The sequence below is a fragment of the Lepus europaeus genome, chromosome 10 (genome assembly GCF_033115175.1).
Source record: "Lepus europaeus isolate LE1 chromosome 10, mLepTim1.pri, whole genome shotgun sequence".
Classification (NCBI taxonomy): domain Eukaryota; kingdom Metazoa; phylum Chordata; class Mammalia; order Lagomorpha; family Leporidae; genus Lepus; species Lepus europaeus.
This window is the reverse complement of record NC_084836.1, coordinates 90,881,583-90,953,671: the sequence shown is the minus strand read 5'-3', so window position 1 is coordinate 90,953,671 and position 72,089 is coordinate 90,881,583. Positions and strand designations below refer to the sequence as shown.

General features: G+C 39.2%; 1 protein-coding gene across 1 annotated transcript; it reads left to right on the top strand.

The window, feature by feature from the left end:
• The first annotated feature begins 28,795 nt into the window (after positions 1-28,795).
• On the top strand, positions 28,796-58,204 carry ANKEF1 (ankyrin repeat and EF-hand domain containing 1). Its single transcript, XM_062202516.1, has 9 exons — positions 28,796-29,141; positions 43,606-43,805; positions 44,560-44,709; positions 46,043-46,166; positions 51,610-52,432; positions 53,963-54,189; positions 55,359-55,522; positions 56,737-56,874; positions 58,046-58,204. The coding sequence occupies exons 1-9, from the start codon at positions 28,796-28,798 to the stop codon at positions 58,202-58,204; spliced, it is 2,331 nt and encodes a 776-aa protein (XP_062058500.1).
• The last annotated feature ends 13,885 nt before the right edge of the window (positions 58,205-72,089 follow it).

The window sequence follows — 72,089 nt, the reverse complement described above, 5'->3', positions numbered from 1 at the left end:
AATGTGAAAGAAACCAATGTGTTTATGGTTCTGGCAATCTAACTATATTAAATAACAACTGTTCAGCTCTGATCCTACAATGGACACATGGAGACAACTGGAAATTGCTTTATTTTCTCATTCCAGTCACTATTCTCATGCGTGACCAGAGGGAAGTCATTCAAAGATAAGTATTTTCTGATGTAAAAGCCAAAGGACAATGCTGTGATTTCACCAGGGATGAAACTGGACAGAGCACAGAAAGGCTGGAAGGGAAATGGTCTCAGTGGTATCACAAACTAAAGAATCCATCCCCATTCATTCATTTCCTTTTAATAACATTGCCAGGTCCTCACAGTGTGTTGAGTGAACCATCTTATTCCTTGATTCTGAGTATTTTACTTTGAGCAGATATGGACACACAGGACATGACCAACACCCTGGGTTTAATATTTTGGCAATTATGATCATCCTGTAGAGAATGTGTCCCGGGGGCTCCTACTCCCCCTCCTTCATTCTAGGCCCTGCAATAAATTGCAAAACATATATGAACCCAGTCCCAGCTGCATTTTCCCAGAGATGCCCAATCAAGCCTATTCCAGATAAGGCAATAGAAGCCAACCTTAGAACCCTAGCATGAGCACAAATGCTCATTGTATTGCACTGAATTTTTAGCTCAATTTTGGAGTCAATTTCTTATGTAACATTATTGCTGTCTGATATAAAAGGTGGAGAATTTTTCCTTTCTGTAGCTAGGGTGGTAATTGGAAGGGAGGAATAAAGATCCTTTCTCAGACCAGGGGGTTGCTGAGGACAATAAGAAACATGGAGCGACCAGGAAGAGCCAATGAGAAGGGCTTTCTGGAGAGAGCCAGCAGAGAGTTCTGAGTATTATAGGCAAAAAAATAAGCCTAGATGTATTACCCAAGTTGTATGCATTGAAACGGGAACCTAAAGCTTATAAAGTTTACCATTTTTCTCAGATTAATCCATTGATTCAACAATATCCCTCTTAAAACCCTTAAGGTAACTTTAAATGAAGCAGTTTGAGTAGATAATACATGTTCTCTGTATCAAAGAGTGCATAACAAAGATAACATTCATGTTGCTAAGAAAAAAATAAGTGGTATTTAGATATGTAGTATACACCATTATCATACCATTTATACAACTGAGGTAACAGATATGGAAAAGTTAACTAACTGTCCAAGGTCACATAGCTTACAAGTGGTGAAACCAGAATGAATACCCAGAGCCAATGTTCCTGATTCACCATTACGCGTGCTTGTGTATGTGTACTTACACAAGACACAGGGTTAATATCCATCACAAACAAAGAATTCCCTTCAATCAATATGAAAAACACAAACAACTCAAAAAATATAGAGAAGAGTAGGTGTGAGCGTTTGATGTAGAAGATTCTTTCACAATATTAAAATATGTTTTAGACATCAAAATATTAAATGTAAAACTTGAAATTTTCTGTAACTAGGAAGGCAGGGCAACTGAGTAAAAAAAATCACACTTACATATTTCATGAAGGGCAGCATGATCTTTGTAAATTGTGTGTGTGTGTTTTTTTTCCTTCTTGCATCCCACGTGGGTGCTTGGGTTCAAATCTTGGCTCTGCTTTTGATTTCAGCTTCTTGCTAATGCAGAACCCCAGAAGACATCAGGTGATTGCTCAAGTAGTTGGGTCCCTGTTACCTATGTGGGAGCCTGGATGGAGTTCCTAGCTCCTGGCTTTGGCATGGCCCAGACCCAGCTACTGTGGGAATTTGTGGAGTGAATCAGCACATAGATGATCTCTTTCTCTGTGTCTTTCCCTTGCAAATAAATATTTATTTATATTTAAAATAAGTAATTTTCTTTTTTTAAAAAAAGTTTTATTTATTAATTTGAAAGGCAGATTTACAGAGAGGCAGAGGCAAAGAGAGAGAAAGAGAGACAGAGAGACCGAGAGAGAGAGAGAGAAAGTCTTCCATCTGCTGATTCACTCCCTAGACGGCCGCAACAACTGGAGCTGCGCTGATCCAAAGCCAGGAGCCAGGAGCCTCCTTTAGTTTTCCCACCTGGGTGCAGGGAGCCAAGGAGTTGGGCCATCCTCTACTGCTTTCCCAGGCCACAGCAGAGAGCTGTATCATAAGTGGAGCAGCCACGCTTTGAACCAGTGCCATTTTTGGGGTGCTGGCACTGCTGGTGGCGGGTTTACATGCCATGCCAAAGTGCCAGCCCCTAAATTAAGTAATTTTCAAAAAGATAATATAAATGATGAATAAAGTTATGAAAAAATATTCAAGCTCGCAATCAGGGGAAATACAATTAAAGCATAGCAAAAATTCACAAGGTTCATAAAAATTTAAGAGTTCTGATGTCAGTGTCTTCAGAGGAAGTAGAAAAATAGTTTCCCTTTCACCTGTCACTGTGGAAAATCAATTTGGCCTTACTTTCAAGCTAAAAATAAAATTTGATGAAGCCATTAGCCTATCAAAATACTCACACCTGTGCAAAAATATAAACTGCTTGCTATTTCTAAAAGTGACCAATGGAAATAATCTCATTCAATAGAATGGAATTATATACAGCCACAAAATTAAATGAATATTGACATAGAAATGTCAATTTGAGGTTGTTAATTTTTTTCAGAGTATGCAGAATAAAATTATGTATAATATGAGCCTCTTTTATATCTTACATATGCACATACATATATGTTCACTTCTAAATGCTTTGTTAAAATTCTCAATAAATACCAAAGTACTCATTATACTACTCTAACTTTTTTATCTGTACTTTTCATACATACAATTACATACAAAGTACTTATTATTCTGAAATATGTGTTTATTATCCAGAAGAGAGAGATTGAAAGAGAAAAGTAGAAAATAAAGATGCGTTTTTAGTGAACTCAATTACATTTTTATAATTATTGAACCTTATGACTGTAATTACTTGTGTAATTTACAAAATAAAAATAAATCGCAATACATTTTCACATGTAAAAGTTTATGAAACAAAAATATTGTTTGGTAAGCATTTAAGTACGAAGTTGTCATTCATATTTTCTGGCAATTACAAAAGTGAATTAAAAAATCTTGCTACTCAAGGCGAGGCTCTTGGGCCAGCAGCAATGGTGACCTAGTTACAAATGCAGAATGTCAGGCCTTTGCCCAGAGAAGCAGAATTTATAATTTAAAAATCCCAGATGATTCTTACATACATTAGAGTTTGAAAACATTGCTATAAATATTTTTCTTTTTTGTTTCAATCACTGCAAAATAGACTATTTAGAAAATAAAATATTTTACATTTCTTTACTGATACATGAAAAACACTTGAAAGTATCTTCAAATATCTGAGTTATAGAAAATCCTTTCAAATATTAAAACATGTTTTAGACGTCAAAATATTAAATGCAAAACTAGAAACTTTCCATAACTAGCAGAGCAACTGCAGGGCAACTGAGTCCAAAAAAAACCATACTTACATATTTCATGAAGGGTAGCATGATCTTTGTAAATTGTGTGTGTGCGTGTGTTTTACCCTCCTGCACCTAAAATCGATGTTTCTACATCCCAAGTGAAGATTCAGCCAAGTATCAACTGTCTGGATTCCCTACCTCCAGAAGAACTTACACAATGTGTCAGGAAGCAAGGTGGGGGGGCAAGGGGTTGATGACAGTGGTTACCATGGCAGTGCCTGGGTTGGACTCCTGTCTCCAGCTCCTGACTTCAGCTTCCTGCTCCTGCAGACTCGGGGAGAAAGTGGTGATGGCTCAAGCAGCTGGGTCCCTACCTTCCACGTGGGAGAGCTAGATTGAGTTCACAGGTGTTCCTGGCTTTGACCTGGCCCATTCCTGGCCATTACAGGCTTTTGGGCAGTGAATCAGTGGTTGGGAGAGCGCTCTCTCGAGCATGCTCTGTCTCTCTTCCCCCTCCCTCTCCCTCTTAAAAAAATACGAAGTACTAGCCACATGGTTTATACACCATAACCAGGCACTCCACAGAAGGCTCAAATTCCTGCTTTCACACCTAGATCAAATCCATCCCTTTCACACCTAACAGCCTCCCACATTAATCTCACTTGGATTCCTACTTAGCATTCCTTAAAGAAAGCTCCCTGGACCAGGTGTGACTCCACCTCTAATTATTCTCTACATCTGCATGTGGTTTTCCTAATTATATCATCATTAACATGAAGCAAGGGCTCTTGTTGCCTGGGCAACCAGAAGTAGCACACACACCGTGCATATAGACTGTACCGTCCTTCTAGGTTTCTTATTATGTTCCTGGATTGTCTCATTTTTGTGGTCAAAGAAAAGCACTCCTTTCCTGAATTCCGCCTGATGCCTTGTTTTGTGACTCTCCCTACAATATCCAGCCGATCTGTTTAGTTTCTCTTGAATGTATTGCCTTAACTTCTCTTATTTCCATGGCTAATATTGATGATTTCCTTTCCCCTAGTTACAGCCTTGCTTTGAATTGTCCCCTGTGCTCAAGGTTGCTGGCTCGAAACGTTGCTTGGCTTTCAGACACGACTTTCTGAAATCTTATATTCATCATAAAAATGACCTCCTATGTGACATTTCCTTGGCTGTCCTTCTTCTGCTCCTTTTTTTCTCTTGCTCCAGATATTTTGCCACTATAATATGAGGCCAATAGGAAAAGTGTCCTTCGTTATTGCAATTCCTAATAGTAAGCTACACCAAATATTACCCGTTAAATCCTTTTTTTTTTTTTTCCTAAGTGAATAGTTCTTAATCTTGGCTATGTGTTGGAATCTCCTGAGTAGTTTTAACATTTTTTTAAGATTTTTTTTTTTTTAATTTGAAAGGCAGAGGGAGAGAGAAAGAAATCTTCCACCCACTGGTCCACTCCCCAGATGGTTGCAATGGCTGGATCTGGGCTGGTCGGAAGTTAGGAGCCAGGAGCTTCCTTTGGTTCTCCCACATGCAGGGAGAGGGAGTGCAGGGCCCCAAGGACTTAGGCCATCTTGGGCTGTTTCCTCAGGGGCATTAGCAGGGAGCTGGATTAGAAGTGGAGCATCTGGGACTCGAATTGGTGCTCACATAGGATGCTGGTGGCATGCTGCAGGCAGTGGTTTAACCCATGATGCCGCAGCACTGGCTCCAGTTCTAACAAATATTAATGCTTGGGTTTGAATTCCAGAAATGCTAATGTAATTAGTTTGCCATGTGTGCTGGGCAGATGCTTTTTAAAACTTTGGGTGATTTTGTAAGTAATGTGCAAAGTTGGGAAGCATGAAGAATAAGGGCTTTTCAAACAAGCCTTTCCACTTTGCTATTCTTTGCCATTTATCCTGGTAAATTAGAAATTTACACTTCTCTTAAAGGTCTTAAACTTGTCCTTGACCTTTTGCCCTCTGATTCATTATTTCCCCTCCCCTGCTCTGGACTGTACATTTCAGGTTGTTAATCCCCAAAGGCTGTGCTTCCCAGGTACATTGTTTTCAAGAAGCATTTTTTTTTAAAAGATTTATTTTATTTGAAAGGCAGTTACAGGAGAAGAGAGAGAGAGAGATCAACTGACCTTCTATCTACTGGTTCACTCTCCAAATGGCTACAACAGCCAGAGCTGGGCCAGACCAAAGCTAGAAGCCAAGGTCTCCCACACAGGTGCAGGTGCCCAAGCACTTATATCATCTTCTGCTGATTTCCAGGCACATTGGCAGGGAGCTGGATTGGAAATGGAGCAGCTGGGATTCTAACTGGTGCTCATACAGGATGCCAGCATACAAGGGGACAACTTTACCTGCTACACCACAATGCCAGTCCTTCTAAGGAGCATTAACCAATAACAGAACCTTCCCCAGAAGTTTGGAGGGTGAGAGAAAAGGAAAATCCAGTGTGTTTCTTGCCCTCTCTAAGTATACGATGTCTCCAGCCATGTCCTCCTGTTTCTCCAGCCTTGACAGAGTCACTGTGCTTTCAATTCCCTGGGTATAACCTGACCATGGACTTCAATAATACAGCTTCTTCCCCTTGACCATCAGTCAAAGGCCATTGGTAGTTTCCTATTGCTTACTGAACTCTGGGGTGTCTCAGCATCCCATTTATCAGCTCATTACATCCATCACACATGTGACCAGTGCACAACAAAATTTCTTCTGTGTTTAACACTTAGAATGGTTTCTGCTTTCTTGGTAGGACTCTGCTTGGTATAGTTTTTATTTTTTATTTTTTTAGAGTTAGACAGTGAGAGAGAGACAGAGAGAAAGGTCTTCCTTCCGTTGGTTCACCCCCCAAGTGGCCGCTACGGCTGGTGCGCTGCGCTGATCGGTGCTTCTTCCTGGTCTCCCATGTGGGTGCAGGGCCCAAGCACTTGGGCCATCCTCCACTGCCTTCCTGGGCCATAGCAGAGAGCTAAACTGGAAGAGGAGCAACCAGGACTAGCACCCGGCGCCCATATGGGATGCTGGCACCACAGGTGGAGGATTAACCAAGTGAGCCACAGCATCGGCCTCCATGCTTGGTATAGTTTTTAACATATTGTCTGGTTTCCTGGATTTAATATCTCTGATGTTCTTTCCTCTAGAACTCACTGAGATTGACCCTCAGAGGGTAGAGGTGGGGCGAGGTGTTAAAACATAAGCAAACATACCATCCTGATGGAGATAGGTGTATATCTCATTGTGAGACACATACATCACACACTGAACCAAGATCTGCTGTTCAGTTACCACTAACAATGGAGATATATGGGAGACTTACCTTTCTAGCAAAAAACAACTACATATTGCTAATATTATTTTCAGAAGTAGAGTGCTCTGTGTTTCATCCAAACTTTAGAGTGAGTTCTGTGAGCTCTTGTTTTCTCATGTGTGGGCCAGGAGCAGCAGCATCACAAATTCAGGGCCTTAATTCAACATTTCCTTTCTAAAATTGAGACATAATTCATAATCCATAAAATCTATTCATTTAGGGGATGTAATTCCAAGGGACTTTTGTGTATTCATGCTGTTGTGCATCTGTCGCACTAATTCCAGAATATTTTCTCCACTCCAAAAAACAAATATGGCACCCACTAGTAGTTACTCTTCATCCACCCTTGGCTAATCACTAGGAAGCCACCAATCTACTGTCTCTATGGATTTGCATATCCTGGACATTTCACATAAATTTATATAGATGGAATCATAATATTTGGCTTTATATTCCCCAGGTTTATTCATGTTGTGTCAAATATCAGTATTTTGTTCCTTTTAATAACTGAATAATATGCAATTGTATGGATTTATCACATTTTGTCCATTCATCACCTGATGGACATTCAGGTTTTGGATTATTTCCACTTTTTGGCAATTATGAATTATACTTCTGTGAGCACTGATGGAGAAGTTTTTGTGGGAACATATGTTTTAAATTCTCTTTAGTATATAATGAGAAATGGAATTACTGAGTAATATGATTGCTCTATGTTTAAGTTTTTTGAGAAACTGCCAAACCATTTTTGAAAGTGACTGCAGCCGGCGCCGCGGCTCACTTGGCTAATCCTCTGCCTGCGGTGCCGGCACCCTGGGTTCCAGTCCCAGTTGGGTGCCAGATTCTGTCCCACTTGCTCCTTTTCCAGTCCAGCTCTCTTCTGTGGCCCGGGAAGGCAGTGGAGGATGGCCCAGGTCCTTGGGCCCTGCACCCGCATGGGGGACCTGGCTTCTGGCTTCAGATCTGTGCAGCGTGCCAGTCGCAACACACTGGCCAGTAGTGGCCACTTGGGGGGTGAACCAATGGAAAAGGAAGACCTTTCTCTCTGTCTCTCTCTCTCTGTCTAACTCTACCTGTCAAAAAAAAAAAAAAAAAACAGAAAAGAAAAAAGAAAGTGACTGCAGCATATTGCATCCCTATCAGCACATACACAGGTTCCAAATTCTCCTCTTTTTCACTAGAATTTATGATGTTTCATGTTTTTTGTTATAACCATCATAGTGGGCATAAAGTGGTGTCTCATTGTGATTTTTTGATTTGCATTTCCCGGATAATGACATTAAGTTTTTATTCATCTGTTCATTGGTCATTTGTGTATCTTATGTGAAGAGATATCTATTGAAACCCTAAGTCTATTTTTAATTTGGACCATTTCTCTTATTGTTCACTTGTAAGAGTGTTTTTTTTTATAAATTGTTAATACTAAAACCTTACCAAATACATGATTTGCAACTATTTTCTCCCATTCTATGGTACTCTCTTTTAAAGCACAACATTTTCAATGTCATTATATGCTGTTTATTTTTTATTTGTTTAATTGTACTTTAGGAGTCATATCTAGGAAACTATTGCCTAATGCAGAGTCACAGAAATTCATTCCTATTTTTTTTTCAGAAGACTTTTATCACCCTACTCTGATATTTAGAACTTTGATCCACTTTGAGCTGAATGTTTTCTACAAGACGTGTAGCAGAGGGCTGACTTCAAGTTTTGCATAAGGATGTCTAGTTACCTCTCTTTCCTTCACTAAATGTTTTTGGCAACCTTGATAAAAGAAAATGAACATTAGTGCATTAGTTTATTTCTGGACTGTTAGTTCTGTTCCATTGATCTATATGTCTTTCCTTATGCCAGTACCATACTTTTTTGATTTCTCTAGTTCTGTAGTAAAATTTGAAATCTGAATAGCTAATTCTCTAGTTGTGTTTTTTTTGAGATTTTTTTTTTTTTTGCCTTTCCTTGTGTATTTTAGGATCAGCTTGTCAATTTCTGTGAAAAAAAAATGTGAGATTTGTATAAGAACTCTGTTCAATCTGCGGATCATGTACGCACGCTAACACCCTTAACTCTTTCAATCAAATGAACAAGGTATTTCTAATCATTTATTTGGCCTTTAATTTCTGTCTTTCTGTCAAAAATGACTCATACTTTTCATTTACAAATCTTGCAGTTCTTTTGTTAAAACTGTCCACTCTCTCTCTCACTATCCACTCTGCCTGTCAAAAAACAAACAAACAAAAAAAAAAAACAAAAAAAAAAAACAAAACAAAACTGTGCCAGATATTTCTTATTTTTGAGGCTATTGTAAATGAAATTTTCTTAATTTCTTATTTGTGGCCTTGCACTTAAAAATATGCATTTTTAGCAAGAGCCACAAATGATTCTTGTGCATGTTAACATTTCCAGGAGTGCTGCTTTATTGACCAAGTCAACTCAGGTGATATTCTGTTCAACACTGCCAAATTCTTTCCATAGAACCATTAGCTCTCCAAAATGAAGTGTCTTGAGACAGCATAGTTACAGGAAACAATGCAAGAACCAAAGATATCACTTAACTCAATGGACTAAATGTTTTTAGATTAGAGGAAGTAGCAAGATAATATAACTAGGGTTTTGAGTTTTAGTTTTCATGCATTGGGAAATTAATATTAAATATCCATTTAATTTAGGGGGAAACTAAAACACTGAAGCCTTGCCCGAATTTTATGGGTAAGCAGCCATTTGAAATAATTATACAAGGGGGTCATTCTTCAAAAAGTTCATGGAAAATGCATATTAAAAAAACTATGTATGATTTCAAAATCATTTTGCATCAAAGTAACCTTTTAATTCCATTTTCACAATCTTTTTAAATTATCTTTCTATCAATACTTATCCAGGCTCCACTTTATTTTTAATGTATTTTTCATTCATTTGTTCAATAACAACAGTAATTATAACAGCTAGACCTTATAATGAATACTTTCAAATCCTATTCTGCTAATTTCAGATCTGACAACAATTACCACCCTGACTTTGAACAAATCACAGAATGTTTCTAACTTACAATTTACTCAACTAAATAATGAAAGAACTGGACTAAATTTCTCTAGTATCTCATTCTTTTGCTATTGTTAGATATTTATGTTAGATATGTTAAATCTTTATTATTATGTTAGATAATTCTAAATTTTTCTCATAAGGGAACTTAACACTCACTCTGAACTATGTGTTACAGAATCATTTATAACTAATACAAAGTATGATTCTGAACTAAGGATGTGAGGTCTGACATTTTTATACATAGTTAGGAACACAGGTCAAATTTAATACAGCATCTGAGGTCTTTACAATATATTCTTTTCACTGGCAATGTTTTTTTAGGAAGTAATAGCTAATGAGATGAATTAAACACATGTAGAATCTCTTGAAGTTAGTTGAAATTGAATTTAATTATATATAAGACCCCCTTCTCCTAAAACTAACCTTGATCTATCTATATATTTAATACTGATTTCCTCTCTCCAATTTCACACAGTTAATTTCATAAAAATAAATATATAAATTACTTCATTGGCTTGAAATTCTACTAATGTGATGCTTACAAAAATGAAGTGATTATTTTGGAAAAAAATACCAATACCGAAGGCATCATTTACCTAGAAGTATATTTGCAATTTGACAAGTGCCTTGCATGACTTCAGGCTTCCTGTAACTAGAGCATGAGACAAGGAATCTTGGTCAGGGATTTGTTGAGAAACTGGTTCCTGAGGAAGCCTAAGGAAGGTGTAGGAAAGCAGAGAGGGCAGTAGAAGCTAGCTAAGAAGTGGTGGGGACACAGTTGAAATCTAGCTGCAGTCTGATCACAGAGAAGACACTGGAATGTGAGTGGCACCACAAAGCTGTTTCCCGAGGCAAGAGGCTGACCTTTTGTATCCCCAGCACTGTCTAGCTGGTGCCTGAGAGGATGGGCTGTAACATCTCAAGCATTTCTGGTCGGTGGGCCTCGCTAGTTGAAGGCAGATCTCAGGAGAATGGGGAGCCAATGGCCATTACCAGTAGCACTCACAGCAGCTGACAGAAAATGCACTGGTGATGTACAGGACCAGCATCACTCTGAGTATAGGGCCACAGTTGGTGGAGGACTGCTTCATACACTTGCTTAAAAATAACTAAGCTGTATGATGTCGATATCTTTCTCCTTGCTGTATGATTAGAGTAGTGGATTTTTTTTAAGATTTATTTAATTTATTTGAAAGACAGAGTTACAGAGAGAGGTAGAGACAGAGAGAGAGAGAGGTCTTCCATCAACTGGTTCACTCCCCAGATGGCTGCAATGGTTGGAGCTGTGCTGGTCTGAAGCCAGGAGCCAGGAGCTTCTTCTGGGTCTCCCACATGGGTGCAGGGGCCCAAGGTCTTGGGCCATCTTGTACTGTTTTCCCAGACCATAGCAGAGGGCTGGATTAGAAGAGGAGCAGCCAGGACTAGAACCGGTGCCCACATGGGATGCAAGCACCTCAGGCCAGGGCTTTAACACACTGCGCCACAGTGCTGGCCCAGAAAAGTGGATTTTTTTTAAATTTATTTATTTGACAGATAGAGTTAGACAGCGAGAGAGAGACAGAGAGGAAGGTCTTCCTTCCGTTGGTTCACTCCACTAATGGCCACTACGGCTGGAGCTATGCCGATCCAGAACCAGGAGCCAGGTGCTTCCTTCTGGTCTCCCAAGTGGGTGCAGGCGCCCAAGCAATTGGGCTATCCTCCACTGCCTTCCCGGGCCACAGCAGAGAGCTGGACTGGAAGAGGAGCAACTGGGACTAGAACCTGGTGCCCATATGGGATGCTGGTGCCACAGGCAGAGGATTAACCAAGTGAGCCACAGCACCGACCCCGAGAAGTGGATTTTTAACTGAGTCTTTATTTCTCTGGGTCACCAGCCCAAGCCAGACTGATGTTTGCTTTTTTTTTTTTTTTTTAACAATGAGTTGCTTCACAAAACTTTATACATGTAGGAGGAATCTTATTTTATGACTTTCATTTGAGTGAGTCACAATATTCATTTTGGAATCATCACCCACCTCCATCATGCATAGTCACTGTTGCAGTCGCTCGGAGCAAACCTTGAGCTCCTCTCTCTCACATACGCCTGATTTCCTCTTCTTTCAATGTATACTCCGAATCCATTGGCTTTTCATCATTTCCATGATTGCTATCAATAACATGCAATACAACAGAACAATGACTACTAAATTCATAGCTGATGTTTCCCAAGTTCGGCCAGGCAACTCTTTTGTTCTTGGCTAGGGTTCACAGTTACATTGAGTAACCACCTACATCTGGGATGATTTCAGGTGGGATGACAGGCTGTTTCACAGGTTTCCTCATCTTCTAGCAGACAAGCTGGGCCCAAGAAAAAGGAAGGATAAATATGCAAGCCATTAATCCAGACCATCAAACGAAATCCATCTGCCACACCATCCCAGACTAACATTCCAGCTCTCATCTGGACATTTGCAGTCACCTCACTTTTCTACACTTTCCTGCCTTACAAGCAATTTTTCATAAGATCTGCCAGAACAATCCTTTTAAATTCTAAGTACAATGCTGTCATTCCTTCACTCAAACCCTTCTAATGTTCTCTGGTATCAGAAGAGAAGTAAAAGGATCCCTTAAAATGCTGTCTGACGAGACCTGTTTTTAGACAGTGAGAGGGAGAGATACAGAGAGAGGTCTTCCTTCCATTGGCTCACTCCCCAGATGGCCGCAGCAGACGGAGCTGTGCCGATCTGAAGCCAGGATCCAGGAGCTTCCTCGGGGTCTCCCACGTGGGTGCAGGGGCCCAAGGACGTGGGCCATCCTCCACTGCTTTCCCAGGCCACAGCAGAGAGCTGGACTGCTGGCGCCACAGGTGGAGGATTAACCTACTGTGCCACAGCCACAGAGCCGGCCCCTGAAGAGGCCTCTTATGTTACCATCACCTTCTGGTCACTGCCCAGCAAGTGCACTGCACCCCCGCCACAGCACTCTCCTTTGTTATCTACCTGCTGAGGATGTGAATGCCTCGGAAACTTGGACACATTCTTCCCTCAGATTCCGCTTCTTAAATATTACCTCCAATCTATACGAAGCAGCACCTTCACCCAGCACTCTAAATAACCCATAACTCAATTTCATTTCTTCACAGAACTTCTCAATTCTTGAAGCACTTTGTAGACATTTTTGTTTGTATGTATCTTTCTCCCCCACTAGTGTAACAACTAAATAGAATGAGGAATTTGTTTCTTTTGTTCACTGATGTAACCTCAGTGCATAGAATAGGGCCTAGCACGTAGTAAATCTTTTTTTTTTTTTTTTTTTTTTGACAGGCAGAGTGGATAGTGAGAGAGAGAGAGAGACAGAGAGAAAGGTCTTCCTTTTTGCCGTTGGTTCACCCTCCAATGGCCGCTGCGGCCGGCGCACTGTGCTGATCCGAAGCCAGGAGCCAGGTGCTTCTCCTGGTCTCCCATGCAGGTGCAGGGCCCAAGGACTTGTGCCATCCTCCACTGCCTTCCCGAGCCATAGCAGAGAGCTGGCCTGGAAGATGGGCAACCGGGACAGAATCCGGCGCCCCGACCGAGACTAGAACCTGGTATGCCGGCGCCACAAGATGGAGGATTAGCCTGTTAAGCCACGGCGCCGGCCGCACGTAGTAAATCTTTAATAATGGTTTCTCCAACTAATGAGCCAATTGAACAAATATCCTTTTTTTTAGAAGATGATGTTTGAAATCCCTCAATTATTCTAAGCTCCCTGTAAGGAAGAATGGTGAGTGTATGGTTATGATGCCAATGAAAGTTAAATGATAATGCAATGAAGATGACCTAGATCTTATTATTGTCTATCATTACCCTGATCTTCTCTCTTGGCTTTGTGTCCTGGTTGGATCTCTTCTAGTCTGATTTAAATCATGATGCAACTAATTTGAGAGAGAAGACAAATTCATGTTGCCCTATGATATCACTCTATTAGACTCTTCTTTCTTTCAGATGCATAAGGATAATTTCAAAATCCACTCATGAGAAAAAATGTTCACAGTTTAATACAATGTGAATTTATTATTTTTACCTTTATTTCTAAATTATCTTTCTAAAATGTCTAAAAAAACACTTTGAACTTATTAAATACTTGAAAATAGCAACATGAAAAACAGCAAGTTTCCTTTCTTATTAAAAAAAAACTTCACTGTTTTGAACATGAGTTATTTTAAACTTATGAGAACTGAGCTTAGAAGAACAAACAAAATTCTTAGTGCAGTAATCATTTTACTAATTTTTCATAAGAAATGAAGATAATGCTATGGGTCTTACTGGAAAAGTTGGACAGGGTAGTGGGAAAAATGACCAAGTCTGCAAAACTAATCAGATTGTGTCTCCACAGTATTTCCCATATCATGTTTAGTTCTTTATTAATTTGGCAAAATTTGGAGCATCTTTACTTGTGAGAAAAGAAAAAAACAAACATATCAATGAATTCTCAGCCCATTATTACATCTTGATGTAGCCTCTGATCCAAATACATTACTTTGCATAGCATAAAATGAAATCAAAACAAAGTCTTGTTATAGGGAAAGAAATAACAGTAATTAAACTAAGATGGAGTGTCATGAAATATGAAAATATGCTACTTGAATTTTATTTATGCAAAAGTCTTCATTGAGCTGAGCATGTTCTTTTAACAAATCCAGTCACTGAATTGAATATTTATTATATTTTAAATATTTCAACTCTAAGATAAAGCACTGGCTAAGGATGTGTTTAATAAAAAAACCCAGCTAGCTTGAGGTTAGTTGACTAATATGTTTCTTCATGAAGATCTAATTTCTAGAACAACTTTACTCAAATTTATGTAGGTATAGCCCTATATTCTGTTCTACATGGTGTTCAGATCAGTTTATTTTAACTGATACCTAGAAAGGTGCTAAGTAAGAGAAAGTTTTTTGTTTTTTCCAACATTGAATTAAGTGTACAAGGAGGAATAACTTCATAATTATACAGCTCTGTTGTGTCTCATCTTCATAATGATCTATATTTGCTCTGTTTGTATACAAAGTAGTCAAAGAAGACTGGGAGGGACTTGCTCTCCGTTAATATAGGCCATAGAACAGTTACATTTTTCAAACTGACTGAAATGTCTGGAAGAATATTCAGACCACATTTGCAGGCCATTGAAGAGATAGACATCAAAAGATGTATTTAATGAATGTGCCAAGTGTTGATAAATATTTGATAGGGTACTAAGAAGATGTTGTATCAGGATGATTTTGACTATAAGAAAAGATTCATTTCAAAGTGACCTAAAAATATGAAGGAATTAATATCTCACTTGGCATCAAGTTAGAGGCAGGGAAGTTCTAAGTTATTTCAGGTTAATTAAAGCCTCAACTTTTCTGAATTTGCTAGTCTCAAATGGTTGGCTTTTTTCCGGGGGATTGTACCCTCGTGGCCAGAAGATAGTTACAAGCGCCTCCTAATGACAAAGCCTGGACACACTGTATAAACCAGATTGCTCCCATGAAACCATTGACACGTGGTCACCTTTGCCATAACCAATCATGTCATTCTTTGCAAAGTCCGCATTCTCCTTGGAGAATGTTGTGGGAAAACTCAATCTTTTATTCTCTAGTAAAATCTAGGATTTTCTGTCTCATCCTATTATTAAAATAGCAGCCACAGATAGCCAATGCAATTTGGATATCATCACTATTTGCACATTCCCTGTCACCTGGTATGTGTTTAAGGGAAAAGAGGGAGAATAAAGAATCTGCTTAGGTGAGTGATGGCTTATGAATGGAAACAGCTGGACCATGCTGTGTTGTACTGACGCAGTCATAAGCTGGTTCCATCCAGGTGCTGAGCAGGCAGGGAGAGTTGGATTTGCTAATAGTCAGTAACGTGCCGGTTTCAACATTCCTGGTGCATGTGCTTTCCTAGTCACTGATTAGCCTTTGCTAATGCTTTGCTTTGCTAATATGCACTTACTTTAGGTGACATAGCCTGATGTTCCATGTCTCCATTGCCAGGCCACCTCAGTGCCTCAGCTATTGGCTTTACCCTGGTTCAGCCTGGCCATTGCAGCCATTTGGGGAGTGAACCAGTGGATGGAAGATCTCTCTCTCTCGCTCTCTCTCCTCCTCTCTCTGTAACTCTGCCTTTCAAATAAATAAAAAACAAATTCTTAAAAAAATATATAAAGATAATTCCCAAGGTGCTATCTAAGATTCATAATCCAGCTTTTTAAAAAGTAAATATGTGTGTGGAAGGATGAGGGGGGGGAGAATATAACTAAGAATAAGAGATAATATAATCTTACAATCGGCAAAGTTGCAAAAAATTATACAAGAACTACCTGAGGTTAAATGGTAATGAATTTGAAAATTGAGAGGACACAGATTGTATAGAAAAATATAAACCTTTAAAATTGACCTTATTCTGAAATAGAAAAACATAAATAGATCAATTCCTATTACAACGGTTTTGAAAGGTGGTTAACAAAATATCCTTAGTGGCGGGAGTTTAGCCTAGCAGTTAAGACACCGGCTAAGGAGCCTACACCCCATGTTGGAATTCAATTCCTGAGTCCAATTCCCAGCTCTAGCTCCTGATTCCAGCTTCCTGCTAATTTGTACCTCCAGTTCTTATCACATGTAGGAGATCTGTACTGAGTTTATGGCGTCAGCTTTGGCCCCTGGCCTTGAAGGCATTAGAGGAATGAGTACAGATGGGAGTGCACTGATCTGCTCTCTTTCTCTCTTTCCTTCTCTGTTTCTCAAAAACAAAACAGCTTCCTTTTAAAAAGCAAACCAGAAGTATCATTCTGTCCACCCCTAAAGAATGAACAATGCAATTCCTATTAGATTCCAGACCACAGAAAGGGAGGTAAAGTCTGAGAAAAAGATAATTCATAAGTAATAGTAGCCTGCAAATGACAAAAACATGCTCAAGAATAAGAAACCTCTTGGGATATTTATTTTAAATTCACAAAAATTCTCCCAGGTGATCCTAGAGAGGCTTTACTCTAAGCCAGAGAACCTTTCTGATATACTCTTGATAGGAGTACACTTAGCTGCAAATTGCTCAGGTTCTAAGGGAGAGTTGTTCAATTTCATTCATGCAGTAGCTGTTTTGTAATTAATACAGAATGAAAGATACAAAGTAAGTCTTAATGGAAGTATTAAGTAGTGCTATATGTTAAAGAATTTATTCCCCATTTCAAAATTATTTGCCATGTCCTCATTTCTTCTATGGAAACAACTAAATAGCTGTTATCATCAATTTACATAAGTTAGTTGTACAACAAATATAGCTTTAAATCACTGCATAGTGTACAAGAGTAAACAACTTTCCCATAAAGACACCGTGAAAGATTTAATTATTTTTAGATGGAAAAAATATTAAAACATGGGCTTTATAAGAGATAGATTTTTCAAATAACTGTGAAGAAAAACTGTAATGTAACTTACATTAATCTCATGAAAGGATCCACGAAAATTCAAGAAATTCTGTTCCCAATTAAATACTGCATCACCCGCTGGCATGCCATGTCAGTTACTAATTTGTATTTCAATGATTTTGTAATCTAAGGTAATTAACATAGTTGTGGGTATGGAAAGGCTACTCTATGGCTTATCTTTCAGGACAGTAAACTAGAATTTAAAAGTTTCTGGTGCCAATGCCCGCGGCTCAATAGGCTAATCCTCCGCCTTGGGGTGCCGGCACACCGGGTTCTAGTCCCGGTTGGGGCACCAGATTCTGTCCCAGTTGCCCCTCTTCCAGGCCAGCTCTCTGCTGTGGCCAGGGAGTACAGTGGAGGATGGCCCAAGTGTTTGGGCCCTGCACCCCATGGGAGACCAGGAGAAGCACCTGGCTCCTGCCTTCAGATCAGCGTGGTGCGCCGGCCGCGGCGGCCATTGGAGGGTGAACCAACGGCAAAAAGGAAGACCTTTCTCTCTGTCTCTTTCTCTCACTGTCCACTCTGCCTGTTAAAAAAAAAGTTTCTGGGAAGTTACTGGATTTTGATGACAATTTTTATAAGACTTGTAAGATACTTCAGTAGGATTACTGTTATTTCCAAAACATTTTGCAGAATGGTGAAACTATAAAAGAAGTATATTCACAACCTCTTTTAATAGTTATGAATTAAAGATACAATTTTATTCAATACCAGATAAAGATGTAAGCACAAATTTAGCCAACACATAAATCTGTATCATAGTTTATGTTGGTTAAAAACTAGATGAACTTTTCAGTCACCTCCCAACTAGCTCTCTTTTGGGAAGTAGGTCATTATTACTCTTTCCTCCTATTTTTCCTTCATGTTTTCCAAGTTTTGAGGATTCTACTGCCAAATGGCTAAGGAAAAAAATGGTAAAGTTCAAGTTAAGGAGGTTTTGTGGTGTTGTGAAAGCCGGGAAAGGTTGATTCTATTTACTAATCCGGGATTTCTAAGACTTTAGTTTGAAATCACACATGATTAGTTATCTTTAAGCTTCTTTTCAGCTACTTGCAGATAAAGAGAGTTTTTAGGAAACTCAGAGGGTTCCTTTCCAGGGCGGAGGGGAATATTCTTGAAATCAACTAAGGAGAACAGTTTAGACCACTTTTCTTATCTCAAAAGATTCAATTCACCAACAAATATTTACCCAATGTGCATTCAAAATATTTGCCCCAGTAGTTCCCATATAATGTCAGCATAGTTTCTTTATTTCTTAAAGCTGTATTTTATTGATGTGAATGGCAGAGTGAAAGAGAGAGAGGGAAAGACAGAGAAAGAGATCTCCCAATGGCTGCTTTATTCCCCAAATGACAGCAAGAACCCTATCTGGATCTCCCACGTGGGTGATATGGGCCCAAGTACTTAGGTCATCTTCTATTGCCTTCCCAGCACATTAGCAAGGAGCTGGATCAGAAGTGGAACAGCCAGGACTCAAACAAATGTTCCATATGGGATGCCAGCATTGCAGGCAGTTGCTTAACCCACATACACTGCACAAATCTAAGCATAGCTGAAACTTTACTAATCTACTCCTTAGGCTTCCAAGTAGGTTTAGGAATATTCTCCCGAGTTAAAAGGCTACCACTGACATCAACTTTGTCTCCAAAATGAGGAAGATGATCTTGTAAAATTCTGCCTACAGAACTGTCATCCAGTGCTGGGGCCATTCCTCCAAAGAAGTGGTCCTCAGGAATCAGCCACATTTGTTCGTCGAGGCCACAGTGGAGCCCATTCTGTTGCGCCCACTTCCTTGACCGCTGATAAAGGGCAGCTCATCTTATTCTGATTTTACAAACTGAGACCCAAGCAACCGGACTGACATTCATCATTGCAAGACCCCATTAGGTCAAAATGCCACACTCAAATGTATAAGATTTTACCTACCCTGAAACAGGAATTCCAGAAATGGTGCCCCGATTCTGTTAAAGTAATCTGAGGGGGCCATGTGGAAAGTGCTTGTGGGTGAGTAGTGTCGCCTGACAATAAAGTTACACTCAAATATCTCCACAGAATCAAAATTTCTGACCACAGTGGCTAATTATAGCATGTGAAATAAAATTCTGAAAGACCACTTACACTCACTAGAGTAGCCACACATTTAATGTGTGAAAAACCAAGTTTTGGCTAAACATACACTGCTGATGGGAATTTAATTGCTACATATAGTTGGAAAACAATCTCGCATTGTCTTGACATCATGAAGAACTTAAGCCCCAGAAATTTCACGCCTAGTCTATCCCCTAGAGAAATTCTTGAACTTGTGCATATATAGACATATACAAGCACAGTCATAGCAGCATTGCATTAAAAAAAAAAACAAAAAAAAACTACTGACACATAAAAACCATATATATTTATGGGGTACCATGTGTGATTCATTGATATATATATTTATATATTCATTGTGTAATGTTCAGCTCATGGTAAATATCTCTGCAAATACTTGTTTTGTCTTTATGATGAAAACATTCAACATTCTTTCTGGAAAGCCTTTTTTCTTTAGAAACATATATAGCATATCATCATTATTTACAGTCACCCTACTGTGCATAGCAAATGCTGAAAACACCCCAAAAACCCATTAACACCAGAATTGATTTTAAAAGGCTGAGGTGGGACAGGCATTTAGCGCAGGGATTTAGATACTGCTTGGGACACTTGCATCTCATCTCAGCACCTGGGTTTGAATCTTACCTGAACTTCTGGCCAGCTTCCTATTAGTGTATACCTTGGGAGGCAGCAGGTGATGTCCTACTGCACAGGGAGATTAAATTCTAAGCTCCTGGCTGCAGCCAGGCCTGGCCTGGCTATTATGGGCATTAGGGGAATGAAGCAGCAGATAGAAGATCTCTTTCTGTCTTTCTCTCTGTCTGCCTTTCAAATAATTATAATTAAAATAAATAAATGTATTAATAAAAGGGATGTGAAATGGTAATATAATGGAATAGCATTCAACTGTGAAGATAAAGAGACTTAGCCTCTCCCTTCTTGTACAGCTTTAAGACTTGATTTTATTTAAAAATAGACAGGATGGGAGAGAAGTAGAGTCCCTGGTGGGGTTGGGGGGGGAGTTGGGCACAGGAAGTTGGGGGTGGGGTCTGGAGGTTCCAGTCTCCCTGGTGATGCCCCCAGAGGACCCATTGATGGCTGCTTGCAGGCTCATTTGGAAGCCAAGGGTGTGAGCCGAATGCCTGCGAGGCCGCCACATCCATCCTCCGTGGAGCTGACTGTACTTGGCTGATCCCTCCCCAGGCTGCCTCTGAGAGGAGCCAGGGGCCAAGTCCCAGTGGGTCATTGGTCCCAGCATCCATGCTTCTATCAGAGTGCCTGCCTCTGGGTGAGTGAGTGGGAGACTTGCTCCCTACCCTTATCCTGAAAAAGCCGGCCTGGTGCTGAGTGCTGAGGACCCCAAGGGTTCATCAGCACCACACAAGGCTCCTCACTGAGAGACTATGCATTGTCAGGTTTGGGGCTTGCTGCATGGCTCCTTGGGGACCTGGGATTGCTTGTGTGGGTGTATTGAATACATTTGTCTTCAGGTCTCACTGGCGACCCCTTCCCATCCCAAACCATGGTGGAGTGTCTCTGGAATCGTTTGCCAACATCCCAAGGCAGAACGCAAGGGTCCAAGACCATTTCCATTGAGCTCACATTTCCTTTCCTACAGGAACTCTCCTTTCTTTTCTTTTCTTCCCTCCTAGCACCCGCCCTGCCTCCAAGGCCACGTCTCATTTTTCCTGGATGACTACAGTGAAGTATTACAGTTGTACAGTTCCCAATCTGCCCTTGGCTTGCTCGGGTAAAACTTTGTATGTATTTTGTATAGCATAGATTCTATATTGTAATGATGTCCTATGCAAAAAGGAAAAAAATTAATGAAATTGTAAATTTTATTGTTTTAATATGTATGCATGTTTAGTGACATTTTCATTTTGAAATAGAATTTATGATTCATAAAAAAAGATAAAGAGACAGGCCGGTGCTGTGGTGCAGTGGGTTAACGCCCTGGCCTGAGGCACTGGCATCCCATATGGGCACCGGTTTGAGACCCGGCTGCTCCACCTCCCTGCTGTGGCCTGGGAAAACAGTAGAAGATGGCTCAAGTCCTTGGGCCCCTGCACCTGCATGGGAGACCCAGAAGAAGCTCCTGGCTCCTGGCTTCGAATCGGTGCAGCTCCAGCTGTTGCAGCAAATTGGGGTGTGAACCATCAGATGGAAGACCTCTCTCTCTCTCTCTCTGCCTCTCCTCTCTCTGTGTAACACTGACTTTCAAATAAATAAATAAATCTTTAAAAAAAAGATAAAGAGACAACAAACATATCAACTAAAATACATTTCAAAATAAGATATTGAAAGGAAAAAGTTATCAAAATAATACACACCATTCTATTCCATGTTTATAAATTCTTAAGGCATTCAATAATAAACATGTTTAAAAATTACTTATGTATTTGACTTTCAGGGGTCTGCCTTACTAGGAGTTTGCAGTCAGGAGCCACAGCTGGGTATTAAAGCCAGGCACTCCAAAATGGGATATGTGACATCCTAATTACTAGGCTAAACACCTATCCCAGCACTCATCTGAAGAAGCCCATCTTTAGAAAACTAGATGAAAGGGGCTGGTGCTGTGGCAAAGCGGTTAGAGCTGCTGCCTGCAGTGCCGGCATCCCATATGGGTGCCAGTTCGAGTCCCAATTGCTCCACTCTGATCCAGCTCTCTGCTATCACCTGGCAAAGCAGTAGAAGGTGGCAGACCCAGAAGAAGCTCCTGGCCCCTGGCTCCTGGCTTCGGATTGGCCCAACTCCAGCCATTGCAGCCAATTGGGGAATGAACCAGTGGATGGAAGACTTCTCTTTCTCTCTGCCTCTCCTTCTCTCTAGATTAGGTGAAGATAAATATAAAATTCAGAATAGAACTAATCTCTGTGGACAGGAAGGGGAGGATATTGTGTTGTGTTGGGAATAAACACCCAGGGGTCTAGCATTAGCAGCAACCTTCTTTTTAAAATTCAGTCTCGTTTACTTCAGCCAGGGGAATACCATGTATTCTTTTTTCCTTCCTATATGTTGTATAAGTATTTTAATGCATGAACTAATCTTTAATAATATATGTGTGTTTTGTGTGTATGAAGTGGTTCATAATAACATTTTTAAAATTATCTCTGAATAGAAGATAGGTTAGTGTACAGAGCTACAGCTTTTCAATAGAAGCTATTTGGGCCAGCACTGTGGTGCAGTGGGTTAAAGCCACCACCTGCAGTGCTGGCACCTCAAAATGGCTCTGGTTCAAGGCCTGGCTGCTCCTCTTCTGATCCAGCTCTCTGCTATGGCCTGGGAAAGCAGTAGAGGATGGCCCAAGTCCTTGGGCCCCTGCATCCACATGGGAGACCCGGAAGAAGCTCCTGGCTTCTGGCTTCGGATTGGCGCAGCTCCAGCTGTTGCAGCCTTCTGGGGAGTGAACCATCAGATGGAAGTCCTCTCTCTCTGTCTCTTCCTCTCTCTCTGTAACTCTGTCTTTCAAATAAATAAAATAAATCTTTTTTAAAAGAAGAACTATTAACACTGCTTTTTAAAGCATACACATATTACATTCACAAAATGTGAAATTATCTCCATGGTATATTTGCTCCCACTTGTGTGAAAATATTTTGAAGGTAAATATTCATCTTAGGGTATGGAAAGAAAATTTCTGGGAAGAATTGCAAAAATCTCCAGTGGTTGAGAGAACTTCATTTTTCGTTTTTGTATGTTTTTTCATTTAATCTTACTCTTTAAACGGTTTGATTGAACATTGTATTGCTTTCTGTATGCCGCTTTACTTTCCTGTTTTGCACGAGAGCAGAATCCTGGAGACCTCAGCTGTAGGTCTTCCACCCTAGGATTCTTTCTCTGGCCTCCAGCGTCTCACCGTGGACCAGGCAAGGAGGGGCGGTGGGCGGGGCTGAAAGGGGCCCCGCCCCCGCGCACCTTGTAGTTGCCCTGGGAGCCGGGCCTGGCGTAGCCAAAGCTCACAATCGGCTCTCTCTGCGCCTGCCACCCCGCCCCTGCGCTCCGTTGGCCGAGCGCTCGCCCTCCGCAGACCCAGGGCCCATGGACACACACACCTTCCCGTGCTGTCCCGCGCGCCGGCTCGCCTGTTCTGCGCCGAAGGACGCCATTCACGCCAGGGCGCCCACGCGGGGCTCCAGGAGCCCAGGGTCGCAACTGAGACCGGCGCCTCCGCGGTCCCGGGGTGCCCTGCGGCCCAGGCGCCTGGGTGCCCCGAAATCCGCCGGTCCTCATCTCCCCGACGACTGAGAGGTGAACTCGGCGACTTGGTCCTTGGCCCCTGACCTTTCCTTTGTAGGCACATCACTCCCTTCTCGTCCCTCCAGATTTTTGTGAAACAACTGAAAGGTACAGTAGAAGCCAACCCCGAGCCCCGCCCCCCCCAACCCATCTCTTTTAGGTGAGCTGAAACCCGTGTTGAAGAGACTGCTGAAGACAGGACCATCTCATTTCCTCTTAGCCCAGCCCCACGAAGTGGGTGCTATTGTGCTCCCTCGTTCAGATAAAGAAACAGGTACAAACCAGAGGGGAACCTGTCCAGGTGTATGCAGCCTGTTTAGGTGTATGCATCCAGGTTGTGAAAATAATAATGCAAAAGAAGGAGTGCAGATGTTGCTTGAATCCGACCATCTTTCTGCTGTTCCAAGCTTGTCTTCCTCCATTCCCCTGCCTCGGGAACCTCCCTTGTCTCACAAATCCCTTTGAGAAGTTTTTTTAAACTTTATTTGAAAAACAGAAAAGCAGAAAAACAGACTGAGCTCCCATTTTCTGGGTCACTTCCCAATGTTTGCAGTAGCAGGGGCTGTGCTGGAGCTGAAACTGGGAATCGGAAACTCAATCCAGGTCTCCCATGGGTGTGGTGGGAGCCTGATTACTTGAATCATCAGAGCCGCCCCACAGGTGTGCATTATCAGGAAGCTAGAGTCAGGAGCCAGAGCTAGGAACCAAGCTAGACACTCCAGTGTGAGATGGGAGCAGTTTCATATTCCTGGCCAAATGCCCACTGCCAGCTTTAAGAGTTTGATGAGCCCTACTGGTCTCACCCTACAGATGAAAACTACATCTGGATACACTTACCTTCAGATTTCTGAATAATTTCAGAATATTCAGATCCCAAACCTGGATATCAGCTCGAGACATTCTGTCCTATTCTACCATCTCTACACTACCTTTCAAGATTGTGGATATGAATAGTTAGACGGGACATGCCAAGGTGGCCCAGCGTGGTGCTGACAAAAGCAGAGGTGTGTGTACATATGAAGATCCTCCTGAGAATCATGTTATGTGATGCACTAGGAACTCAGGGCTGAAGGGCAGCACTTGTTTCTTTCTGGATTAGTGGTGGTGTTGATTGTAAAGGACTCTGCCTGGGGCACCTCTCTTTCTCTACCATTTCAAGGCCTTAGTAGTCCATTGCAGACCAACCTGTGGATTTTATTAGTTAACTTGACTTGTCATACCCTGCTAATTCTTAGTTAAGGATGCAGGCTGTCAGAAACAACATTGAAGTCTCTGATTAGGAAGTCCCTGTCCACACAGATTATGAGTATTGATTCAGCACAATCGATAAACTATTAACAGCATCTTATCCTATTTCATGCATAGTTTTCTCATAATACATTTTGCATGAAATCTTTGAAGACCTCATTATATGTATGGGTTTTGATTTTTTTCATTAAAATAAACTTATCTTTTAATTGTATTTTCCACAGACTTTTTGAGAGGCCCTCTTATATAATGTGTATGCAATGACACTTTACCTAACCAGAATATAGCTGGTGATAGTAAGACAAATCATAAATAGCAGGGGCTGGCATCATGCACAGCTATTAAGACCCTGCTTGGGACATCCACATTCCTGTACAACAGTGCCCAGGTTCAAGCCCTGGCTTCATTTCTTTTTTAAAAAAGTTTATTTATCTGAAAGGCACAATGGCAGATAGAGCAGGAGAGACACAGAGAGCTTCCATTCGCTGGCTCATTTCCCAGATGCCTGCAAGAGCCAGGCCTGGGCCAGGCAGAAGCCAAAAACCTAGAACTCCATCTGGCCCTCTCACATCAGTTTCAGGGACATGTACTTGGGTCATCATCTGCTGCTTTCCCAGCCACATTAGCAGGAAGCTGGGTAGAAAGCACAGTAGGCAATCTGCAACTCAATATAGGATGGAAGTTTTCCAAGAGATGACTTACCCTGTAATCTGCTGCACCACAATATCCCACCCCCACCAGTTCTATTTCTTATTCTAGCTTCCTTCTAATTTGCACTCTTGGAGGCAACAGGTGATGGCTCTAGTACTTGGGTCCCTGCCACCCACATGGGTGACCTGGATTGAGTTCCCATCTCCTGGCTTCAGCCTGACCCAATAGGTGGATGGATGGTGATGCCATTAACAGAAACATAGAGAAGTGAGTAAGTCAAAGTGATATCAAGTGTTCTGCTCTGGATGTGTTACACTGTACATGCCTATTAAGACATCCAAATGAGAATGAAGAACAGATACAAGGTATATGAAGGGACTTGAAAACTTTCATGAGGCCGGTGCCGTGGCTCAACAGGCTAATCCTCCACCTAGCAGCGCCAGCACACCGGGTTCTAGTCCCGGTCGGGGCACCGATCCTGTCCCGGTTGCCCCTCTTCCAGGCCAGCTCTCTGCTATGGCCCAGGAGTGCAGTAGAGGATGGCCCAAGTGCTTGGGCCATGCACCCCATGGGAGACCAGGAGAAGCACCTGGCTCCTGCCTTCGGATCAGCGCGCCGGCCGCGGCGGCCATTGGAGGGTGAACCAACGGCAAAGGAAGACCTTTCTCTCTGTCTCTTTCTCTCTCTCTCTCTCTCTCTCTCTCACCGTCCACTCTGCCTGTCCAAAAAAAAAAAAAAAAAAACTTTCATGGAAAATTGTATTAAAAGATACATTTCTTTTTGGTGCAAAATGTTTGAAATCCATGCATATTTTGTTTATAATATGCATTTTCCATGAACCTTTCATCCATCTTTGGGGCTCTGGTGGAAAGACAGAGATGACTGTAAATTTGAGAGTAAACAATTAGAAGCTGAGAACTGGGCTGAAGGTCATCAGATGGGATGAGTCATCAGGTGAGCACTTGAGAGAGGAATGGCCATTCACGTCCACTCCAATGGTTGGGCTTCCTACAAGAGAGGAGGGTGATATGAGCAGGAAACAGGCAGTGGAGATGTTATGATTGCTTAGAAAGACATATTTAAAGGAGGGGCAAAGTAGTCAACAGTGCTCGTTGTGCTCATTGCCATAATGTAGGCGAAGGATGAAGGGTATGGTGTGGTGGCCAAAAGATGGAACAGACTTTCAGATTTTGAAGTAAGAGCCAGTGTTTTCATTACAGATGGTAGAAACGCAGCCAGCCAGCTTATGCTAAGTAAGTTTTGGGTGGAATATATTTACTCATGCCATCCTGAACATGAAGTGGCAGCTGACTTCTGGCAAAAGAGATCCAGGGTGACAGTGATGCTGTCAGCCTGTCTCTCTCTGCCTTGTGAGCCGTGTTCTCTCTGTAGGAGCTGTGATAGCTGCCTGCATTCCCAGCTGCACATGTTACCACTCACCAACTTAGGCAGAAGGTTTGTCACATAGTTTGGCAGAAAGATTTCATAGGATCCTGGTTGATGTCTTTGATGAGCGTGTGCTTGAGCAATTTAGTTTAGCTGGAGTGCAATGGTTCACTCAAATGGACGAATCCTAAATCACAGAGCCATTCCTGTGGTAGAGAGAGACAGAAGGGACAACTCTGTTAAAACTACCTGGAGTGGACTTCCTATGATAATAGTATTTTTTTTCCAGAAAAATATTAAGAAAGAAAAGCAAGCTGGATAAATGTAGCATGGACTACTACACAATCCAAAAGATTATCTTTCCATAAACAGTAAGAGGAGATAGAATTATATATCACAATGGCTGCATTGTAAAACTGAGCAGGTATTTAGATGCCCACAGCCCACATCGGAGTGCCTGGATTCAGTTTCCACCTCCAGCATCCCACCAATGCAGCCCAGAGGCAGCGGTGATTGCTCATGTAATGGGGTTTCTGCCACCCGTGTGGGGAGCCTCAGCTCCTAGTGCCATCCCAGTCCCAGCCCCCACCATTGTGGGCATTTGGAGAGTGAACCAATGGATGGCAGATGTTATGTGTGTGCAAGCTCGCTCTCCTACCAAATTCCTCTCTGGTTCTCAAATTTAAAAAATGCTCATCATAATTCAACAGTAAGTTTATAAAAACTTAAAGTTGTTTCTCATTAAGGACCTCAGTGTTGCTTAGTGGGATCATATTCATCACGCTTTTGTGTCTCAAAAGTCCAGTAGATGTCCATTTATCATCAGTGCCTCAAAATTCTATACATTCTTTATAACCTTTTTAAAAAGATTTACTTATTTATTTGAAAGGCAGAGATACAGAAGCAGAGAGAGAGAGAGAGAGAGAGAGAGAGAGAAGAGAGAGAGAGAGAGGTCTCCCATCTGCTGGTTCACTCCCCAAATGTCCACAACAGCCAGAGCTGTGCCGATCTGAAGCCGGGATTCAGGAGCTTCCTCTGGGTCTCTCATGTGGATGCAGGAGCCCAAAGACTTGGGCCATCTTGCTTTCCCAGGCCATAACAGAGATCTGGATCGGAAGTGAAGCAGCCAGGACTCAAACCCAAGCCCATATGGGATGCTGGCACTGCAGGCAGAGATTTTACCTGCTACACCACAGCGTTGGCCCCTATAATATTTTTAAGCATTAAAATCTGTATGGTCTCTACATTGTGGGGGATATGCTAGTATGGAATCATACATATGGGAGTTTAAATCCTTTTATTAACAATTTAGTTGCCCTCATCATCTGCAGGGGTAAAATGGAAAAGCTGTGGTGAGGAGGAAAGGATAAGTGAAAATGATAAGAAAATTTTATAATGGATGATATGTTTTGAAATATTTTAACTTGATTCCAGCTGATATTTTAAAAGATTTACTTATTTATTTAAAAGGCAGAGAGAGGGAGACAGAGAGAGAAATCTTCTAACTGTTGGTTCACTCCCCAAAATGACTGTAAGAGCAGGGGCTGGATTAGGCAAAAGCCAGGAGCCCAGAACTCCATCTGGGTTTTCCATATGGAAATCAGGGGCTCAAATACTTGGGCCATCTTCTAGTATCTTCCCCACACATTAGCAGGTAGCTGGATTGGAAGCAGAGCAACCAGGACTTGAACTGGCATTTCAGTATGATATCCGATGTTGTAAGCAGTAGCTTAACCCACTGTGCCACCACACCATCCATCAGTTCTGTTTTTGTGTGTGTGTGTGTGTGTGTTTAATATGTGGTTCCTACTTTATGAAATCCATTGCAATAAATTATGGTAATGACATTTAATAAGAAATAGTCCCACTTCTTAGGGAATATTTAAAGTGTATTATTTAACCAAAGTGAGATGACAAAAATGAACTTTGGGGTATTTGCTTACTTTTTTTTTTTTTTTTTTTTGCTGTCATAGTTTTTGTTTTGGTCCAGCAGTTAAAAGAAGCTGATCAAGCATGGCTCTAGCAGATAAGAGACTTGAGAACTTGCAGATCTACAAAGTTCTTCAGTGTGTTCGGAACAAAGACAAGGAACAGATAGAGAAACTCATCAAGTTTGGATATCCTGAACTAATAAACTTCACAGAGCCCATCAGTGGGGTCAGTGCTCTGCATTTAGCCTCAGTCTCCAATGACGTTGATATGGTCAGCTTTCTCCTTGAGCTTGGTGCTCACCCTGATGTGCAAGACCGAATGGGCTGTACCCCGACCATGAGAGCAGCAGAACTGGGCCATGAATTGTCAATGGAAATACTAGCCAAGGCAAAGGCTGATATGACTATAGTTGATAATGAAGGAAAAGGTAAAAATCCTAATATTCTCTCCAGGAGAATAGAATTCACTTTGTAGCCAGAAATCGGTAGATAGGACTTTTCTTTCCAACTTTTTTTTTTAAAGATTCATTTATTTTATTTGAAAGTCAGATTTATAGAGAGACAAAAAGGGGCAGAGAGAGAGAGAGAGGTCTTTCATCTGCTGGTGCATTCCCCAATTGGCTGCAATGGCCAGAGCTGAGCCAATCCAAAGCCAGGAGCCAGGAGCCCCTTCCAGATCTCCCATGTGGGTGCAGGAGCCCAAGGACTTGGGCCATCTTTTACTGCTTTCCCAGGCCATAGCAGAGAGCTGAATTGGAAGTGGAGCAGCCAGGACTCGAACCGGCACCCATATGGGATGCCTGCATTGCAGGCAGTGGCTTTACCTGCTACGCCACAGCACCAGCCCTAATATGGCCCCTCTTTCCAAATTTGGATGTGAATTACTCATGGTTTTAAGTTAAAGGCTAGATTCCCAGTCCAGTACCTAAGAAGGACATCATCTCATAATCTGAAAATACTATAAGGGATATCTTATGGAAAGCAGCTCTAAGAGCTTATTCCTTTAAAAAGAAAATTAGAATAAGATGAATCTGTTTGGTGGCTTCTTTTAAATATGTGGAATTTTCAACATTACTCTGATATTACCATATTCATAATTGTCCATTATAAAATATAAAATCTTCCTTAGAACAAAAGATAGAAAGCCTTTCTAATTCCTGAATTTTACATTTTAGAACATTGGGTGGTTGTCGACTCCACAAGGGTTTTTTACCTTCTAGAGAGCAGTCTGAAGTAGAAAGGAGTTGCACTGGGAATTGAGAGGAGGATTCTAGCAAACATTGCAACTTCCTGGGCTCATTTTTCAATGTATTTGGAAAGATGACTTCAAGCTTTATTTTTTTAAAGATTTATTTACTTACCTGAAAGGCAGAGTTACAGAGACAAAGAGAGAGAGAGATCTTCCATCTGCTGGTTCACTCCCCAAATGGCTGTAGCAGCCAGAGCTGGGCCGATCCAAAGCCAGGAGCCTGGAGCTTCTTCCAGGTCTCCCATGTGGGTGCAGGGGCCCAAGGGTTTAAGCCATCTTTTATTGCTTTTCTAGGCCAAAGCAATGAGCTGGATTGGTAGTGGAGCAGCCAGGACTTGAACTGGTACCCATATGGGACATTGGCACTGCAGGTGGCAGCTTTACCTGCTGCACCACCAGTGTAGCTGGTCCCCAAACTTTAGATATAATATTTTATCCATTATTCAGGTGAAATAGCTATGTTTCCATATCATCTGTCCCTCCCTAATCCCATCATGCTCTGAGGATGTCTTTTCCAAATGATTTGAGATTCAGGCAAGAATTGACACAGCCTCATGAAAAACACTAATAGTTACTACCAGCTTAATGTTAGTTAGAATTTAATCAGTTATCCTAAAGAGATAGTTGTTCCAAGTACCAAGCCATTAATACCAGTCTTACTTTAGAGAAATGAATTCCATTTATTATGTTAATTTTTCCTGACAGGAGCAAAATCTACTTTTGTAACTCCCTGAAAACTTTGTGTTTGATAGATGATTTGCTTAAACAAGAGGAAGGGACAAGGACAAGGTTGAATTCTTTAATAGAATGGCATACTAAAATAAACATCAGTTGCACTCAGGGATAAACAGTTTTAACATGTTAAATCTTGAGAAAACAGAAGCTTCACAAAGCTCTTTAGAGTACCATTTCTCAAAGTGTGTTCTGTGGAGCACAGATTCACTGGGATGTCTAGAAGTACTGCAGGCAGAATTGACTCCCTGTTGAATTCATTAAAGAAACATCAGATTAAACAAGTTTAGACGTGTTTCTTTCACGTTGTCAGACCAAAGATGGTGATACTTTCCAGCTTTACTTGGCCTTGAAATGTGTTTTTTTCCCCAGTGGCAATTTATAAATCTGTAATTGGTGGCTTGAACTTTGAAAAACACTGTAATGCAGAAAGGCCTACTTTCAAATTTTGAAACAAATATAGATCACAAAGAAAACAGATTGAGAAATTTTATAAAGATCTAAAATTACAATTTTTTGAAATCAAGGTAAAACTGAAAAGTAGGTCAAGTAAATATTTGTGTTTTTTAATATAAAAAATTAGTTTCTATTTTGTTGTACACCAATCTGGTTCTAGGTAATATATCCATTTTAGAAAACATTTATAATCTCTTTCAGTAAAAATTGTACAAACTTAGTCTTTGCAACACTTTTTCTAAATTTTAAATTATTTCTTTTTTGAAGGGTTTTATTTAATGAATACAAATTTCATACATACAGCTTTTAGGGATATAGTGTTTCTTCCCCCCATTCCCACTCTCTCACCCTTACCCCCACTCTCATCCCATCTCCTACTCCCTCTTCTATTTTCCATTAAGATTCGTTTTTAATTGACTTTATATACAGAAGGCCAACTCTATACTAAGTAGAGATTTCAACTATTTGCACCCACACAGACACACAAAGTATAAAGTACAGTTTGAAGATAAGTTTTACCATTAATTCTCATAGTACAGCTCATTAAGGACAGAGTTCCAACATGGGGAGCAAGTACACAGTGACTTAACAACTGACATGTTTATTTATGATGTCAGTGATCACCCAAGGCTCTTGATATGAGCTGCCAAGGCTATGGAAGCTTTTTGAGTCCACAAACTCTGTAGGATTTTAGACAGGGCCATTTGCAAAGTGGAAGTTCTCTCCTCCCTTCAGAGAAAAGTACATCCTTCTTTGATGGGCCCTTCTTTCCACTGGGGTCTCACTCACAGAGATCTTTCATGCAGAATCGTTTTTGCCACTATGTCTTGGCTTTCCATGCCTGAAATACTCTCATGGTATTTTCAGTCAGATCCAAATGCCTTAGGGGCTGTTTCTGAGGTCAGAGTGCTGTTTAGGGCTTTTGTCATTCTATGAATCTGCTGTGTGGACTGCTTCACGTGTTGGAACTTTTTCTCCTTTCTAATTCTATCTACTGTTATTACCAGAAACTTGGTTTTATTTATGTGATCTCTTTGACTTATGGTCCTATCTATATGATCAATTCCATACATAATATCACTTTATCGCATAAGATGGGATTAGTGCCACCCAGCTAAATGGGATTTGGAATCCCATAGCAAGTTTTTAGCTTCACCCTTAGGGGTAAGTCTGTGGGAATGTGTGCTGATCTGTACAGCTCCTCCCTCTCTCATTCCCACTCTTATTTTTAACTGTGATCTATTTTCAATTTACTTAATACATCTATGATTAATTCTATGTTAAGTAAGGTGTTCAACCAATGGTATAAAGTAGAGAAAAAATAAAAATAAATAAAATGAGCCTGGGCCACGGCTCACTAGGCTAATCCTCCGCCTTGCAGCGCTGGCACACCGGGTTCTAGTCCCGGTTGGGGCGCTGGTTCTGTCCCAGCTGCCCCTCTTCCAGGCCAGCTCTCTGCTGTGGCCCGGGAGTGCAGTGGAGGATGGCCCAAGTCCTTGGGCCCTGCACCCCATGGGAGACCATGGGAGAAGCACCTGGCTCCTGCCATGGGATCAGCGCGGTGCGCCGGCCGCAGCGCGCCAACCGCGGCGGCCATTGGAGGGTGAACCAACGGCAAAGGAAGACCTTTCTCTCTGTCTCTCTCTCTCACTGTCCACTCTGCCTGTCAAAATAAATAAATAAATAAATAAATAAAATGAAATAATAAACTGTTTCTTGACAGTAAAGACAAGGACTGTCCAAGTAATTGCTTCTTATAGCATCAGTTTCACTCCTACAGGTTTGCTTTTAGGTATATGTTAGTTGTCACAGATCAGGGAGAACATATGGTATTTGTCCCTTTGGGACTGGTTATTTCACTAAGTATGATATTTTCCAGATTCATCCATTTAGCTGTAAGTGACAGATCTTTTTAAACCACTGTGTAGTATTCCATAGAGTACAAATCCCATAGTTTCTTTATCCAGTCTTCCGTTGATGGGCATTTAGGTTCATTCCATGTCTTGGTTATTGTGAATTGAGTTGCAATAAATATGGAGATGCAGATAGCTCTTTTATTTGCTGATTTCATTTCCTTTGGGTAGATTCTGAGGAGTGGGATGGCTGGGTCATATGGTAGGACTAGATTTACACTTCTGAGGTATCTCCAAACTGTCTTCCATAGTGGCTTCACCAGTTTGTGTTCCCATCAAGAGTGGATTAAGGTACCTTTTTTCCCACATCCTCACCAGCATTTGTTGTTTGTTGATTTCTGTATGAAAGCCATTCTAGCTGGTGTGAGGTGAAACCTCACTGTAGTTTTGATTTGCATCTCCCTGATGGCTAATGATCCTGAGCATTTTTTCATGTGTCTATAGTCCATTTGGATTTCCCTTTTTGAGAAATGTCTATTTAAGTCCTTTGCCCACTTCTTGATTGGGTTGTTTGCTTTCTGTTGTTAAGTTTTTTGATCACTTTATATATTCTGGTTATTAATCTTTTATCAGTTGTATAGTTTACAAATAATTTCTCCCATTCTGTTGGTTGCCTCTTTACATTCACAGCTGTTTCTTGTGCTGTACAGGATTTTTGTGTAAGGTGTAAGGTATGGATCTTGCTTCATATTTCTGCATGTGGAAATCCAGTTTTCCCAGCACCATTTGTTGAGGAGACTGTCCTTGATCCAGGGAATGGTTTTAGCTCCTTGGTCGAATATAAGTTTATTGTAGATGATTGGGTTGATTTCTGGCATTTCTATTCTGTTCCATTGGTCCATCCATCTTTTATATACCAGTACCAGGCTGTTTTGATTGTAACTGCCTTGAAGTATATCTTGAAATCTGATATTGATATGCTTCCAGCTTTATTTTTGTTGTATAAGATTGCTATAGCTATCCAAGGCCTCTTATGTTTCTAAATTAATTTCAACATCATTTTTCTAGATCTGAGAAGAATGTCTTTGGTATTTTGATTGTTATTACATTGAATCTTTAAATTATTTTTGGAAGAATGGAATTTTGATGATATTGATTCTTCTGATCCATGAACATGGAAGTTTTTTCCTTTTTTTGGTCTTCTATTTCTTTCTTTAGAGTTTTGTAATTCTTATAGTAGAGATCTTTGACCTCCTTGGTTAAATTTATTCCAAGGTATTTAATTTTTGGTAGCTATTGTGAATGAGATTGATATTAAAACTTCTTTCTCAGCCATGGCATTGTCTGTGTATACAAAGGCTGTTGTTTTTTGTGTGTTGATTTTATATCCTACTACTTTCCCAAACTCTTTTATGAGTTCCAGTAGTCTCCTAGTGGAGTCTTTTGGTTCCCATATATACATATATATAACCATATGTATATATGCAAACCAAAAGATTATATATATTATATATTATATGTAATACATATTATATATTACATGTATATATATTATTATATGTAATACATATATTATGTATTATATGTATATATATTACATTATATATGTGCATATTGCAATATATTACAATATATACATATATAACATATATGATGCATAATTATATGTTATAATCATAATATATAATTTATTATATATCATATATTATATAACATATATGATATAATATATTATAATTATATATATATTATATATAACATATAATATAATATACAATATATTATAATCATATATTATATATAATATATAACTAATATTATATATACTATATACAATATATAAAATATAATAAACATAATATACATTATAATATATTGTATAATACAATATATATTATAATATATTATAATCATTTATTATACATATATAATATATTATATTTTATATATAATATATTACATTATATTTTATATAATATAATATATTATATATCATGTACATATATTATATAATACAATATATTATATGTACAATATAATATGTACAATATAGTACAATGTTATATATAATATATTGTATTATATATTATGTATACATTATGTATTATATTACATTATATATTATATGTGTATATATTATATTATATAATGCATATATTATATATGTAATTATATAATAATATATAATTACAATATATTATATAATATATAATATATTATAATTATATTATATTATATATCATGTATTATATATTGTATAATTATAATATATTATAATTATGTATACTATATGATATAATACATCTATATTATATAATATATAACATATTATAATAATTTATTTATATATGTACTATAATATATAATATATAATTTATATTTATATATTATATATTGCATTATAATATATTATTTACTATAATATATAAATATAATATAATATAATGTATTATAAATATATTATAAACATAATATTTATAGTATATTATTTATTATATATATTATATATTAATATCTAATATATACAATATAATATAATATAATATATAATATAAAATATATTATTCATTAATATTATATATAAAATATATATTATATCATTGTATATTATGTATATTATGTTATATATAATATAATATATTATATATAATATAGTATATATGTAATATATATTTAACATATATAATATATGTTATAGATAATATAATATATAATAATATAACTATGATATATAGTATATGGTATTATGATTATATAATATGTAACATAATATTATATATAATATATTATATTTTATATATTATTCATTATAAATTATATATATTTTATATTTATAATACATATTTACATATATAAATATATCTTTATAATATACACACACTATATTATATACATGTATATAATATATAGTATGTAATATATAATTATAATATGATATATCAATATATATCATATATTATGTAATATACAACACTAGATAGTACATATTGTACATTACATATATTATATAATATGTATTATATAATTATATTAGCTATATATCATATTAGTATATTAATCATTAAATTAAATTATATTTAATACATTATATTAAATTGAATATTATATATTTTTATATTTATAGTATATATTTATATTTATAAATATATGTCTATAATGTATACAATTTATAATATATAATAGATAAATATATAAGTATAATATATAAATATATATCATATATATTATAATTTACATTATATATAATAGTATATAATACTATATATAATATAATATATAATTATATTAGTTATATGTATTATATTAATTAATATATTATATTAACTATTAAATAAAATATTAATTTATCATGTTAATATATTATATATGTTATATATATAATCATATCATCTGCAAATAAGATCGTTTCACTTCATCCTTACCAGTCTGAATCCCCTTGATTTCTTTTTCATGCCTGATGGCTTTGGCTAACAGCTCCAGGACTATATTAAATAGCAGTGGTGTGAGTGGGCATCCTTGTCTGATTCCCGATCTCAGTGGGAATGCTTCCAGTTTTTCCCCATTCAATAGGATGCTTGCCATGAATTTGTCATAAATTGCCTTAATTATGTTGAGGAATGTTCCTTCTAGACCGAATTTGCTTAGAGTTTTCATCATGAAAGGGTGTTGCATTTTATGAAATGCTTTCTCTGCATATACTGAGGTAATCATATGGTTTTTCTTCAATTTGTTAATGTGGTGTATCACATTGATTGATTTGTGAATGTGGAACCATCCCTGCATACCAGGGATAAATCCCACTTGGTCTGGGTGCATGATTTTCCTGAGATATTATTGAATTCTATTGGCCAGGATTTCGTTGAGGACTTTTGTGTCTATGTTCATCAGGGAAATGGGTCTTTAGTTTTCTTTCTCTGTTGCATCTTTTCCAGATTTAGGGATTAAGGTGATGCTGGCTTCACAGAAGGAATTTGGGAGGATTCCCTCCCTTTCAGTTGTTTCAAATAGCTTGAGAAGAAGTGGAGTTAGTTCTTCAAATGTTTGGTAGAATTCAGCAGTGAAGCCATTCGGTCCTGAACTTTTCTTTGTTGGGAGGGCCTTTATTACTGACTCAATTTCTGTCTCAGTTATGGGTCTGTTTAGGTTTTCTATGTCTTCATGGAGCAGTATAGGTAGGTTTTATGTGTCCGGGAATCTATCCATTTCTGATAGATTTCCCAGTGTATTGGCATACAGCTCTTTGTAGTAATTTCTGATGATTCTTTTTATTTCTGTGGTGTCTGTTGTTACATTTCCTTTTTATCTCTAATTTTATTGATTTGGGTCTTCTCTCTCCTTTCTGGTTAGTTGTGCCAATGGTGTGTCAATTTTGTTTATTTTTTCAAAAAACCAGCTCTTCGTTTTGCTGATCTTTTCTACTGTTTTTTTTGTTTGTTTGTTTCAATTTTGTTGATTTCTTCTCTAATTTTATTTCTTTCCTTCTACTGGTTTTGGGTTTAGTTTGCTGTTTTTTTCCTAGGTCCTTGAGGTACATAGATAGTTCATTTATTTGGTGCCTTTCCAGTTTCTTGATGTAGGCACCAATTACTATGAACTTTCTTCTTAACGCTGCTTTTGCTGTATCCCACAAATTTTGGTATGTTGTATTGTCATCTTCATTTGTTTCCAGAGATTTTTTTATTTTTATTTTTATTTATTCTATGATCCACTGTTCATTCAGAGGCATGTTGTTCATTCTCCATATGTTTGTATATGATGTAGGGATTCTTGAGTTGTTGATTTCCAGCTTCATTGCATTGTGGTTCGTTAGTCTTAGTAAAATTTTTCCCTTTGTTTTTTTTGGCATTTCCAATTCCTTTATCTTTAATAAGTGTCTTGGGGCTTGTGGAGAGATTTCCCTCTGCTATGCGTCTATGCTGTTGCCAGTGGAAATATGTAGCCCCGCCTCTGGAAGTCCTGCTCACTTCTGGATGGTGATGGGGGCCGAGAGCAGAGCTCTGGTATGCTGAGCCCCTCGTACTTGGGCCGAGCTCTGTTGTGTGAAAAGAGCTAGGGATTTCAATGTTTGGAACTTTTCCTTGGCTTACAGTTCATGTGGTGGTGGTGGGAAATGATTCTGAAATGTCGCAGTGCTTATTTCTGGGTGGAGGGTGTGCGGTGAAGTGGCCCCACAATTGATAGGCACGCACATGGAAGACAAATATGGTAGGTAGCACTGTGTTCACATTCGGAGATGTAAACAGACAATATGACTTCTTCCAGCCAGCTGCAGGTCCTGTTGGGGGTAGGAGGAGATGTGGATGGGCAGGGGTATGCCCGAGTTCTCCGTCTTTTTCCCTATTCTTCCCCCTTGGAATTTCAAACAGTTTGCCCGGCTCTACCACCTGGTCCTCCTTGGGAGGTGAGGAGAGTGTGGCATCAGTTGCACTGTTCGGCTTTTCCACCACACCTCTGCTGTGTCTCAGTGACTTTGTTCCCTCTGTGTGGTCCTGCTCAGTCTCTGCTGAACTCCCGGGCTTCTCTGTTCAAAACTCTCATGGCTCTGTCACCAGCCCGTATCCCTTTATTCGCTATTTTCCCCCGGAGACTCAGAACGTCTTGTTGCTATACTGCCATCTTGGCTCCTGACCCTCCAGTAAATATTTGTAGCAAATGCGACAGCCATACAGTTGATGCCTGTGTTCATTCAAATTAGCATTAAACCTATCTAGGATCTAGAATATAAATATAAGAGAAAACAGTCAAATCACATTGGAAGAATTGAAAATATAAAACAAAACTTTAAATAACTAAAAAATCTTGCTTCAGGCATAGCCTTTTTAGTGCTATTGCCTATAACCTTGACTTTGTATAGCCCACGGCAGAGTGTCTTTTCTCTTATGCGTTATCTATGAGCCTGGCTCACCTTACACATCCCTCCATTGGACAGCTACATTCCAAACAACTTTCTTATTCCATGGTAGTCTCTGCCATTTACATCCTTCTTCCTGTCAATGGATATTTGACTCCTGCACACTGTTAAAGGATAAGCAAATATTTAAGTAGTTAAGTGGATCTTTAGAAGAACTAAGACATGCTTTAGACGCATCTCATTGAAGTTTTACAAAATATGAAGATCAATCTCTAAACTAGTAGCTTCCTTATGTTGTCCCAAGGAATTAATTACTGTGTCTAGAATTATTTTCTTAAGAATTATGGCGCCCATTCCTTTGGGTCTGTCATTTATAGAAATGCATACCCATTCCTAAATGCAGTATGCTTGTTCTACTATTATAAGATAAAAGTATTTTCCTCTTCTGTTTTTTCCTTCCATTTTTATTCACGTTTGTTGTGCCTTAAAGAGTTCAAACAGATAATGAGTTGTAAACAACATCATAAAATAACCATTTAATGACTGCCTTCAGGACTTTTATAATGAATTCAACCTCATCTGCTATTTAGATTGTTTTGTTGTTGTTGTTTTTGTTTTGACTTTGGTCAACTTTTACCTTCTGTTTATTACTCTGTCTTTGAAATTCAGTTTTAAACTATGTACCTGGAAATTTTTTTTTAACTGTTTTAAGTAATCCTACTTTAGTTGCATCAGTCTATATGAAACATATTTAGGTTTTATTTTCATGTATATTATATTTTTATAGTTTGATGATAGAATTTATTCAATTTTTATCAATTTCTCATAGATTTGGTGTTATATTTAGAAATAGATATATTATGAAGGCACAATGTATCTAATACAAATACATAAAAATTTCTTCACTTGTGGTCAATATATTTCTTATTTTGCTGTGTATTTTCCTTCTAGTTGCATTTTTTTCTAAAACTAATGGTCTGTTTTAGTCTTTAATTATTAACTTGATAGCTTTATACACACTTAACTATTTATAGAGATAGCACTTACACAGTATTCATTGATTTTTTTTACTGTGAAAGATGATCTAGATTAATACAGTAACCCTTCATCTCACCCATTCTTTCTCCTTTTAGCAATCAACTTTGCAGTCAGTTATTCTACCACCAATTTTATAGACGATTATAATCCCTTTCTTTCAACAATTCCCTTTATACTTTTAAATTGCAAATTTACTTTATCTCCTCATTTGCATTAAATGATAAGTCTCCAACAACAAAAGATGATAAAGTCAAATGCCTATGCTACTAGTCCTTCCCTCTGTCCCCTCCAGATTTTCGTTTAATTATAATGAATAGCAATGTTCTTTTCTATATCTAGAATTTCTGAGGTGACTTAGCACTCATCCTATGGTTGAAGAGATTCAGCATCCACTGCAGTTATTTTATTCATGTATTTTCTGTTGATCTTTTGGTAGACTCATTTTTGCTACCGACTACTTTAGCTCACTATTTTGGGCTCATGTCACTGATTTCCTCATTCTTAAACTTAAATGAATGTGTTGCTTTTCTGTATGAACAACAGCTTGATGGGGTATAACAATTACCTATTTTCTATCCCAGGTGACACTGTAGTCCTTTAAGTATATTCTAGCACTAAATGTTGCTCCAAAAATTCTTGATGCTAACCTGATCTTTTTCCCTTTCTAGATGAGATGAATTTTTGCCTGAGGGCTCACAGGACAGTTTGTCTACCAGCTTTACCAAGACAAGTCTTGTTGTTTTTAAGATTTATTTATTTGAAAGGCAGAGTTACAGAGTGAGAGGGAGAGACACAGAGAGAAATATCTTCTATCTGCTGATACATTCCCCAGATGGCCACATGGCCAGAACTGAACCAGACCAAAACCAGGAGCTTCTTCTGGGTCTCCTACATGGGTGCAGGGGCCCAAGGACTTGGGCCATTTTCTACTGTTTTCCCAGGCCACAGCAGAGAGCTGGATTGGAAGTAGAGCAGCCAGAACTCCAACCAGTACCCATATCGGGATACCAGGCATCTCAGGCAGAGCCTTTACCCTCCTTGCCACAACACCAACCCATTGTTGATCAATTGGTGATCAGTGCTGGCCCATTGTTCTTCATTAACTTTTCCTGAGATCCAGTGTACCTTTTCTGTCTTCTTTTATTTTATTTTATTTTTAATTTTTTAACAGGCAGAGTTAGTGAGAGAGAGAGAGAGACAGAGAGAGAGTTATAGATAGTGAGAGAGAGACAGAGAGAAAGGTCTTCCTTCCATTGGTTCACTCCCCTGATGGTTGCTATGGCCGGTGCTGCACCGATCCGAAGCCAGGAGCCAGGTGCTTCCTCCTGGTCTCCCATGCAGGTGCAGGGACCCAAGCACTTGGGCCATCCTCTGCTGCCTTCCCGGGCCACAGCAGAGAGCTGGCCTGCAAGAGGAGCAATCGGGACAGAATCCAGCGCCCCAACTGGGACTAGAACCCAGGGTGCTGGCGCCGTAGGTGGAGGATTAGCCAAGTGAGCCACAGTGCTGGCTGCCTTTTCAGTCTTTAGAGTCATGTTTTGTGCCAGGGGATTCCAATTCAATCCCATCAAGGTGGCATGTACCAATGCCATCTCACCAGTCAAAGTGATCAGTTTCAGTTCACAGTTGATCATAATGATAGGATTAAGAGTCAAAGGGATCACATAAACAAGACTAGTGTCTGCTAATACTAACTGATAGAATTAAAAAGGAGAAGACGATCCAACATGGGAAGCAGGATACACAGCAGACTCATAGAATGGCGGATGTCCTAAACAGCACTCTGGCCTCAGAATCAGCCCTTAAGGCATTCGGATCCTGCTGAAAAGCCCATGAGAGTATTTCAGGCATGGAAAGCCAAGACACTCTGGAAAGAAAAAAAAAAAAAAGACAGACCTAAATGAAAGATCTCTGCGAGTGAGATCCCAGTGGAAAGAACAGGCCATCAAAGACGGAGGTACCTTTCTCGAAGGGAGGAGAGAACTTCCACTTTGACTATGACCTTGTCTAAATAAGATCGGAGTTGGCAAACTCAAAAGGCTTCCATAGCCTTGTCAACTCATGACAAGAGCCTAGAGTGATTACTGACGCTGTAAACAAGAGTGTCAATTGTTAAGTCAACAACAGGAATCACTGTGCATTTACTCCTCATGTAGGATCTCTGTCCTTAATGTATTGTACAATGTGAATTAATGCTATAACTAGTTCTCAAACAGTATTTTACACTTTGTGTTTGTGGGTGCAAACCGTTGAAACCTTTATACTTAATATATACTAAATTATATCTCCTATATATAAAGATAATTGAAAATGAATGGGAGAAGGAGCGGGAGATGGGAAGGTTGCGGGTGGAAGGGAAGTTATGGGGGTGGGGGGGAGTGAAGCCACTGTAATCCAAAAGTTGTACTTTGGAAATTTATATTTATTAAATAAAAGTTTAAAAAAAAGAGGTTTTTGCTTCAACAAATTTTTCTTCTAGTTTATCTGTATATAACTTGTGCCATTTAGTCTTTTTTTTTGAGTATCACTTACACACATGGTGAATCTTCTTTGCCTTTTGAGACCATAAATTCTTTCATCACCTCGATTATATTTTTCTCTTTTTTTCAGGATTTTTTTCCCCCTCAGATCCCTAATCATGGTTTTGGTAGTGTCTGCTTCTCCTTTTGCCTGCTTCTAGTTTGACTTTCTTCAGTGTTTTTTTTTTTTTTTCCTCTCTCCCATTTTTTTCCTACGTTCTGCTGGCTCAATTTCATCTTTTCCTCCAATATATCTTCTCTTGTCCTATCAGTACTGCTTTTGTCTCTTAGTCTTTGCACTTCTATTTTAGAACCAGTTATTTTTAAGTTTGTTGCTATCATGAAAACAAGTTAATAAGTATTTTGGTATGTCTTTTCTAATATGTACTTTCTTCCTGGCTTTCATTATCAGTTTTGTCCATATTTTTCTTGAAGTATCTTTTTGTATGTCGTATGCTGTTTTTTTCTTGGTTTTCTGCTCCTCTTTAAATGAAACCTTTTTTGGTAGTGAGCTCAGTACAAAGTCGGTTTGGAATTTATTGTTTACCCAGAACTTTCTAATCAACACTGTGCCCTAGGATAATAACAGCATCCCTGACCTCGGGTACATTTTTGACCTAGATTATGTAGAGCACCTGTATGCTAAAGCTCCTGGGTGTGGTGATTTATCAGTTTCCTCTCTACATTGGACTCAAATGAGTAACATAGGGACAGAGCTTCTTGCCTTCTAGTTTTTTCCTCTCAAGTCTACTATACTGACAACCTGCTTTCTACACTCAGGGCCAGTCTGCACATTTTAATATTCAGTGCTAGTATTTTGCCATGGGAGCTAGGGACCAACCAGTAGCCCTCTGGCACACCTAGACCCACACATTCTAAGAAGGAACATTTGGAGTATGGGCTGCTAGATGCCAGATACCTGGGGTCAATAAGATGCAGCACTCCAATTCTTCTCTAAACTAGGTCCTATCACACTTGGCTGTGACTGTTTCCTAACTGTATCAGAAATTATTACTCTTATTTCTGTCTCGGCATTTTAATTGTTTCAGAGGGAGAAATCAAGGCAAATATGCCTTTCCTCTGCCATCCTTAAGTAGCTACAATGGATTTTTAAATTATCTTTTTATTCTTCCTATCAGTTCAAATATAGAGAGACTAATTTAATACTCTTTGGGGGATTCTATTTTCCTGCAGGTGTTTTGTTTTACTGCATTTTACCTACCAAGAGGCATTATCGCTGTGCTCTGATTGCTCTTGAACATGGTGCAGATGTCAATAATTGTACCTATGAAGGAAAACCAGTGTTCCTCAGAGCTTGTGAAGAGGCACATGATGTTAAAGAAGTGTGTCTGACATTTTTGGAAAAAGGAGCCAATCCAAATGCTATCAACTCAGTAAGACTATTTGTGTGATTATAATAGTTCTGCTTTCAATTGCAAGTCATTAGTATAATTTTTTGCATTTAAATATGATAAAATTATCTTTATAGCTTGTAGATTGTTCATTTATCCTCAAACTTCCTGAAGATGATATACTTTTATTATATTTATTTTTCCATGATTCTATAGTGCATTTCCTAGTTATGTTTGGAAAATTCATGTATATTATCCATAATGTCATAATATTATAGGAAACAACAAAAAAGGCATCACTGATATTTAATAAAAATTTATCTTCTTAGAAAGAATGTAATTCTCCTGTTTCTGTTATGCATTTCCTTTCCTGTTTCACTTGGCTAATACTGGGTTTTCTTCTGATTCTCATTTCTAGACATTAAAATTAAATTTTCTTTTCGTTGGGAAATGTCTGTCACTAAATTTTAGCAATAATGTACCCCATACTTTGTTTTCCCATTTGATACTGCTTTATTTTGCTAGAAGTGTATTTTTTTAGCATAATGTTTTATAAGGTCATCCAGAGTAACCTTGATTCTGATTTGAAAATTCCATGTTTTGGACACTGATCCATTGTACTGGCTTAATTTTTCCCCTTTTGTTACATGAAACTAAAAAAAAAAAAAAAAAAAAAAAAAAAAAAAAAAAAAAAAAAGCACATCTGTGTAAGTAGGGTCAAATGAATCTGCACCATGTTCATACTGTGCTATTTAATCTGACAGGTATAAGGGTACTGAATCTGTTTCATGTTCAGTCCACAGGTCGCACGGCTTTAATGGAAGCATCAAGAGAAGGAGTACTAGAAATCGTTCGGGGAATACTAGAAAGAGGAGGGGAAGTGAACACATTTGACAATGAAAGACATCATGCTGCTCATTTTGCTGCCAAAGGAGGTTTTTTTGATGTAATAATCTGCTCTTTGCTTTGAATTTTTTTAAAGATTTAATTATTTGAAAGGCAAAGTTACAGAGAGGCAGAGAGAGAAAGAGAGAGAGAGAGAAAGAAAGAGAGAGAGACTGAGCTTCCATCCGCGGATTCCTCCCCAAATGGTAGCAACGGCTGGAGTTGAGCCAATCCGAAGTCAGGAGCCAGGAGCTTCTTTCGGGTCTCCCACACAGGTGCAGGGGCCCAAGGACTTGGGCCATCTACTGCTTTCCCAGGCCATAGCAGAGAGCTGGATCGGAAGTGGAGCAGCCAGGACTGCAATCAGGCACTGCAGGCAGTGGTTTTACCCACTGTACCACAGCGCCAGCCTCCTTTGCTTTGAAGTTTGTTGCTGAAATTATTTTCTCCTTTTTCTCAAAAAACTTTACATATTTTGTGTAGGATAGACTAAGACAGATTTTCTGAGTTACTATATTGTTTCTAGACAAATTCTTCAGAAGTCTAAAATTGAATCTTTAAACATATTCCAGCTCTTTGTTTAGCTGTATCAATTTGTTTAAATATTCATTTATATTGCTGATAACATTACTGGTAATATGCTACTTAGAATTTCTGCCAACTGGGACTGTCCTAGTCTATGACTCCATTATGTAATAGAATTCTCAAAATACGGCTATGATCCAGTTGTGGGAGATCAGTTCCACCATAGATTTTTCTCCTTGGTATTTGTGTGCATCTAGTGTTCTACTTGAATTTTAAGCTTGAATTTTATTCTGATTATCTGGACATATCTTTAGCAAAGGCTATCTGGTAAAGTGACAAGCAAAATAAGAATTAGTGCTATCTTATTTTTTAAATTCTGAATTTTATTTAAAATTTCATTACTCAATTTTCTTCGACTTCTAGCACTTTACTTTCTCACTGAGTCTCTTCCCTACAATATCATACCTAACAATAGAAGCCACATTTGGTAAAGACTTTGCTCCTCTTATGTTGTTTGCCATATTTTGATACTTTCTTAAATTGCCTACACTTACCAAAATGATAGTTCTCTGGTGAGAATAGAGTTTTCTATACTCTAGACCATTGCTGTTTGATAGAATTTTGGGTGATGATGAAAACGAGTTGTACAATATAGTACAATATAGTAGCTACATGTGTCTTTTTCAGTATTTTAAATGTGGCTAGTGAAACTAAGGATCTAAATTTGAATTCTTTTAATTTCATTCATTTCTATTTTAATTTTCAATAGCCATGTGTGTCTAATAGGTAGTATGTTGAACAGAGCAGCTCTAAGTACCTTTTCTCATTTGTTTCTTATTGCTTGCCAATATGCATTATTTATTTTGCAGATACTGAAGCTTCTCTTTGCCTACAATGCAGACCTGGGGCTGATTGCAATGAATGGCAACACACCACTTCATTATGCAGCTATGGGTGGTTTTGCAGATTGCTGTAAATATATAGCTCAGCGAGGTAAAATTGCGTAGCAATTCTGTGCTTAAAGTTTTATGATTTACCCATGTCGTAGCTGAGCAGAGAATGTGGGTCTGTAACTTGTCAGCTGCTTATCTTTTTCAATAGCAAAACCTCACTCTGGTGTAGAAAGAAAATTGGACATTTTTCCTTATACTTCTTTCTGTTAAATCATGAATCTGGTCTTTAAAGTATTGAAAATCCATTTCTCCATAATGTTTAGGCTGTTGTTAGAAACCAAAAAGAGATTGTTCTTGAGAAAACTAATTCTTAAAATGCTTATAGTTAATTAAGTTCTTCATTTTAAAAATGCCTACATCAATTCAAGGAATGATAAACACTAAAAATAATTTCCTTTATGCTGAATTTTGTTTTATTTATTTATTTTTAAAAAATATTTATTTATTTATTTGAAAGAGTTACACAGAGAGAGGAAGCAGAGAGAGAGAGAGAGAAAGGTTCCATCCAATGGTTCACTCCTCAATTGGCCGCAGTAGCTGCGTTGATCCGAAGCCAGGAGCCAGGAGCCTCCTCTGGGTCCCCTACATGGGTGCAGGGGCCCAAGGACTTGGGCCATCTTCCGCTGCTTTCCCAGGCATAGCAGAGAGCTGAATCAGAAATGGAGCAGCTGGGTCTCGAACCGCTGCCCATGTGGGATGCCAGTGTTTCAGGCCGGGGCATTAACCCACTGCGCCACAGCGCTTGCCTCTTGTTTTATTTTTAAAGAGTGTTCTGTCATATCAAACAGATACATTTTCTGGATAATTTGAAATTATCATGGGAAATATTTTAGAGGGAAACATTTAATAAAATGAAAATTTTCATGGAAAATTTGAAATATAAGCAACATTATTTTAGATTTTTCTGAGACCTTTAAGTAACTTAATTTAGGAATATAAGCTGAACTATCTACAGCTTAATGGGTTCCTTAAAATGAAAATATTAGCTAATTAATTTAAAGATCTGGATTAATTTTTGTTAATTCCATGCTAATTTTTTACTCTTTGTTAGAGATGGAACTATATTTCTAATTTATGAGAAATAGACAAAAAGTCCAACAACTCTGTGATAGAGCAGAGAAAGTGATTTGTTTTCAGTCCTCTCTAAAAGCACAGAATTTGAGAAGACACTTGTACCTAAAGATCCTAGACTGTAACCAATCACATTAAAATAAAGCCATATATCCATATAACTAGCAGTGTAGTACCTGATCCATTTTTTTTTTTTTAAATGCACGTATTCTCTGGTTCCTCAGAGGAGCTTTTTTTTTTTTTTTAAGATTGATTTATTTAGAGAGGCAGAGGCAGAGAGAGAAAGGTCTTCCATTCACTGGTTCACTCTCCAGATGACTGCAAAGGTCAGAGCTGCACCGATCTGAAGCCAGGAGCCAGGAGCTTCTTTCGGGTCTCCCACACAGGTGCAGGGACCCAAGGACTTGGGCCATCTTCCACTGCTTTCCCAGGCCGTAGCAGAGAGCTGGATCGGAAGTGGAGCAGCTGGGACTCGAACCAGTGCCCATATGGGATGCCGGTACTGCAGACTGGGGCTTTAACCTGCTATGCCACAGTGCTGGCCCCTGATCCATTTTTACTTTTATAAGTTCACTCTTTCTTTCTTCATCCCCACCAATAATAAACCTTTTTTTTTAACAAATGAGAAAAGAAAAATAGGTAAAATGTAATTTTTATTCATTTAAAATTGTCTTAGTCTTATTTTCAAATCTGTCACTATCAGCAGCTTATTATTATTATGGTAGTTCATGTATTCCTTGTTACCATTGTATATTTCTAAAATCCAAACATCTGTCCAGGTTGAGACAGCTCCTTCAACTCTCACATGATGATTTTTTCATTTAACATTTACATAGACTTTCTATCATTTATATGTACCTGAGATAGTCACAGAAAGCCCAGTGAGAAGCAGAGGGCCAGAGCTTGGGTCATGTATCAAATCCTAGCTCAATAGAAAGGGTTCAACTTCCTGGAACAACCAGAAGACTACATTTCTAAAGCAAATGTCTGAAAATGTTCTGAAGTCCATGGCATATTTGGAAGCATAACCACGTCATCAGATCCCTGTGTGGGTAACCCAGTTCCACAGCAGAAGTGCTGTATTTCCAGTTTCAGAATCTTAGATCTAAGGCAATTGGAGCAGCAAGAAACCTTTGGCAATGCTGTGCTCATTTCTGAATAAACTCCATGCATTTAGTCTTTTCTGTACTTAATTCTAGAGCATTTGTTCTAGATGGATTCCTTGCCCATATGGAAATATCTTGGGGCAAGTGTTTGGTACAGTGGTGAAAATGCCACTTGGGATGCCTGCATCCCTTATCATAGTGCCTTGGCTCAAGTCCCAGCTTCAGTTCCAATCCAGCTTCCTGCTAATGTGCACCCGAGGAGGCAGCAGGTGATGGCTCAAGTACTGGGACCCCTGCCGCCACATGGGAGACCTGGACTGAGTTCTGGGCTCTCTGCTTTGGCCTCACACAATCCTGGTTGTTACAGGCATTTGTGGAACAAACCAGTGGATGAAAGATTTCTCTATCTTCTTTCTCTTGCTGTCTCTCTGTATTTCAAATAAAGTAAAAATAAATTTAAAATTAAAATATTCTTCTCAATATGCTTCTCTTTTGGCCACTGGCACAATTTACTGCTCCCTGTAATGTGAGCGGTATGAGAAGCATACCCAAGGGGGAGGGGGAGGATTTGAGGATGTCGTTCTGAAGCCCCTCATGAGAGTTCTCCTCCTCAGGGGTCTTTGGCTCCTTGGATCTCAGCCAGCTGAAAGCTGGGTATCTTTAGCACGGAGGATGAATGAGGCTTCGGTGTCTGGAGTGGTGGGGTTCAGTCCCAATGTTGATATGAATATAAAAATCTGAAGATGCTCAAGCATCTTATATAAAATAGTGTAACATTTGGGTAGAACCTACGCATATCCTCCTGTGCACTTCAGATATATCTGGATGACTTATGATAGCTAATGCAGTGTAAATGATTTGTAAGTCATCATATTGCTTAGGGAATAATGACAAGAAAAAAGTCTGTACATACAAAATACAGATGCAATTTTCTTTTCAAATAGTTTCTTGGGTGAGGGAGGTCAACTGTAGACATAAAGGAGGAGACAGAGTCCCAAGTGAAAAGGAGAATTGTCTTCAGGTGTCTCGGCTGAGATGAGGCGAGTCTTTTGTCCACAGAAAGGTTTCTAACTAGGAGGAAACAAAGTGGAAGACAGCAAGCTACAGGAGGTTGAAAATCCTGTGGTCCTTCCTGCTGGGGTGACATAGAAGTGACATGAGAAGGGGGTACATGAAACGCCCAGACACAGGGATCCAGAGGACAGCTAAGTGGAAACAGTGTACCCTGAATGTCTATGGCATTGCACTATGGAATTGCTAGTGTGTGCTGGAACTTCATTGTTGAGACCACTCTCAGGGTTTCTCCCATTAAGTCATTACTCTTAAAACTGTCCAATACAGAAAGTGTAGAATCCACATTGTCTCAGTACCCTTTTGAGTTTTCTATCATTAATAAAATTATCAGCCTTAGTATAAAAATTAATTTTTGAGAATATCAAAGAAAATATTAACCCTGAAAATATTAGTGATTATTTTGAGGAGGTTTCCAGGTATCTTTTTTCTTCTACCAAACACACAAAAATGGTATAACGTCATGAATCCTACAGTGCCCAGCATGGCAAGCAATTTCATGACATGGAGTAAGATTTTCAGGTATTACAGGAGCATGTTTTATTTTTGCATATAGCTTCCTATATCCTTTGGTTGCTAGAGATACTGATTGGATTTCAGTACTTTTTGATATTGTGATGTTGCCTAAACAACAGAAGAGCCGCCTTCTAGAAAGACCATCTTCATAGGCCTAATTATTTATTTGTGCACGTAATGAATTTTTAATATCTTAACACTGCAGATAACACAGCCTTCTAGGTTACACTAAGTAGATTCTCTGATACATTCCAAAAAGCTTATTTCTTTGGAGAATTTTATAGATGTTTTCATCATTTTAATGGACCAAAAGGGAAATGAATTTTAATGTGTAACTTGCATACAAATATTATATACAAATATAATATTGCAGTCCTCAGATTTGATTACCAAATTAGTTTTTCCTCTGTTAATGTGGATCACATGACCTTACCACAAAGCAGCACAATAATACAAATTACATTAGTTTAATGGAGAATGTAGATAAAATATTGCTTAAGATTATACACAAATTTATAATCTACATCATTCAGTAACAGGTATCATTCATCATGCAAGGTCTTACCAAAACTGCTTAAATCCAGCTTACGTCTGTGTTCAAATATATCCTTGCTCTTTTTCTGTTGGTTGAGTGTGCTTAAACAAATATCCACATGGTTTCAGGTTTCATATAGGGATAAATTCCTATTCCTTTGTGGGCAGATATAATCTTCAGAATTCACGTAAGTGAAGCTCACGGGAAAAAAAAATCACAGCTTGAGTTTGTAATTATCATAGCTCAATAAGTTTATCTCCATATGCATAAGAGTATAATATGGGAACTTTTTTTTTTTGCTAATCAATATGCATCATGTTTGTGACCAAGTGGATAGTTAACTCTTTTAATTTGGAAACTTTAAGAGTTCAATATATACTAGGGAAATGCACACAAAGTAGGGAGGATATATTAACATCATAAAATCAAGAAAGAAGGTGTTATTATGAAAGGAACAAAACTCAATGAAGACAACATTTTTAACTTCCACATACAAGAGAAAACATGTGGTATTTGTATTTCTGTGACTTATTTCACATAGTAGAATGATCTCCATTCCCATCCACATTGTTGTAAATGCCAGGATTCAACACTTTTTTACAGCTGAGTAATATCCCATTATCTGTATATACCACATTTTATTTCTTCATCCACTGATGGACATCTGGGTTGGTTGCATATCTTTGTTGTTGTGAATACCACTGCAATGAACGTGGGAATGCAGGTATCTTTTTCATATATGCTGACTTCTTTTCCTTCAGACATATTCCCAGAAATGGGATAGCTGTGTCACGTGGCAGACCCATTTTTGTTTTTTTGAGGAACCTCCACACTGTTTTCCATAATAGTTGTACTAATTGTCATTCCCACCAAAAGTGCAGTAGGATACCCTTTTTCTCTACAGCTTTGTCAGCTTTTGTTATTTCCTGTCTTTTTGACAACAGCCATTCTAACTGGAGTGGGATGATACCTTATTGGGGTTTTAATTTGCACCCCATTGCTGGCTAATGATACTGAGGATTTTTTTCATGTGTTTGATGGCCACTTGTAGCTCCTCTTTTGAAAAATTTGAGGATAAACTTTTGACTTATCACTCACAGTTAAGGAAACAGTTGCATGAATGTCATTTTGGAGCTGTGCAGATGTCTTGGTATCATTCCTAATAACAATGCTTCATGTTTTAGGATGTGACCTGAAATGGAAGAATTTAGAACATAAAACACCCAGGGCTGTGGCCAAGGACGGCGGCTTCAAAGCAGCAAGCAAGGAGATACGCCGAGCAGAGCGAATGGCTAATAAACTGGCCAAGCCAGGAGTCAAAAATCCTAATCCTCTTTGGGCCCTCAGGCTACACGACTGGTCCATAGAGCATGAGACTTTCCTTCGGGAAGGTTTCTCATTCGTGGACCGTGGTGATGGGACAGTCACCAAAGAGGACTTTGTCTTGGTGCTGGAGGAGAGGCAGGATTTCGCAAGCTCAGAACAACTGGCTTCCGTAGCTCAACTGCACGAAAAATCCCGTGGAGGAGGGGTCAACATTAATGAATTCTTTAAAGGAACCAGATATTTAAGCAAGTCCTTTGTCTTGGGAGCTTTTGGGCCTAAGAAAAGGAAACGAGGGATGGGCCGGAAGGGAAGGAAAGGCAAGTTTGTTTTACCTCTCCCAATTTGCATCATACCCGAGTCTGCATTTCCACGGCGGCCAGACGGTGGACCACCGTATTACATGATTGAAACCTACCAGAATGTAACTGATTACAGTCGGTTTAATAGAGATCATCCGCCTGAACACCCCATTCAGGATGACTCCGCTTGGTACATTGATGATCCAGCAAAGACGTTTTCAAATATTAATTTTATCACCAAGGCAGGAGACCTGGCTTCTCTGAAAAAAGCTTTTGAATTAGGAATCCCTGTGGACATGAAGGATAATTATTACAAAACGCCACTCATGACGGCTTGTGCAAGCGGAAACATAGATGTGGTCAAGTTTCTTCTGGAAAAGGGGTATGTGTTTGGATGAGGTTTGCATTTTCTCAGGTCTTCACATAGCAAGTAAAAGGAAGTCTTCAACAGACATCTAGCTCGAGGATTTTAGCGGTATAGGAAAGCGCTTCATCATTGAAATCCATGATCTTACAGAGAAAACCAGGTGAATGGGACACAGGATTGCATGTGCACAGTTTGCCAATAACAATTATGTGCAAAATGTCCAAAAAAGGATTTTTAAAGATTTATAAATGTATTTAAAAGGCACAGAAAAGGGAGAAAGAGGGATGGCTTCCATCTGCTGGTTTCTTCCTAAGTGGCCGCAAGAGCCAAGGTTGGGCCCGGCCAAAGCCAGAAGCCAGAAACTCCATCAGGGTCTTCCACATGGATTGGCAGAGACCTAAGTGTTTGGGCTCCTCTTTCACTGCCTTCCCAGGCACCTAACAGGAAGCTGGATAGGAAGTGCAGCAACCGGTACTCAAACTGGCGCTCCAGTATTGGACGCTGGCATAACAAGCAGCAGCTTAATATGCTGTCCCATAATACAGGCCCAAAAAGCCAAAGCATTTTTCTTATGGGGTAGAAAGAGTTTGCTGATTGGGCGTCAGCAGCTTTCTGTCAATGGCAGGACATCTTGGATTGGTCTTAGAGTTTTACCTAGATGGTGAGAAGTTACTTTTTAACCTGCCTCTTTTATTTGTGGGGATCCCAACCTATTCAAACAAATGAGATTGTGGCCATAATGACTAGAGTTTGGGTGCACAGGGAGTAGTCTTTTCCTTGATTCATTTGTAAATATTAAAATATCAAAACATGACATTTTTATTTAACTTCTTAACAAAAGCAGTTACTAAGGTTCACTTTCCTTCTTCTACCATAGTTGTCTAAGCTGTGGCAAGTTTTTTTGTTAACCTTCTTGTGTCTTGATTTTCTCATTTATGTGAGAATTCTAATGAGACTCATCTCAAAATGTGTTGATTTAGTGAAATAAAATATGTAAAACATGAGGTTAGTAATTGTACCCTTAAGATATTAATAGTCCTATAACTTTTGATGTCAAAGAAAGATACAATTTGTTTATTATCAAGAGAATTTGAACTTTGAGACACTGAGTTTCTATAAATGACTATAACTCTAAATAATACATTGTACTGCTTAGAATTTTAATGATGAAAGCTCATTTAAAAATGTATAACGTGCAGAGAAAGTAGACACAAGATGAAATAATATAACTTGTATATTTCCTGCTAGTTTTTATCTTTATTGGATTCAGGATTTTTCCTTTTTTTTTTATTTTAATCTTTGCAAAAATGCTAATTCCTTGTATCTAAGTGCTTTTTAAAACTAAACTATGTGTATACATGAAGAAATTCCAAACTGTTAAATAAAGCAGAACAAAGTGGTTTCGAAAAACACTATCCCACTAACATTACTCAGAGCACCTGTGGTTTAAACAACTTAAGGAAACTGTATTAAATCTTTGCATTTTAGCTTACCGTGCTTGGAACAACCCATATTTTTAGTGTATGCGTCTGTCTTTTTTCGTAGGGCTAATGTTAATGCAACAGATAATTTTCTGTGGACTCCACTTCATTTTGCATGCCATGCCGGCCAACAAGACATTGTTGAGCTTCTGATTAAGTCTGGGGCTTTAGTGGATGCTGTTTCCATCAACAACTCGACTCCTTTAAGTAGAGCCATTGAAAGCTGTAGACTAGATACTGTGAAATATCTACTTGACATTGGTGCTAAATTCCAGCTGGAAAATAGAAAAGGTATGTGTTCAGATTGTTGATAGCTAGTGTTAGAACAGGAGAAGACATTAGATTCCAAATCCCTTCTGATTGTGCCCTTGAAGGACCACATTTTCTCCTGGGTTCCTGGTACAGACCTGAGTCAAATGTATGATGTCTGTCTTATAGCCCAGGGCCTCTCAAATCCCTGGTGTTGAAGGGCCAGTTATTCATGTTTGAAATCTGATGCTTTTGTAAAGTAAACAAAAAGTGATTCACTACAAAAATGGAATGGAAAATGAATATCAAGTAAAAACCCAAACTTTTTTTAATCATTAGATGCAAAGGACAGAAATTTATTGTTACATTGGAATGCAGTTTTCTAACTGCTGAATTTCTGGAGTTACTTCATTGTGTGTATCTATTAGTTTCTGGCCTTGCACCTGTTTGCACACTTTGAGTTATCACACTGTTACAACTATTAATTCCTAACTGCATAGTTTAAAGACTGCAGATTTTGGATTCCTCTTAAAACTGCAAAGGGATTCCTAAACTGAGGCTTCCTTGACTAGGACGTAAACAATGGGCTGCCTTATGTGGGTCATAAAAACCACATGGGAAGAATAAAATTTCATTTGAATGAATGTTTGAGCTCCTTGTTTGGGGGTGTTGTTTCCTTGTGTAGGAATCCATTACGCTCTGAGGGAGCATTATACTTCTGGCTGCTTCAGTCTGCCTCTGAATCACAGGTCGTATTGCACCAGGCCTGCCTCATGGTATCACAGGTGACATAATGCCCAGCCATCTGAATTGCACACCTGTGACTACCAGTGTCTCCAGGCCTATTTGAATTTCCATTGCTGCGTTATGGAAGGGAGAAGGAGAATGATATAAAATTATCACTCTAATGCAATGTGGGGAGCAGACCATCAATTGGATATTTAAAATGTACATTATTAGTATTTCCTATCTACTTTTTAAGAAACACAGTCGAGATATAAGGAAATAATTTGTTTTCACGCTATGAAGTGGCATTTTAAATCATGGGGTTTACAGTTGGGCTCACCATAGGTTCTGTGAACTTAATACTCATCATTTGCTTCAGTAACCACTCTGAAATGCTTACAGATGATATGCTGAGGTTTTGTTTTTCTATATCGCTATCGTTAACCTGTTTACTGTAACTGAATTTATGTTTATATCTGAAACAGGACATAGTGCTATGGATGTTGCAAAGGCATATGCTGATTATAGAATCATTGGCCTGATTAAAGAAAAGCTAGATAATTTGCCAAAACCAGCAGAAAATCAAAAAGTGAAAGGCAAGCCACCTCCTAAACCAAAGACTGAAGGTGTTGAAATTAAGAAAGAAGAGGTAAGAAAAGAGGTTGAATACTCATTTGTCATTGGAATTCTTTAAAAAATTTGGTGGTGGTGGCTCCCAGCAGTATATATATATATATATATATATATATATATATATATATATATCATTATATTATTGTACAACATGGGCAAAATCATATGCAACACATACTTTCAGCATGATTATATAATACTCTTAAATATCTACCAAAAAATTCCTGCTACTATAGAGTATAGTAAGTGCTCATTATAAACAGAATCCACACAAAAGCAAAGTTGATTTGACCAACTACAATTAAGATATTGAAAAATAACTGAATTGGATTTGTATATATTTGTTCTTAAGTTATACAGATTTGGTGAGATAGCTCAAACGGGGAAGAAGGGTAGCCCTCATGGGAAATGAATTAAGCATGATTTCCCTTCATTTTGGTTTCATAATCTTTCACTGTCCACCTTCTCCATGCCCAACTCTATTGAACTCTGGGATATGAAATTAGTTATAAGTTAGATATCTTGAGAAATGACTCGAGTTGACCATTCTGGTGTGTTGAGTTGTCAGGTTGATGATACGTCAAGTTGACTGTTTTCGTAATCCCGAGTAGTTTAGGTTTCTTTAAACTAAACTACCAGTGGAAGGTTGAGGCCGTTACCCATGGAGATTACTGTGACATCAAGACTTCTCCCTTAGCAGGGAAGCTGTAAGTTCATTTCTAGGCTGGATTCTTCCTTTAGAGAAGCGGAAAGTTCATAGAAGATTCTTGGCAGACATAGGACAAGGAAACACTTTAATGCTGTCAGGTCAAAAAGGGTTGAGGGAACATAGATGGTAGGAAGTGGCTAGGGTTAAGGGATTGTAGATAAAGGAGAGCATTATAAACATGGAGAACACTGGGGTGAAAGGAGATGGCTAAATACTATGTACACTATTACAGTTATAGTAGGATTCCATTCCCCTGATCAATGAATAACCATGGGTTGAGGATGAATATCCTGAACATTTATGTGACCCATCATTGATACTACTAAATAAATAGAGTTAAAACAGGCAAACTAATATCTTCCTATCCAAAGTTATAATAATAGTCTATTTTGCCTAAACTTACAACTTGTATAGTAGCATTTTTAGAGTTTCTTTCTGACTTCAGAATAAGATGTACAAAAACAAATAATGTGAGATGGTGACTGTAGGTTTTTGTATTTTACTTTTTGTCTTGTTTTCAGGAACAACTTTCATCCATTTATGCTGTACCAGCCATATCAGAGGAAAAGAAAATGCGTAAGGATAATGTAGTTTATCTCAATTCATTGATTACCAGTGGTTACACCAAGAAAGTGGATATCACATTTGTTCCACGAAGGGTAAGCACTATAGAAATATCTTCACAGCACTGTAGGAGCTCATCCTATCATTTTGCAAATGATTTTATTATGCCGATCATCCAAAGCCCAAAGTTCATCTTTCATAGTTACTATTTGTAAGTGTCCTTTTGCCAGGTCTTGATATTTTCAACTCAGTTCAATGTTAGCTCCCAACATCTTATTCCCATTTTGATATTGACATTTGAATTTTTCTTGAAAGACTGAAGGCTTCTTTGGTTAACGGCATTCCCTACAGCCATTTTGTCACCAAGTTCTAGATGTATTTTTTTTTTTTGGTACTTCCCAGACCCAACCCTTCCTTTCACTTAGAAATTTCACTAATGCCAAGGCTGGATTTATTGAGTCTCCTAAAATATCTCCAATTAATGAGGTTGGAGATGTCTTTTTGAGGAAAAGAGTTGTCTTTCCAGTGCCCTTCCAAACTTGCTGAGTAAGCAGTTCTTCCTGCCTTCTATTATGAAAGTATGTTTTACTTCAACATAAGACATAAAGGTAGTAAACCCAGATGACCTTCTAATTCCTTTACTTGCTGGTTTCGACATCCTAAAAGTGAACAGCAGCTGGCCTGAGGGCACTGGCCAGAGAAATGTAATTGAAAGAACATTCCAGATAGTCAGCATCAGAAGTAGTGATGCTGGCCGGTGCCGTGGCTCAATAGGCTAATCCTCTGCCTGCGGCGCTGGCACCCTGGGTTCTAGTCCCAGTCGGGGTGCCAGATTCTGTCCCGGTTGCTCCTCTTCCAGGCCAGCTCTCTGCTGTGGTCTGGGAGTGCAGTGGAGGATGGCCCAAGTGTTTGGGCCCTGCATCCGCAAGGGAGACCAGGAGAAGCACCTGGCTCCTGGCTTCGGATCAGTGAGGTGTGCCTGCCACAGCATGCTGGCCGCAGCAGCCATTGGGGGGTGAACCAACGGAAAAGGAAGACCTTTCTCTCCTTCTCTCTCTCTCTCTCACTGTCCATTCTGCCTGATAAAAAAGAAGTAGTGGTGCTAAGGTAATTGCTGATGAAATGTAAGAGTGGAGGGGAGTTTCAATGCATTTAGAAGCAAATTTGATAATTTTAAGTTAAAACTGTGGAATGAAAATGATCTCGATGCTGGCATATTTGTAGGCTGTATACTCATTGCGCTCTGGGTTTCACTATTTATTTCAGATTTGGAGTCCTGAAGCCACGACAACAGAGCTGATCAGGAAGAGGGAGCTACAGCGGGAGAGGTTTACTTACGAGGTAGACTTCGAAGATTTCATGATGCCTTTTCAGAAGAACATCACAGAGAAAGCTCGGGCATTGGAAGCTGCCTTGAAGGCCTAAGTTGCAACAGTTCCTTTTTGGAGTAAATGCTTTGAGGCCCACAGGAAAGAAAGTTTAAAGAAAGCAGCTATTACCATCAAAGTCAAAGCAATCCATACATTAAACTAGTGTTACCAAATATTTCCTTTTCCTTTAATAACTGTGCATATTCTGAGCTATTGACAGGTGATGTTATTTCATTTTACAATGAATGGCAGATCACTCTGGCTGAATTCCCCCACTGTGCTTTAAGAATATAGTGGAATACAGTCATGTGAGTTATAAATGTTACTGTCAAAAATACTATGGAGATACTACTAGTCTTATTAAATATGAAATTCATGAAAATAAATATTAGGAAAGTGAAGCAGTGCTTAATCTTTCAAGGAAGGAGTTTGTTTCTCAATGCCATTACAAATGATGTGATTTAGAAACCTTGGGTCAAGTAAAATGTTAACACCTCTGCGGTGTCTGCACTCCATCCGTCTCCCCTCTGCAATGGGATTATAGTTCTCTTAGGTCTGACTTCCACATTCCAGAGATCTGCTAGAGGTTCGTACAGCAGGGCAGAAGTGCATGTGAGTTTGCATTGCTTTATAGGCAATTCTAAGCCAGTCATTGAACAGATTCAGTGTATTAATACCCCAGTTCCTTCACCCCTCTCGTGGAGTTTTTGTGAAGTGCAGGCACACTCTCCCTGACTCCTAGTGTCCAGCTGGAGTACGCTGATGTTTCCCACAGTGATAATCTATTAGACAACATACCCTCCATTGTCATTTCCCTTCCTTGTCTCATTTTCCCCCTTCTCCTTCTCTGTCTCATCGCCCCCCCCCCTTCCTCCTCTTTGTTGAGATTACCTTCCAAATATACCTAAATCCTGGTCTCAAGGTTGCTTCTGAAAGAGCCTGAACTGGAAGGAAAAAAAAACCCTACAGAATTGTGATTCTGAGTCTCCTGGAAAAAATTCTGAAAATATAATCCCTTACCTTCTGTTCATTACAAAATGAACATTCCCCAGCCTGGAGAATTTGTCCTTGTCTTCTGCATTTGAGAGGTGGTTTAAGTGGATTCGTACAGTAGCTGCTACTTTGGACAAAATTTCATGATACCTGAAAGAAACTATGAAGATGACTAGATGTTATATGTGACTTTCCTTTAAGACAAGTATGCTAAGGGCAGGAAAAAAAAATGAGATTTTAAAAGACCCACCATAGGGGCCGGCTCCGTGGCTCACTAGGTTAATCCTCTGCCTAGCAGTGTGGGCATCCCATATGGGTGCCAGGTTCTAGTCACGGCTGCTCCTCTTCTAGTCCAGCTCTCTGCTGTGGCCTGGAAAGGCAGTGGAGGATGGCCCAAGCGCTTGGGTACTTGCACCCGTGTGGGAGACCAGGAGGAAGCACCTGGCTCCTGGCTTCAGATTGGCATAGCTCCAGCCATAGCGGCCATTTGGGGGGTGAACCAATGGAAGGAAGACCTTTCTTTCTCCCTGTCTCTCTCTCACTGTCTAACTTTATCTGTCAAATAAAAAATAAATAAATAAAAGACCCACCATGAAACCTCATGAGTGCCCGCTGGGATTGGGCCTGTGTGTAGAAAGGATGTATGTGAGAATTTTGCCTGAGAATTAGGACCAGTTGGATGGATGGATGGATAGACGTATAGATGGACGAAAGAATGGATGAACGGATAGGTAGATAGAGGATAGATGGATAGATGATAGAGATCAATGATAGATACATACATACATAGATACACAGATAGATTTATTGTAAGGAGTTGGAGTCCATGATTGAGGGGGATGGCTGGCAAATCCTAAATCTGTAGCATAAGCTGTCAGGGGTGTAAACAGAAGGCTCCTGAGCAGGAACCGTCCCTGAAGTACACAGGCAGAATTTCTTCTTCAGGGAAACCTCCATTCTGTTCTTACCCTTAAATCCTTCAGTATGTGCATCTTAAGAACAAGGACATTCTTTTACATAACCATATTGCAATTGTCAAAATTTCTACTTTTGTTAAAGCATTGGATAAAATCAGGCCCACCCAGATCATTGGGAACTATCTTCTTTACATAAAATCAACTCATTACAGATGTAATTGCATCTATACAATTCTTTGACAGCAAACCTAAGATTGGTGCTTAACTGAGTCACTAGGTACTATAACCTAGCTGCTATGGTTTAAACAGATTTGGCTCACCACAATTCGTATAGATGTTTAAATGTAAAAGTCTTAAGTTGGGGGGCCAACAATGTGGCCTAGTTGGTTAAGCCACTGACTGTAACACCAGTATCCCATTTGCACACCAGTTCAAGTCCCAACTGTTCCATTTCCAATCATTTCCAATCCATTAGCTCCCTGCTAGTGTGCCTGTGACAACAGAAGAATCTGAACCAAGTACTTGGGCCCCTGCCATTCATGTGGGAAACCTGGATTGAGTTCCCAGCTCCCAAATTCAGTCTGGCCCAGACATGGTATTGCAGGCATTTGTGGAATGCGAGTGGATGGGAGATCTTAGTCTCTGTCACTTTCTCAGTCTCTCACTCTCACTCTGACTTTTGAATAAATACATAAATAATGTTTCAAATGTCCTCCAGAAAGAGGGCTGATTAAGTATAGAATCGTCACTAACTGAGAGTAGGCAGGCAGATTGCATATCTCCAGTTTCAGCCCCAGATAGGACCTCTCATCTATGCAAGAGGTCTTCAAAGAGTCCATGAAAACTCCCTGTTATGAAAAGAAAAGCCTGCATAGATTTCTAATTTTCGTGTCAAAACACTTACCTATCTTTTAATGCCATTTTCCACAAACTTTTTGAAGCTTCCCTCATATAACACATGCATGTCTGTTACAGATCGAAACCTTCCATTCTGCCAAAGGCTAGATTGACTAGAATGTTGAATTAATCAGCAAACCTTGTTCTGCCTGGTGTGGTTTCCTTAATTCATTCAGCAGATCTTTATTGAGCACTGATAATGAAAACACTGTCTGCTCCTTGTTCTTTCCTGCAGTGCATCACAGGAGAGTGATTTGTTCAGGTTGTATTTCCCGGATTTCTGCCTCTTCTGGCTTCCAAATGGATTCAAACAACAGAAAGAGATAAACAAGAAAGGAGAGGAGAAGACAACATGGTTTCTCATCCCCTCGTCACCTTCTACAGTGCACTAGGCAATTGCTATGTCTGTTTCCCCCACAGCTCCAGCCCCTACCAGGTGACCTCTCCCCTGGGCTCTGGCAATACCACCCACTCCCTCGGTCCTTTTAGCCTGGGAAGGGTACCAGCTTCCTTTCTTGGTAATTTCTCAGCCGCCTCACTGTGCCTTGGCCCCCTTACTCAGCCTCTTGCATCACCTGTGCAACCAAATCTTTGTATTATCATCTCTTCTGTAAGAAGTCAGAATGCTCTCTGCATCCTTGATTTGATCCTCATTTACCATGTATGAGGCACTATAGCATATCAGGAGAAAATGGAATGCAAAACCAACCATGTCATCTGCCCTCATGGAGTTTATATTTTGGTAGGAGAAACATGTTTTAATTGAATAATCATAGCATGCACCTGATAATTACAGAATTGAAGATTGGCACAAGATTTGCAAGAGTCCATGGTGTATATTTGCATAAGGTTTTAACACAGTGAAAGATACAATATGGCAGGACCAAAAGCATAATTATAGAAGCATACAAGATTTCCGCACACAATCCATAGTCCCCCAATGATGGGACACACTTCTTCATCACATTAGACAATACCAAGACAACTGTGAGCCTGGACATGTATTTATTAAGAGGTCTTTTATGCCCACCAATCATGAAGCAAAATCTAGGCTGTAAACTTATTAAACCAGGGGCAAGCTGTCAATCTCTACATCCCTAAACACTGTAGACAAGCTAATATAGATGGTCTCCAGGGGGAATTTTGAGCTCTAAGCAGCATATGATAAAGTAATTATTCATACACTTAACTCTTATGTTTCTGACATATTGAAAAGATGGTAATCTCAATTCACACTATTTTAAATCTAATGATTGAGCATGGCTAAAAATAACATATATATGTTTTCAGTGCATAGTCTGGTATAGAGAGAAGTTTATTCTTAACATGAATTCATCCCTGAATTCCCACATCTGTTCTTGAGAATAGTTTGTTTTCTTCCTAATGGATTCCTTAGTCCTCCCGATTGCCACCAGTAACATAGCTATTTAGAACCATTGCAGTCTTCTTCTATGTAGCTGCCTATGATCATTGCCATGGGGACAGGGAGGAGGGCTCCCTTACTCCACTGGCTTGAACTCCACACCAGGCCTCAGTAGACATAAACATTGCCAATCATTGTGAAGAAGTGAAATGATTGCAAATAAGCAAGGAAAAGCAGTTTTAGACACTCTTTACAGAGAAACTTGTACCAGTTTTTCTTTCTTGGAAAACAGGGTGATGTGTATGAGTTTCAGCATAAGAAACATTCTAGTCATAGACCAAGTATCAGCAGATAAGTATGTGCCACAGCACTGAACTTGCTGTGTGGTACTCGTTCCTACATGTGTCAGGTGCCTGGAGCACATTACCTTCATTTTCCTCTGTCATAAACCCAGAGAACTGCACCATCATGAACTTGTTAACAACGTTGTTCCATAAAGTGTTCCATAAAGCTTTCAGCTTTGCTTCATTTGAGATGTGTAAGACTGTTTAAAAAAACAAGAATGGACGATATTACCCAAGCTATTTGCTGAGAAATATCTGACAAAAATAATGTACTTATTGATTCAAATGCAGTAATTGGTTTAGTGGTTTTCTATATCATCCTTTGTACTTAAAAAATCACCTTGAATGGAGCAAAATGTTCTTAAACCTTTTATACCTTATTCTAAAAATCAATAGTTAAAAAAAGTTACTCTTTTTCAAGCTTTTGGTAAAAAATAAAAATAAAAATTACCAGAATACCTGAACCATAGCAAAGAGCTCATCTGTAATCCTCACTTAAAGACTAAAAGTAATTAATAAAATAGTCCATTTTAAATAAATATTAAGGATCTACTATTTTCCAGTAGGCACTTGGTGTAGGATATGGAACAATGCTCCCTTGTCTCTTACCACCATAATGGGAACATAGTAATTAAATACAAATATAGCAGCATACACTTGTTATGAATGTTATAAAGAAAAAGTACTGAGCGGTGCTTTAGTGTGAGAGTCAGGGAGAATCTTTCTGAGGTCATGCCTAATCTGCAGAGAATGAATGGAAACTGCCAGATTGTGGGGAGCAATGAGGGGGAAATTTATACCTGAGGAGGCAGCAGGTGCCAAGACTTGGAAGTAGGGAAGAGCCTGGCTTGGTGAAGAGCAAGAAGATCAGAGCAAACGAGTAAAGATGGTGACGAGAGGAAGAGCATTGAGGATGAGGTTGAAAGGAAGAGCTGGGCAGGGAACAGTAATGACTGTGAATTTCTTCCTAAGTTCCATGTAATGCATAGAAGAATTCAACCTGGGAAATGATAGTGTCCTATTCACTTTATTAAAACAACTTCTGGCTGCTTTGCAGCAAAGGTTGGCATGAGGACAGAGTTAGAAGTGATATGAAGAAATCATCTTGTACTATCCTGGGTGAGAAATAATTGTGGCACAGTCTAGAGTGTTGACTGTTCTATCAGGCAGTCTCCAAATCAGCCCTTCTCCAGCATCACCTTCTGATTCCCGCATTTTGTCCTCATCTTCTCACATTGATTATGGCTAACCTGGATAACCGCAACAATCACACAAAAATGTTGGTGTGTGATTTCCAAAGGAAACCATAAAAGACAACAAAGTCCTTTATTTGCACTTTCATAGATCACTTGCTTTGGAATAGCCAACTTCCATGTTTCGAGGATACTCAAACAGCCCTATGGAAAGTCCCATGTGAAGAGAATCTGAAGTCTCCCATTAGCAACCAGCAAACTCTTCAGCCATGTGAGAGAGCCATCTTGGAAATAGATTTTCCCACTCCAGTCAAACTGTCATTTGACTGCAGCCCTGGCTAATAATTGACTGCAATCTAACTAGTGACTCTTGACCAATCATCTTAGGTAAGCTACTCCCACATCCTTGAGCCACAGACACTATATGAGATGGAAAACACTCATTGTCATGTTAAAGTAATAAGGTTCAGGACAAAGTGTGATACACCAAGTGATGACTGATTTAGTTGTGGAGGCATTGAGAAGACAATGGATTTGCAGGATTATTATAGAGGTAGACTACACGGGATATGAGGAACATCTGGATTTTTTGGTGAAGTCTGAGGAGGGAAGTACTGAGAATGCCTCCCAGGTTTCTGTCTTGTGCAGGGGAGGCATCACATCACACAGTGAGAATGAGGAGAGCATCAAAAAAGAGCTCATGGAGCCAGCACTGTGGTGTAGTGGGCTAAGCCTTCACCTATGGTGATGGCATCCTGTATGGACGTTGGTTTGTGTCCCAGCAGCTCCTTTTCTGATCCAGCTCTCTGTTATGACCTGGGAAAGCAGTGGAAGATGGCTCAAAGTGCTTGGGCCTGTGCACCCTCATGGGAGACCCAAAGGAAGTTCCTGCCTCCTGGCTTTGAATCTGCACCCAGATCCAGCCTTTGTGGCCATTTGGGGAGTGAACCAGTGGATGGAAAACGTTTTCCACTGCCTTTCTCTCTATATATAAATTCACCTCTCATATAAATAAATAAATCTTAAAAAAATTTGGACTCTTCAAAAAATAAAAAAGGAGTATACCTAGTGTTATAAATTTGGAAGTTTTTGTCCTACGGGTAATATTTAGAATCAAGGAATAAATTATGTCAACTAGACCAAGATGACAATTCTGCCTTTGGAGCTGAATTTCCACATAATGTAGATATCTAAAGAGGAGAAGTTGACACACAAGAGTGAGGGAGGATGCCGGCGCCGTGGCTCAACAGGCTAATCCTCCGCCTTGCGGCGCCGGCACACCGGGTTCTAGTCCCGGTCGGGGCACCGATCCTGTCCCGGTTGCCCCTCTTCCAGGCCAGCTCTCTGCTGTGGCCAGGGAGTGCAGTGGAGGATGGCTCAAGTGTTTGGGCTCTGCACCCCATGGGAGACCAGGATAAGCACCTGGCTCCTGCCATCGGAACAGCGCGGTGCGCCGGCCGCAGCGCGCTACCGCGGCGGCCATTGGAGGGTGAACCAACGGCCAAGGAAGACCTTTCTCTCTGTCTCTCTCTCACTGTCCACTCTGCCTGTCAAAAATAAATAAATAAATAAATAATAAAAAAAAAGAGTGAGGGAGGAAATGTTAGAGAAGTTAGAAGGAAAGGGAAGAATAAAAGAGCGTGGTGTTATAAAAGCCAAAATAATACAGTTTTCCAAGGTAGAAGAAGATGCCCATATCATAGGTTGCTGAGAAGTGAGGAGGAGGTTTGGCTTGGTGGTTAAGACTCCTACATTTTATATCAGAGTGTGTGGGTATCAGTCTTGGCTATAGTTCCTGATTCCATCTTGCTGATAGTACACAACCTGTGAGGCAGCAGTGATGGCTCAAATAATTGGGTCTCTGTCAGCCTTGTGGGAGACCCAGAGTTCCAGATTCCTGACTTCAGCCTGGCCCAACTCTGCCTGTTGCAGGCATTTAGGGGAGTGAACCAGTAGATAGAACTACTTGTCTCTGTCTTTCAAATAGTAAGTTTATTACAAAGGTGGCAGAGAAGTTTAGTGCAATATTGACTGACACGTGATTCATTTTTGTGACTGCATTTTGGAATCACTTAAAGAACATTCAAGAAATAAGATGTTGGCTCTACGTATAAAAATTCTGATTTAATTGCACTTGAGTATGACCTAGTATCTGGATTTTTAAATGTGTCTGTGGAGTTCTTATGAAAAAAGTTGAGAACCAGTGGTCTAATAGATTTGGCAATGTGGAACTAAGTATGGGCATTGGCAAGGGCCATTGTGGAGGAGTGGTAAGTAGGTTAAGATGCCAAACTGGTTAGGTTAAGGAGTCACAACTATTAGAATTTATGTTTGTTTTTTGATACAGCACTGTTAAAGCCTTCCCATACTTCTTATCCACTAAACAGAAGTACTTGATAGTCACCTTGTCTTAAAATATTTTTAAATGTTTCCCAAGTCTGTGGTTCTCAGTCCTCATTACTATTAAAGCCATCTGGGGAACTATATAAAAGTGCTCATGGGCTGTCAATTAAATCAGATCCTGAGTGAGAATAGAGTAAGAGCACTGTTTTGAAAGCATTCCATGGTATTAATATGCAGCCAGGATGGAGACTACTTCCTGAATACCAAGGAGATGTGATGCCAATTTGTTGTTTATTTGGTCTATATGCCAAATAGACAAGTGCTAAGAAGCATATGATGTTAAATGCTGAAAAAGAAGTGATAGAAAGGAATTTCATTGGCTAAAACTCTCAGTGTAAATACAGTTTGTAGATACCTCAAGACTTTACTGATCAGGTATTTCTTCCCAGAACCTACTCATAAGAAGTGAAAGAACACTTCTAAGCTGAAATTCTTTAACATTTGTCTCCTAAAAGAAAGAAGTATTTTTGACCAATGCATTGCACACCTCCAAAGGCCCCATTCACCTAGAATTCTGTATAAAAAGTGTCCCAGAGAATTGTGTGATGCAACAGCCCTGTCTATATTACATCTTGATGAAAAAATGCACACCTTTGAGGAAAGTTGATTAGATAGTATCACCTCTTCCTGAGAGTCATTTGGCTTCACAATGCTAACAAAATCTCCCAAGCGATTGCAAGTCTTGTTACTCTTAATCTTTAGAAAATCACCCTAGTGAATTACCTAGAACCTAGGGCCATGATAGTTTCCTAAAGGACTCAATTCTGATAGCAGAAAGTCAGTAACTTCAGTTTCTAGAAATAGAGCCAAAGGATTTCAGAGTTCACAAACATGAGACTAAAAGATACTGTTAATCTCTACTCAATTTCTAATTTTCCTGTTTTTTTTTCTAAATGACACAGAATTGGTAGACTTGGAATTTTTAAAAAAATATTGTCAAAGACACATTTAGTGTTCTTTAATAGCATCTTAATTCTTGCACTTATTTTGCTATGTGACTTGACAATCTGTTTGACCTCACTCAGATTCTGTGGTTTTGTGTGTGGATAAAATAGGGACACACAGTTCCAGTGATTAGTGTTATTCACCAAGTATTTCCTGTCCCCCTCCCCACTCCCACCAGATGTAGAGTAGGATTGCATTCCCTGGCCTTCCTCCTTGTAGTTGGGTGATGCCAGGTGACAATTTCTGATCAATGAGTTGTGAGTGGGAATGATGTTTGCCAAGTCCACGCTGGAGCTTTTAGCTACAAATCTGAGACCCCCTGAGTTATTCTCTCCTCTGCTGTTAGCTGCTCTGTAAGCCTAGGAGGTACAGAGCAGGGTTCAGAGTTTTTCATCAGTAGACATGGACATGGTGTGCTATAGGCAGCCAGGATTTCAGATTGCTGACTACCCTCACTGATAGAATTATTTCATAGGTTTATAGAAAGGACAATAGAATAATACACGTTAGGTAGTTGCTATACAGTTGGCCTTCGTTATGTGTGGGTTCTGCATCTGTGATTCTACCCACCTGGATTCAAAAACATTTAAAAACAAAATTGCATTTGCCCTGAACAGACTTTTTTCTTATTATTATTCCCAAAACAATATAAAACAACTATTTATATAACATTTATATTGCATGGGTATTATTAGTAATCTAAGGTGATTTAAAGTATACACTTTAAATCCGGAGGGGGGCCGGAGCTGTGGCGCAGCGGGTTAAAGCCCTGGCCTGAGGTGCTGGCATCCCATATGGGCGCCCGTTCTAATCTCGGCTGCTCCTCTTCCAATCCAGCTCTCTGCTATGGCCTGGGAAAGCAGTAGAAGATGGCCCAAGTCCTTGGACCCCTGCACCCACGTGGGGAGACCCAGAAGAAGCTCCTGGCTCCTGGCTTCTGATTGGCGCAGCTCCGGCCATACCTCTCTCTGTAACTTTGTCTTTCAAATCAATAAAATAAATCTTTAAAAAAAAATAAAGTATACAGGAGGACATATATTAGTTAACAGGCAAATGCTGTGTCATTTTATATAGGGGACTTAAGCATTCTTAGATTTTGGTATCCTTGGGGAGAGGGGTGTCCAGGTCTAGGACGGAATGATATAGAGTCATCCATAGAAGTATCTCCTCTGACATTTAATTACACATGAAAATATTGATCAAGTTTATAAATAATATTTTTGGCTCATGATCATTGATGATGGGTAACAATCTCTAAGAACTTAACATGTTTGCTCAGAAAAGTAATCATAATGGCTAAAAACCTATCTAATTCTCCATTTCAATAGATAACAATATGCAGATAATTGACTCATCCCTTGCCAAATATACTTGCAGGAAATCTTAACCATTTGAAGAAGTGTTTAGTTTTAACTCATGATAAACACAGAACATACGAGTTTAGAGAAGAAAATCAAAAGAAATATTATTCCAAAATAAGATCGGCTTCTTTCTCTCATTCCATTTTTTCAAACATGCTATAACAATAAATATGCACCTGTATAAATTATAACTCACACTATTTTGACTACTTTACAGTAAATCTTTTGCTGAATTTGTAGGATCTTAATCTGCAGTGTATTATGTACTAAAGGATAATAGGTTTGGCAGCAAAAGTAGATAGCTATATCCCATTAAAAATCAACCCCATAATACACAACTGGACTTAGGTTCTGCTCCCAGCCCAAGTATATGTGGCTTCTAAAATCTCAACAACAAATTTTCAGTTTTATAATTTCCAGAATTGTAGTTCCCCATTTTAAAAGATGAATATCAATATTAAATTGTTTTCCATGTGTTCTCAGAATCACAGCTTAAATGACTTGTCAATAAATGAGATTTGATAAAATTCAGTAATTTCTTAATCAGGAGTTTATTTTCAATAATGTCACTTATTTAACATTTTAATATTTCAATTTTTTTCTTATAAAAGGAATTTATAATCAAACAAAAAACCTGAAAATTAACAGGAAGGAAAAAATCATTTCAAATCTACAGAAAATCAGTTAAACACTTGAAAATTTTACTCATTTTTCTGTTCTGCAAGTATTTGCCAAATAGGTACAATGAAAATACAAAATAATAAATAATGTCTTAAATCTTTGTTTTTGATTATTAATACAGCCCATAAGGCTCCTTAGAGGAAACTTTGAAAATATAAAAAATTATTAAGACAAAAACATAACCCAGGTTAAAAACTCAGGATTAACCATCATTCACATTTTAGTGCTTCCAGTAAAAGCAACCATTACTTAGCTACTTTAAAGTTCATTCAAAATGCATACTCTGTGGAATGGTCTTTAGCAGTACAAATGCATTTTTCCAGAATGCTAAATATATACTCACCTCTGCATTGGAGTACCTGCATTCATCATGCAATTGCAGTATGGCGCAACCACCGAGAATTACACCCTTGTGTTAATAGATAGGAAAAACCAATCCTGTCTCTCCAAGGCCTCCAGGTATGAAGATGTAGGCTAGGAAACAATTACAATATAGAAAGGTTAATGCTAGGATTTGACATAGCTCAGGATGCAATGAGTGGCAGTGGATGTGTTGCAAAGCTGTCTTGGTGGGAGGAGAAAAGTCTTATGGAAAACACAAGCTTTGTCTAAGTTCTGCAATAGAGCTTAGCTCATGAAGATAGATGAAGCCAAAGGCAGAGAGTAGGGACCCACTAGGGAAAAAATTCAGTCCAAAAACAAACAAAATTCTGCGAAATTGGAGGATAGAAACACTTATGACAAGAGAAGAGGTGAGAGATGCTGGTACCTGCTTTGTATTCTATGATAAAGAGCATGATTCTAATACAGAAAACAAGCAATTAAATAGCAATTAATGAGCACTTTGGCTTCCAATCCAGTTCCTGGTAATGCACCTGGCAAAGCCATGGAAGACAGCTCAAGTACTTGAGTCTCTGCCACCCACATGGGAGACTCAGACAGAGTTCCTGGCCCCTGACTTCAGGCTGGCCCAGCCCCAACTGTGGAAGCCTTTTGGGGAGTGAGCCAGAGGATGAACGATCTCTTTTTCTCCTTCTTTCTTTTTCTTTTCCTTTCTTTCTTTTTTCTTTTTTTGACAGGCAGAGTGGACAGTGAGAGAGAGAGACAGAGAGAAAGGTCTTCCTTTTCCGTTGGTTCACCCCCAATGACCACTACGGCTGGCGTACCACACTGATCCAAAGCCAGGAGCCAGGTGCTTCTCCTGGTCTCCCATGAGGTGCAGGGCCCAAGAACTTGCGCCATCCTCCACTGCCTTCCCGGGCCACAGCAGAGAGCTGGCCTGGAAGAGGAGCAACCGGGACAGAATCTGGCACCCTGACCGGGACTAGAACCCGGTGTGCCAGTGCCACAGGTGGAGGATTAGCCTATTGAGCCACGGTGCCAGCCTCTTCTTCTTTCTGTCATTCTGTTTTTTGAGTAAATAAATAATTATTTAAAAATAATGATTTAAGCATTTCATTCATTCAACCATTATTGATAGGCAATTTCATGTTATTGGATATGCAAAAAATACATCATGTATAAAAGGCTATTAAAAACTGTGTCAAATTACAAATTGTGTATAGACACCTACTGCTATTGGATAGCCTCAGTAATGAAAAAATCATTGATGTAAATAATCCACTATAGTACATGAAAATAAAGATTTCCATCAAAGGAATGAAAATTTTCTAGAATCTCTAGGAGATAGAAAACAATTGTATGCAGAGGTGATAACAACTCAAAACATGTCAGAAATAGAAATATTCAGAGAAACCCCAAGAGAGGGAAATGTTCTTGATGGGGAATATGTTGGAGGGGCCACCAGCATCATCGGATGGCAGAAGATGCTGGGATTTCTGGGAATCTAAGTGAGAGCGTGAGAGCTGAGCCACTTCATAATTCTGTACAGTGTTTAGCGTTTAATAATTCCCTGTAAGGGTCGGCGCTGTGGCTCAGCGGGCTAACGCCCTGGCCTGAAGCACGGGCATCCCATATGGGCGCCGGTTCTAGTCCCAGCTGCTCCTCTTTCAATACCACTCTATGCTATGGCCTGGGAAAGCAGTAGAAGATGGCCCAAGTCCTTGGGCCCCTGCTTCCACATGGGGAGACCCGGAAGAAGCTCCTGGCTCCTGGCTTTGGATCAGCGCAGTTCTGGCCATTTGTAGCCAATTGGGGAGTAAAATATTGGATGGAAGACCTCTCTCTCTGCCTCTCCTCTCTCTGTATAACTCTGACATTCAAGTAAATAAATGAATCTTTTAAAAAAAATAATCCCCTGTAGCACTACTTCCTGAATTGTTTCAGGAGTTTAGCCACATATCCCTTGGGAGTGTGCATTTGGACAGTGACAAGAAAAAAACAATCTGTGACTCGGGGCCTTCAGGGCTGATACATTGTCAAAAACTCATCTACTATTTTTCTTAGTGCCATGAGTTACTCAGAGAACAGAAAGATCCTGAGAAACTTTGGAACTAGTATCTGAGAAAGACGGAACCACCTTTTGCTTAAGAGGCCAAAGTTGGGGGTATTTTGTAACTAGAAAAGTTTGAGCAAGTCTAATCTCAGGTACCCAGGCTGTTCTCTTCATCGGCAGCAGAGAAGACGGTTTTTTTCTGGGTCTTGAACGAGATTTTCTTTCTTCTAAGGAACTACAGTTTCCATGTAACTCTAAGGAGGAGTATAGAAACCTAGTATGGATGATAGGGATTGTCAAAGCTGTGTTTGGTGAAAATGAGCTTGGAAATTTGACTAATGGGTAGGCAGAGAAGAACTGGTTAGACAAAAGGAATGTGAAGATTAAAATGGTATAAGAAGGAAATTTTGAAATTTTATCCTGTAGCAGATGGCTAGAATGATTTTAC

Excerpts from the sequence above, each read along its gene's own strand:
- ANKEF1 (XM_062202516.1), top strand. The coding sequence starts at position 28,796 with ATGGCTCTAGCAGATAAGAGACTTGAGAACTTGCAGATCTACAAAGTT. Across the intron at positions 43,806-44,559 it reads ATCCAAATGCTATCAACTCA|TCCACAGGTCGCACGGCTTT; the intron begins GTAAGACTATTT and ends TTTCATGTTCAG. Across the intron at positions 55,523-56,736 it reads TTGAAATTAAGAAAGAAGAG|GAACAACTTTCATCCATTTA; the intron begins GTAAGAAAAGAG and ends TCTTGTTTTCAG.